This window comes from Agelaius tricolor, unplaced genomic scaffold (assembly GCF_023055355.1).
Source record: "Agelaius tricolor isolate 1412-34295 unplaced genomic scaffold, bAgeTri1.0.p SCAF_23, whole genome shotgun sequence".
In the NCBI taxonomy this organism is placed as follows: Eukaryota; Metazoa; Chordata; class Aves; order Passeriformes; family Icteridae; genus Agelaius; species Agelaius tricolor.
In genome coordinates, this window is record NW_027269283.1 from 7213931 (window position 1) to 7282825 (window position 68895).

General features: G+C 52.7%; 3 protein-coding genes and 1 pseudogene across 3 annotated transcripts; 2 read left to right on the forward strand and 2 right to left on the reverse strand.

The window, feature by feature from the left end:
- The first annotated feature begins 4926 nt into the window (after positions 1 to 4926).
- PRPF6 (pre-mRNA processing factor 6) lies at positions 4927 to 29676 on the forward strand. Its single transcript, XM_071446758.1, has 21 exons — positions 4927 to 5112; positions 6092 to 6260; positions 7387 to 7505; positions 8003 to 8081; positions 8726 to 8902; positions 9712 to 9867; positions 10489 to 10583; positions 11282 to 11438; positions 11643 to 11805; positions 14636 to 14754; positions 15400 to 15618; positions 16958 to 17080; positions 17931 to 18052; positions 19156 to 19294; positions 20415 to 20534; positions 21782 to 21958; positions 22742 to 22875; positions 23351 to 23442; positions 25431 to 25545; positions 27549 to 27675; positions 28417 to 29676. The coding sequence occupies exons 1-21, from the start codon at positions 5042 to 5044 to the stop codon at positions 28567 to 28569; spliced, it is 2826 nt and encodes a 941-aa protein (XP_071302859.1). The 5' UTR covers positions 4927 to 5041; the 3' UTR covers positions 28570 to 29676.
- A 155-nt stretch (positions 29677 to 29831) lies between these two features.
- Positions 29832 to 36983, forward strand: CUNH20orf204 (chromosome unknown C20orf204 homolog). Its single transcript, XM_071446531.1, is given in 7 exon segments — positions 29832 to 29891; positions 31336 to 31520; positions 31522 to 31577; positions 34507 to 34655; positions 34896 to 34958; positions 35055 to 35207; positions 36033 to 36983. Coding segments are annotated over 7 exon segments (822 nt in total). The 3' UTR covers positions 36189 to 36983.
- Positions 36984 to 42199: 5216 nt separating this feature from the next.
- LOC139599475 (ammonium transporter Rh type B pseudogene) lies at positions 42200 to 43594 on the reverse strand (annotated as a pseudogene).
- A 16556-nt stretch (positions 43595 to 60150) lies between these two features.
- Positions 60151 to 64947, reverse strand: SOX18 (SRY-box transcription factor 18). Its single transcript, XM_071446779.1, has 2 exons — positions 63501 to 64947; positions 60151 to 61854 (listed from the first exon to the last, which is right to left on the reverse strand). Exons 1-2 carry the CDS (start codon positions 63901 to 63903, stop codon positions 61004 to 61006), a joined length of 1254 nt encoding a protein of 417 aa, XP_071302880.1. The 5' UTR covers positions 63904 to 64947; the 3' UTR covers positions 60151 to 61003.
- Positions 64948 to 68895: the final 3948 nt, after the last annotated feature.

Below are 68895 nucleotides of genomic sequence, written 5' to 3' on the forward strand. Positions count from 1 at the left end.
CCTCACCAGGGCTCCCCCCAGGCTGGGCTCTGCCACCATCCCAGTGCTGCACTTGTTATTCCAGTGCCCAGAATGAGCACAAATGAAAACCATTATCCAAGCAGAGTCTTCCAGCATCTCACAGCTAATGACCATACACCACCCTGCTGCATCTTAACAGCCTCAAGTTCTTATTTTCCCCAAGCCCGATTTCAGGGCTCTGGGCTGCATTCAATTGCTACTGAATCCGATTTATTATTTACATTGCAAGGTACAGCCTGGCATGAATTGATTTGCCGTGCTCTGATTGCCACTGCACGCTGCTCTGGGATCTGGGAGCTGGCTGCTCATGCAGCCAGGCTGCAAAATCAGGAATTAGGGAATGCCAGAGTTCAAACTGCCCAGTGCTCTGTGTTCTGCTCTCGCCTTTGGCTGCGTCTCTCAGGATGCAGGGAGTGCTGGTCCCAGTGCGGGCGGTGGGATGGAGTCACTGGTGTCTCCCAAAGGTTGTCACCCCAGTGCTGCAGAGATCAGATGATTTTAATGGCACCCCTTACTGAAGAAGAAAGGTTTGGGGAATGGAGAGGGCAACCATTCCTAAATGGTTTTTAGGAAGGAGCCATGGATGGGAGTGCAGGACAGATGGAGAGAGCAGAAAGGATAGGGAGGAACAGAACTGGGAAGCAAATGGGAGACCTGGTGTTTTGGGGGATGTTTTGGGGGTGTTTTAGCAGTTGGAGGATTCATCACCACTTCACCCTTACTTTCATCATCACCTTCACCTTTGCCTTCAGCTTCATCATCACCTTCACCTTCATTTTTGCCTTCACCTTCACTCCTTACCCTGCCCATGGTGGGAGCTGCACTACCTTGGGTGTCAGGAACGAGTGAAAATCCCCAGACTCTTACTCTGGAGCAGTGATGCCCAGAGGCTTTGCTGATGGCTCAGCTGTGGCAGATGAACCTGGAGCAGTGGAGGGCAGGACCATGGACATGCTGCCCTTGGCACAGGGACCCTCCTCCCCCTGCTCATCCAGCAGCCCAAATCACCGAGCACCTTGGGAAATATTTGTCCATCTGCCAGAGCTCTTGACTCTGGACATTCCCAGATGAAAAGACAATTTTAAGGAATCCCATTTGGGCAGCATCATTAACATTCTCCTGGCAAGACGCTGTGCCCTTGAGCTCCCTCCCACGTGGGGATTCTTCCCAGCAAACTCGTGGCTGGTGCCAGCTCTGCTCTCTGTATCGCTGAGAGTGTGAGCCTTGTGTTGAAGACCCTTTAGGAATCTCTGCTAATTGTCACTGAGACCTCCAATGGCTTGGAGGTGACTCTCAAAGGCACCTCCCTCCCCCCCAGCTGCTGTGGGATCTTGGCACCTGCTGCTGCTGGCCCTGGCAAAATCCCCACCGCACACCAGAGCTGGGCTTGGGGTGCACAGGGGGGCAGATGCTGCAGATGAGTCCTCAGGGCACCTCTGTATCGTAGCATGGGACTAATTAAAACTTCAGAATGTATATTTACCTAATAGGGAGTTGATTTGTTAAGTAGGACATCCTGTCTTCAGAGGATTTCACGGCATTGGGTGATAATCAAGTGAGAACAGGCTCCAAAAGTGTTAATTTAGGAAGTGAGACAACAGGGATTAAAAATAAGCCCCGTTTTGTTCTTCTCTTGCACTTCCACATCTGAAATCCAAGTAATCATCCCATTTGGGAGTGCAAAGCAATGGCACCACCACCCAGCAAGCACCACACTGGCTGAGGGTGCAAATGTGGGGCTCCAGTGGCCGAATTTGGGCTCTTTGCCCTCTCAGGGCTCAGCTGAGGAGCTCACACTGCCCCAGCTATTCCTGGCACCTCTGGGATGTCCTGTCCCCGTGCCTGGCACAGGCACATAGGAAGGGGTTGGATTTCTGCTCAGGACTTGCAGGCAGGTGTTTTGCAACAGGGATTTTTATAGAATTGTGGAACAATTTGGGTTGGAATGAACCTTTAAAGTCCATCCCATCTCGGCTTTTGCAGGGGCACCTTCCACTAGACAAGGCTGATCCAAACCCTGTCCAGCCTAACCTTGGACACTTGCAGGGATGGGGCATCCACAGCTTCCTGAACCAGTGTTTTACCACCCCTGCTGTAATAAATTATATTTATATTTAACCTGAATCTCCCCTCTTTTAGTTTAAAGCCGTTTCCCCGTCTCTGATTGCCAGAGGCAGGCAGCAGGAAACAGCGCTTGGGAAGAGTCCCAGCGCTGCTCCTGCCCCGCGGATGCATTCTTGCAGCGCTGTGTGATATTTAAAACCACGGATTCCCAGCCTCGGGAGAGCCCCGGGGTTTGTTTTCCCGTTGTCCCGGGAGAAGCCGCCGCCTCCTCTGCTCTCCCCGGGGACACAGAGGCGCCTTTGTGCGGCCGAGGGGCCGCGGTGACCCTGCCCTGGGCTGGGCTGCTCCTTGCGGGGCTTTGGGCTGACCCTGATCGCCGTCCCTGGCAGGATCTGCCTTGGTGAGCTCGTCCTTGTGCTCATCCAAGTGATTTTTTTCAGTTTCAAACCTTTGTGAGTGATTCTCAACATCGATGTGCCCAGCATCCCCTCCCACCTGGCTTTCCTCAGCCACACACACACACGAACAGAGCTTGGGAAGTCCCAAAGCAGAGGTGGGATGACTCTGTGCACCCAGGAGAGGGGAGTGACCTGCTGTGGGTGTTCTCATCCCTCTGGGGTTTTATTCCCTCCCCAAAAACGCTGCTGAGCGTGGTAAGAAGCACTCTGCCAACATGCAGACCCGACAGCAGCTCCCTGCAGGTTAAAGTGCAGCACATTTGCAACTTTAACAGGGGCTGCTGCCCCTTCAGCCCTTCAGATTTTGTTGCACCAGGGAGAAAACATCTTTTCTTCCTGCTTCACACCCTGCTTTAAGGTGTTTTGGGAGGACAGAGCAGTGCACGGTGCAGATGCCTCACTCCTTCCCACCATGGGGATGGGACGATCCCAGGAGCAGCTCAGGGATTTCTCCCCACCTCACTTCCCACCCCACCACCCCCCAGTTGCATTAATCAGAATAATTGTTGATTAATTACCCCGTTGGGCTTTTGGCCACATTCCTGCAGCAGCCCAGTGCCAGGCTTTGGTAGCAAAATGAAACCCAAGGAGAAAGCCTGGAGCGCCCAAAAAGTCGAGCTGGGCTGGAGAGGATGCCTGAGGGCTGGATCCCGACCAGCTCATCCCTGCTGTGTCCAGCACTGTGGGAAGGTCAGCCCAGAGCTGCCAGTGCCTCTTCTGTCCCACTGAGCTGCCCAGGCTGCACAGCCCTGCACTCACCAGGACATACCAACCACCCCCAGAGACAATTAAAGCTCATTTAGGGTTGATTTTACTTAACCTATAAATTATTCTGAGGGTTTTTTTGGTGTGTAAGAGTTGCTGTGTAAAGAGAGAAGATTTAGAGCCCTAACACCAGTCCCATTCTGGGGTCACCCTGCTGCCATCCCTCACCTCAGCTCTGTTTTTCAGGAGATTGTCCCAAAAGTGAAATTCCTGCAGCTTTCAGGGCCTCAGCAGAGATTGGGCACTTCCCTGCTGTCCCCATCCATCCATGGCTCAGGGAGGCTCCTGATGGGCTCCCCCAGTCCTTCATCCTCTGGCAGGATGGGGGAACCCAATTTACCGCCAAAACCCCCAAATTTACCACACCCAGCCCACAGGGAAGACCGACTGGAGCTCCATGATGTTGGATGTGCTAGAACGTGGATGCAGCTCTGGGTATTCAGAGGGATCCAGGCTCACTGGACAGGCTGGGGAGGCAGGGGGTCCCACACCCCTCCCTGGTGCTGAGGATGCTCTGCCCTCACCCCAGGGTGGACAGCAGAGCTGGGGCACTGCAGCCTCCCTCCCTCTCTGCCACCCCAACCATTTGGCAAAAGGGATTTTATTTTTTAATTTTTTTTTTTTTTTTTTTTTTTTTTTTCTCCAGCGAAAACCAAAAATAGATTGATGGGAAGCGGCTGGGGGCTGGGATGCCATTAGCATGCAAAATGGGGCTATTTATCTTCCCTGCAGCTGGGTTCTGCTCCCAGAGCTGGCAGGGAGCCTGCTGCTGCTGCCAGGGGGCTGCGGGATGGCACCGTCCCCAGGACAGCCCCGTCCCCTGCCCAGCCCTGTCCCCATCGGGACATCAGCCCCATCCCCTGCCAGCCCCATCCCGATCAGGACATCAGCCCCATCCCCTGCCAGCCCTGTCCCCATCAGGACACAGCAGGGTTGGAAGTGAGACCCCCTCAGAAGGAATGAGCAGAAAACCTGCTCATGAGGTGAAATGAGCAGAAATCTTCTGCTCCCAGAGATAATTTGGCTTGGAAATTTTTAGTAGAAGGGAAGGGGGAAGTGAGGCTCGCAGCTTACAGCCCTGCAAGCAAAGGCTGGGGGACACAAGGGTGAGCAGCACAGGGGCTTTGTCCAGCTCCAGGCCCTCCTGGCATGATTCTGGCCCTTTTTCTCCCTTTTCTGCCCCATTCTGCCCGGGGTTTGTTAAACACAGCTCAAAATTATCAGCTTTGCTCCCTGCAGGGCCGCTCGCCACCTGGGATGTCCCTTAGCTGTTACTCGTTTCCTATCACAATAAAAATAATAAATTGCTATAAATGTTAAACTCCATGACAGCACAGCTCAACATCCCCATCCCCACGACCTCCATCCCCACCATCCTCATTCCTATTTTCCCGTACCCATCCCCACCATCCTCATTCCTGCTTTTCCCATCCTCATCCCCATGACCTTCATCCCCACCACCCTCATTCCCGTTTTTCCATCCCCATCCCCATGACCTTCATCCCCACCATCCTCACCATCCCCGTCCCCCTCCCCTCGCCCCAGGTCCTCCGCCCCGCCAGGGGGCGCGCTCTCCCCGGCGGGGGCGGAAGCGCCGCTCTGCCCCCGCGGGCTGCCCCGCCTGCTCCCGCTGCTGCTTCCGCCGCCGCCGCCGCTTTCTCGGCCGCCTCTCCCGGTTCTGCTCCGGTTCCTCTTCGGTCTCGCCTCGGTGTCGCTTCGCCGCCACCGCCATCATGAACAAGAAGAAGAAGCCGTTCCTGGGCATGCCCGCGCCCCTGGGCTACGTGCCGGGGTTGGGCCGCGGGTGAGACGCTGCCAGGCCAGGCCTGGCTCACCCCCCCACCCCCGTCCCTTCCCGGCCCGGTCGCTCCGCCAGGCCCCGGGGCTCTCCCGAGCCCTTTCGCTGCCCGGCTGGGTCCCACCTCCCTGCCCCACTCATCCCTGTCCCCTCGGGGTGGCCTCGAGGCTTTTCAATGTTGTCCCTTCCTGATGGTTCGCGTTGGGGAGGTTTGTGTTTAAAAGCGAGCCTGGCTCCGAGGATGAGTTCCCGGGTGCCTCAGACCGGGATTGTGTCCCTCCTGATCTTATGCCTGTGTGTGATGGGACCGTCTGAAAAATGATCAAACTTGTTGAGGGAACAATGGGAGGGTTTGGTGACGGCTGAAACCATTTTTAGGGTGTTTTTTGCTGGGTGTGAGTTGTGTTCGTCCCCCGCTGATTTGCTACTGCCTTCCCTGGGGAGATCCTGCTGGCTGTGCCCCTCGAGATGCTGCCAGCCGAGTGTGGGGGTTCAGAAGAGCTCCAGCTGCCCCATCCTTTTGCCCAGACCCCCAGCCCGTGGAGCCCCACAGCCTGCAGGGTCAGCTGAGAGAGCCAGAGACAGAGTTTAGAAAGGAGGCCATGCACGGGATAGGTGGCAGAGCCATGAGCTGGGTGGTTGCAGTGTGTTTGTGGGAAAAGTTCTCCCTGTGAAAGGGTGCCCAGAGAAGCTATGGCTGCCCAATCCCTGGAAATGTCTGAGGCCAGGTTGGATGGGGCTTGGAGCAATCTGGGATAGTGGAAGGTGTCTCTGCCCGTGGCAGGAGGTTGGAATGGGGTGGGCCCAGAGGTTCCTCCCATCCCAAACCATTCCATGATTCCAAGGCCATTTTCCCCCCTGGCTTTACGAATGCTGGTCATGGGGAGTTCCTGATGCCAAATGACATTTCCCCTGCCTGTCCTGAGCAGTGACAGTGGCAGGCTGGGGTGCAGTGAGCTGAGCAGCCCCTGGTTTGTCCCTGCAGAGCCACGGGCTTCACCACCCGCTCCGACATCGGCCCTGCCCGCGATGCCAACGACCCCGTGGACGACCGGCACGCGCCGCCGGGCAAGAGAACCGTGGGCGACCAGATGAAGAAGAACCAGACTGCAGATGATGATGATGAGGATTTGAATGACACCAACTACGATGAGGTGAGGAGGTTTTCATCATCCTGCAGATGATGAAAGGTTTTTTCCCAGGTGGAACAAGAGTCCCTGAGCTCCCTGCTACAAACTCACAGAATTCACAGAATGACCAGGTTGGAAGAGACCTTCAAGATCATTGAATCCAACCCAGCCCAAGCACCTCAACTAAGCCATGGTACCCAGTACCACATCCAGGCTTCTTTTAAACACACCCAGGGATGGTGACTCCACCACCTCCCCAGGCAGACTGTTCCAGAACTTTATCATCCTCTCTGTAAAAAAACCTTTTTCCTAATATCCAACCTATATTCCCTTAAAGCAACTTGAGACTGTGTCCTCTGGTTCTGTCAGTAAGAGCCCCACTCTTACCTGGGGCTTCAAACCCAGAATTTCCTGTAGTGTGCAGGCAGCATTTCCTTTTTTGTTTATTGGTTGAGACCTCAGTATGCACAATGGCATGGTGCTTACAGATTTCTGTTGTGGCCTTGCTTCATGGATTGTGGTTTAATTACTGATACAGAGCCCTGAGAGTCTTGATAAAATATCTATAAATAAAAATCAGTTTAAGCATTTCAGGGGTTGTAATTTTTTAAATTTTTCTGTATTTTTTTTTATTCAAATGAAAGCTTGTGTGCTTTGACAAGATTTGACTTGATGATCTTGGAGGTCTTTTCCAACCTAAATGACTCTGTGATTCTGTGCCATATATTGTCCTTAAGTGGCCTGTGTAGTCTCTTGTGTTTAAGTCCCACTTTGGTTGGTTGAATGTTGTGATATTCTTTCTGCTTGCTTTCACTGGTGTAAAAAGTGAAAGCGGTTAATGGAAGAAAATGGATTTTCTGTCCTGGGATCTCATTTATTGCTGAATAGAAGTGGTTCAGAGAGAGAAGCAATTTTGAAAGAAGCAATTTTGTAGCAGTTTTGCTTCGAATGGTGTGGGAGAATAAACACCACCATGGGGTGGTAGAAAGAGGATGTTTTTATTTAGGGATGTGTTAGTCTGATGTAATGTTGTCAGCAGCAGCCTGTGAGTGCATTTTCAGGTGATTGTTGGCTGTTGCAGGAACACAACTTTAAAAAAATGCCTTTTTTTCCCTCTTTATTTTTTTTTTCTCTCTCTCCAATTTCCCAGTTCAATGGCTACGCTGGGAGCCTGTTCTCAAGTGGCCCCTATGAAAAAGATGATGAAGAAGCAGATGCTATTTATGCAGCTTTGGATAAGAGGATGGATGAACGCAGGAAGGAGAGGAGGTAGGATAAGCTACAGCACTGGCAGGGAGTGTTTTCTGGTTAATTGAGGATGACAGGTATTTTGCACCACTTGCTTTGATAGTGAATGTGGTTAAATTACTTCACTGTAGTTAATTAAGAGTCGCTGTAGTTCATTAAGATGGTGTGGGGAGATGCTGAGCAACTGATATTGATGCATCACAGACTGCACAGTAGACTGGAAATTGTTAGAGAAGTCACCTGATGCTTGTAAACAGTGTGTGTTACTTGTTAAATTCACTTCTCATTAAGAGGAGGTCAGAGACTGAATTTTGCTTGGAGATGTCTGTTTTTACACTATAATACTCTCTTATTTGATAAAGGATCTCTTGTTATAATGTTGATAATCTAAGCTTGGAAAAATGCCTTTTTTTAATGCCCTAACTCTTATCAAACACATTTTTCTGTTATGTCAACACTTTAATCAAAGACTTTCCAAGTGTTGCTTTGAGCATAACCTCAGTATTCCTTTTCCTAAGGGAACAACGAGAAAAAGAGGAAATAGAAAAATACCGTATGGAACGACCCAAAATTCAGCAGCAGTTCTCAGACTTGAAAGTAAGGAAAAAAATGTCTGAAATGTGACTTTTTGTGAGAGACAAGAGGTGGCTGTGTGTTCTTTTGTGTGTGTTTGTTTCTTTGCTCTGATTTTGTGTATTGGCAAAGGAGTACTTTGATCTTCTCCAGATTAGAATTACTTTCTGTTGGAAGAATAAACACTGTTCTTGTGGGTACACAAGGCAGTGAAATTTCTGCAAGTTTTGATATTGGTAATTTTTGTTTTGTGCTTTGTGGAAGATGCTACACTTCTGTCTTTGAGGGAAACTGATAACTTGTTGGCATTGCAGGAGTAGCTGAGCAGAATCTCCTGACTCTAAATCTTCTTTTAAGTAAAATGTATTGTTTAAGCTGTTGTCTAATCATTAGTAGTAAACCACTCAATGCTCCAGGCACTAGTATTAATCTGAATGTTTGTAGCACTGAATCTAATAACAAAATTGATTTGGAATCTCAGTCTGGACTAAAACCAAATTCCAATTAAACGCATCTGATTCTTTTGTACATTGGATTAGGAAAAAAGTCTGACCCTTAAATTTTTAATTGATCTTGAATTATTACAAGAAAATAAATCTGTTAAGGAGTTAGAGCACTTCAAAAGCCATTTCTGCAGCAAATACTGATGACAGCTCCTGTCTGAACAGCGGAAATTAGCAGAGGTGACTGAGGAGGAGTGGCTGAGTATTCCTGAGGTTGGGGATGCCAGGAACAAGCGGCAGAGGAATCCTCGCTATGAGAAGCTGACTCCTGTCCCCGACAGCTTCTTTGCAAAGCATTTGCAGTCAGGGGAGAATCACACTTCAGTGGATCCACGCCAGACAGTGAGTACACAGCAAACCTGGGCAAGCTCTGGCCAAACTGGGTTAGAGATTGGGATTTGACCAAAAAACTTGGTGTGGTTTGTGAGTCTGCCAAAGGAATTTTGAATGTTAAACTTGTGTGCTTGCTGGAGACTTTCAGTGCACAGTCATTACCAGAGAAAACATGGGGATAAGCAGAGAAAACCTGGTTCTTGTTTTAGAGATGGAAGAAAGTGTTTCTTTTCTTATTTGCTGAATGCAAGGTGGTGATAGTTTTAGTGAACAAAACCATTTCTGTTACAATAACATCTTGCAAAAAATGAACAGAAAATAAAGTTTGCTTTCATTTAATGGTTTGCCTAATTCTGGGGCAATTGTGTTAAAAAGTGTTTGCCTTTCAGTCAACTAAAAATGAGGTAATTTAGCTTGCTGCTCTGTGGCCAGAGCTACTGTGGTCATAGAATTATAGGAGCAGCTGACTGGCCCTGGACTAGCTCGAGGTGTCCATGGGACTTCTTTGCAAATATTCTTATTTAAATGTGCCAAGTTCAGATGCCTGAGCTTGAATTTTTCACTTTCTCACTGCTTATTTCACTGACTTGACTGAACTTTAGTTATTACCTATATTACCAATCCTGCATGAGAAATGTTTTGGGATCCAGGGAAGCCATATCAGAAGTACTTGTGGGGGTTGGGCATCTGTGTCCTGCAGCTTCTGGGGAAGTGCAAATCAGCCAATAGTCTGAATAATTTTTGAAATCTCAGAAGAGGTTTTAGGAAATTTCTCACTCTATTTTTTTTAATAGCATCTCACTAATTTTTTTTAATAGCAATTTGGTGGACTGAATACTCCGTATCCAGGGGGTTTGAATACTCCATACCCAGGAGGAATGACACCAGGCTTGATGACACCTGGGACAGGTGAATTGGATATGAGGAAGATTGGCCAGGCCAGGAACACCTTGATGGATATGAGGCTAAGCCAGGTAAGGGTGTGGGAAGGCAGGATCTGTCACTGCTTTGAGAAAAGTGTTAAATTCTCTTGGGTGTTAGAAGATCCAAGGACAGCTGAGCTGTGAAATAATTTTGTAGTCCCTCTCCCCAGATTTCATGCCCTCAAAATGAATAGAATTTCCTGAGAAATACTGGTTTGTCCCTGGAATTCTTGGTCATTATGGAAGAACAGACTGCCTTGTTATAGCAGAGGTGCCCTTCAGGCAAGCAGCACAGATAGTGCTACCAATGGAAGCATCTCTTCTGTCCTATGTGAGGATGCAGGACAAACTGCTGAAAAATTCTGATTTTTGCCTTCTCTATCATTGATTTTCTCATCTAAATCTGGTTATTTTAAAAAGAATTCCTTTAGCTGGCAGGCCTGCAAGACCTTGGGTGACTGCTTATCACCAGCCTGCTTCTTGTCTGGACTTTAATGTTAAAGTTGTATATTTTAGAAATAGAGAAAAACTAATAAGCAAGGCTCTGTGTTTTCTTCCTTTCTTGCTTTTGGAAACAGATGAATATTTAGGATTTTTGTAGAGCCACAGTGTGTTTTTATGCATTCAGGGGCGTGAGTGGTCATTTCAGCAGCTATGACTTGACTTTCCCAGGTGTCGGACTCTGTGAGTGGCCAGACTGTAGTGGACCCAAAAGGATATTTGACAGACTTGAATTCCATGATTCCCACACATGGAGGAGATATCAAGTAAGTTTAAGAAGGATTAACAGATTTATCCTCTTAGCAATGGCACTGATCCTACATGTAAATGGAAATCTGTCTGAGTGGAGGCTTTCAGCTGGCATTTAGTTTGTAAGAAATGGCAGGTGAGTTTTTGACGATGAATTCTTTTAACATGAGATCTGGTCTGGTCTTTCAGCTGAGGTATTAGCATCTGACCTGGATGCATCAATTGTGGAGATTGTTTCCATTCCATCCCTATTTCCATGCCAGAGTGATGGCAGTGTGTGGCTGCCTGCCAGCCAGGAAATAACCTGGTTAATTGTTACCTTTGTGCTGCTAATTTAGGCTTGATTGACGACCTCTGAGAACCTCTTTAGCCTGGAGCTTGACATTTCATAAAGACTTGCTCTTTAAATCAGAGCAGTATGTGCAAATATTGATGCTAATTCTTGATTTACATCAGTGCTTGGGCTTATCAGCTTCTGGCTGCAAGTGCCCAGCTGTAATTCCCAAAAATCTTGCTTAATACTTAACTGGTTTTCACTGTGATCTGGCTGTGTTGGTGTGTATATGTGAGCTTGTTTTAGTAGAAAGTAGTTTGTGTCTCCAATATGGAAAAATTTGAGGTCACAGTTACTGTGGATCTGAGCACATCCTTGTTCAGGAGAATTGTTTCCCAATGTGCTGAAAATGTTCCTTCCTGTTTTTCCCTCCTCCTTCAGTGATATCAAAAAAGCCCGTTTGCTCCTGAAATCCGTCCGAGAGACCAATCCCCATCATCCCCCAGCCTGGATAGCATCAGCCCGACTGGAGGAGGTCACTGGCAAACTCCAGGTGGCCCGAAACCTCATCATGAAAGGCACAGAGATGTGCCCTAAGGTCAGAATTGCTTTGCTTCCCTGCTGATCCTTGTGGCATAGTAGGAAAAAGTTGTGGTTCATGAGCAGCAGAATTAAGCTTGATTGAAGCTCTGCCCGATACAGCTTCACTGTCCACTGTATTACAAAACACCTGCTTAGCCAGGAGCTGTGATTTTACATTCTTGTTCTGATGTAAAGGAAGCTGGGTTGTTTTTCCTGACAGAGTGAAGATGTTTGGTTGGAAGCTGCCCGGCTTCAGCCTGGAGATACAGCCAAGGCAGTTGTGGCCCAGGCTGTGCGGCACCTGCCGCAGTCGGTGCGCATCTATATCAGAGCAGCAGAGCTGGAGACTGACATCCGGGCCAAGAAACGTGTCCTTAGGAAAGGTGAGAGCTCCTGGGGGTGAAGGCATTGCACTCTTTGTATTGTGTTGTAAGTTGTTCAAGATGTGGCCATAAGTTCAGCTGCTTTTTTTTAGCTTCCTTGTTGAAATTACAATTTGTGTACTAATGGTGGAACTTGCTGCTGTTGAGCCAAAGAACAAAAGTGTTGAAGTGTTTGTAAAATATCCTTCAGCAGAAAGCTGTTGGTAGTGAACAATTCCAAAATGGTATTTCACTTACCTAAGCCAGTTCCAGCTTGATCACAATTAGATAAGTAGATGGAAACAATTAAAAAATTATGTTCTAAGGATAAAAAAGGTGCTCTAGATGTCACCTTGTGATACTTTTTGGAAAAGATACTGGAATTGATTGTTCCTATTTGCTTGTAGCCCTTCAGACGCCACAGTGGCTGCTGCTGGAGGAGCTTTAGAGGTCTTGGGGTTCTCTTATCATTCAGCTTGTTGAGCTGCAGGATTTGCTATAGTGTAGCAAGTTTTGTCCTTGACAAAAGGACAAAAAGCCTTTCTTTGTGGTGCTTACCTGAAGCCTTACATTTTCTTGGATTGATTGCACTTGGAGGTTTTCCTCTTTCATGGAATTACTGTCTGTTCCAAACAATGATCTCTTCAACAGCAGTTTGTTGTATTGTCCTGAGCCCAGGTCTTCCTCAGAAGTTCAAAATATGAATTCTTTGATTAGTTTAAGTAGCTGGGCCTGTATCAGTAGAGATTAGTTCCTTGATGACTACTGAATTGTATTAGTTACATCTCCTGCCTTTAATCTAGACAGGGAAAAGGGTCTGGATTTGATGCATTTACTGAATCATTGTGAAGCAGTCTGCAGTATTGAGTGGTTTAGGTTCAAAGGAACTAGTTGCCTCCCACCTCTTACCTCTTGCATGTAAAATTGCAGATCTCTAGTGAGATGACCTCTTACTACATCTGGACGAAAGGCATCTCAAAGTTGCTGGATTTGAAGTTCTAAAGAGTTCAGATATTAACTATTCATTAGCTTTTTTAATTTCCATTGGCTCTGCAGTACAGCATGGTGTGAAGTGCTGCTCCTGTGACACTGGGTGTCCTTCTCAGGAACAATCACAGATGTTGAACAAAAAACACTTTTAAAGGAGCAGAAATAGATCTGTGAGCCCAGCTCAGGTAGGGGAGGGTCTTGTGTGAGAGCAGTGACTTACCCACTAAGTACTGAGCTTTGCTTCAAATGCTGTATTTATGAAGAGAAAAACATTCAGTTTTTGGAGCCACCTACCTAATCTCGTGGTACAGAGCTGTTAGTGGAATGGAACTGGATTTATCGTTCTCTTCCCAGTTTCTGCCTGTTAACAGCTTCACAGTGCTCCTCTGCTGCCTAGGGAGCATCAGTAATATGGAGCTTGGAGCCTTAAGTGGCAGCATAACCCATTATTTCTCCAGAATAAAAAAGCCTGAGTGCCAGGTAATGTCACTGAAGTGTGACCTTCCATAATGCATTTCTCTGCTCTGTGTGCATTCCTACCATCCAGCAGAACCTCTGGAGTTTTTAAAGCCTCAGTCTGACTGGAGACTCAGCAAGCTGAGTGGCTGAAATACAGCTTGAGGTCTAAAAATCAAATTCTGTGTTTATGAAAACATGCTCTGTCCTGCAGAGTGATGCTTTCAGATCTTGGAGGCTGACATTACTCACTTAAATTCTTCAGGAAAATCTCCTGCAGCTGTAGACTTGGAGACAAATGGTTAATGTTTATTGTAAATCTCTGTGTGTGTCAGGGTAGGATGTGTTCTGAGTTGAGGCTCAGCACTGTACCTCTGCAGCAATGCCTCAAACAACAGCCTTGCCTGGAAGGCCAGCTAGTTCCAAAGTGGTTTTAGATGCCTTTTCCCACTCAGTTTTGTGTCCCTGTGATTGTGCTTGCTTTATTGAATAGGGATGTGCTCAGTCCTCTGTAACTATGGCACATTTGTGTACAGTCACCATGGAAGCAGTGGAAGTAATGCTGCAATGCAGCTGATTTCAGCAGTCTGGGGTGCAAATTGGAGTGACAAAAGGCTAAAAAACCCCTTTGGTTTCTCAATCTCTCTTAACGAGGGCTGAGGAAAGTTGTTGTTTAGTATTTAATGTTTCAGACAGCACTTGTAGGACAGGCTGCAGAGAATGCAGTTCTACCAGCAGCAGCTAACTCTGGGACAAGATTAAGGAAGCCTTGAAGAATCCTAATCAGGTGGAGTCCATATTGGATTGCTGGAAGCACTCTTGGTGCTCATGGCTTGCTGTCAGCGAGACCTTTTAAGTTTTTATGCATCCCTGTTTTATATTTGCATGGCAGGACAACAGCTTTTTGGGAAGTGAAGCTGGGGTCCACTGAGCTGTCAGGAGAGGCTTACAGGAAAACATTGTGAAGGGACAGTTTCAACATGTAAGGAACAAGGCTGTATTATTAGTTAGTGTTGAAGATGCTCCTTTTCTATAAAGGCAGACCTGGCGAGATTTAAGCTGCCCAGTTTTGAGGATCTTCATCTGTTCATATGCTGAGACTAGAGGCTTTGTTCAGCCAGGTGTTTTACTGAGGAGGATGCAATTGCAGCATGTAGAACAACAACAAAAAAAAGCCCTTGGCTCTCCAAAACCTGTTTCCAATTAAAATGATTAAGTGTTTTATTTTCTGATTTTAAATTCTCATTGTTGAAGCAACAGCCCAAATAAGTAAATTCCCTCCTTTCCCTCCTTCAGGACATTTCCTTGTAATAGCACAAATACTTTATTGTATCATGTTTAGAAAATACAGATCTCATTGGTAAACTATTTTATCATTATTGACATCATTGTTTTGCCTCTCTAGCCCTTGAGCACGTTCCAAACTCGGTGCGTTTGTGGAAAGCAGCCGTGGAGCTGGAGGAACCTGAGGATGCCAGGATCATGCTGAGCCGGGCTGTGGAGTGCTGTCCAACCAGTGTTGAAGTGAGTTTAAAAAAAAAAAGTGAAATAAAAAAAACCCTACACCCCACTTCAGGCTGGCAGTAGAGCTTTGCAGGCAAAAGGCAGGATGAGCTGTGTTTCTCTCACAATGGGAGGTTTTCTCCCACAATGGGAAGGATATGATGAGTAGTGGAATGTGTTTTTTTTCCCTTTGGAGTTAATTGTCTGGTGGTCATTACATGCCTCATTTTGGTGTGTAATTGTTAGGTTAGTCATGGCAGTGCACAGCTGTGCCTGCTGTAGGCACTGAGCCATGTTTGTATCCATGTGTGGTGCCTTGACAGATGGGAAAACAAGTGAACATTTAACCTGGTGAATCTAAAAGTTACTAATTTCTGAAAGACCAAACCAGAGTGTTCAATTCAGCTGTTTGAGAGTTGATGTGAACAGAAATAGGAGAATAACAGCCCAGCAGATGGGGATGATACCCAGGGATGATCAGGGCAGTAGCAGCCTGTTTCTCCTCTCCTCCATTGGTATTCCACAGCCTCCTTGCAGTGCCTGAGGACTGTTGCCAACCAGTAGCAAGCAGCGTGAAGCTGCTTATCTCTGTGGGCTGACACTGCCATACAGCAGCCTTGTCATCTCCTTGTTCTCATCTCCAATCCATCTTTTGTTGCTCTGCAGCTGTGGCTGGCTCTGGCAAGGCTGGAGACATATGAGAACGCTCGTAAAGTCCTAAACAAAGCCCGCGAGAACATCCCCACGGATCGGCACATCTGGATCACTGCTGCCAAACTGGAGGAAGCCAATGGAAACACCCAGATGGTGGAGAAAATCATTGACAGAGCCATCACATCTCTCAGGGCTAACGGGGTGGAAATCAACAGGGAGCAGTGGATACAGGTATGTGCTTGGTCTTGAAGGCCCAGGGAGACTCTTCAGGTTCTGGTCTGAAGGCTGCTGGTGGTTACAGGACAGTGTCATTTTGCATCTGGCTTATCAGTGGAGGTCTCTGTGAAGAGACAAGAGATGAGACTAAAAAGCTGAGTAGGGTCAAGGCCACAAGTGATACCCTGGGGTAACATCACATGTGTTTTGCTGAGAAATGTCTGGTTTGCTTCTGTCATGGAAGATAAGTAGCTTCAAGTTGAAGCAGCTGCTGCCTTAAGTAGGATGGAGGCTTAAAGCCTTCAGTGAAGGATTTATGTATTTTTTTGCATATATGTCTTTTGGCTTGACAGGTATTTGTTTGCCCCACAAGTCTTTGTCAAATGGCATTATGAGAAATCAGTACAAATACTGCATTTGCAGGATGTAGGAAATACTCTGTTAGTCCTGTACTGAAACTCTTTCCTCCTGAATATGTACTATGCTTTGTTTGATCATAAGTCTTTAAAGCAGTTTCCTACTGAAATAATTTACAGTGGGTCAAGGCAGCAAAATCTTACACTGCTTAAGAGCATTGATAATGAATGAAGTATTTAATATTAAATGGATATTCTTGTTAACATCTAAAAGAATTCTGACTTCTTTACAGCAGTAAAAGAATTAAAGGTTAATTTCAACTTCTCTCTAAAAAAAATCCATGAGCACAGCCTCTGCATCATTGTGTTCTCGAGTTCCTTCTCAGTACTAGAACTGCTCCATTTCTGTTATCTGATCAGAGGGCTTTTCAACAAGTTTAAGCAAGACATGCTTGGCTTTCTGAAAGCTTTGAGTGTCAGGAAACTTCACTTTTCCATACATGGTCTGGTGAGAGAGTCTTTGCACCTTTGACTTTACACTGCTTGATGGGGTACTCTTAAATTTAGTTATTGCTAAGCCCTTATTGAGACTTAATCATCTCAAAGCTAAAAGAAGGTCAGTAGTTTTGATGTTACAGTTCTTCCTTGTGAAATTTTTGCTTTTCTTATTGGCCAAGTCCCTGCTTGGGTCAGGCCAGGGTTATAGAGCTGTAGGAAAAGACTTCTGGGTCTGGAAAGATCACACATTGTCACCTTTTCAGTGGATGGAATTGATGTGATCTGTTTCTTAAACAGCTTGTGAAAGGTTCTGTGTACAGCTGCACCTTCCTGGTGGCTGCAGGCTCCTGCTCAGTGTCAGGGTGTGTTGGAGCAATGAGATGTTTGTGCTGTGGCAGTGACCACAGTGTCTCTGTGTTTGTCACGAGGAGTTGCCATTGCAGACTTTAACCTCTTGTGCTGAGCTCTCAGAATGAGCAGGGCTTTCCTGTTGTTCCTAGGATGCCGAGGAATGTGATAAAGCTGGAAGTGTGGCCACGTGCCAGGCGATCATGAGAGCTGTGATTGGGATCGGGATCGAGGAAGAAGATCGGAAACACACCTGGATGGAAGATGCAGACAGTGTATGTCCAGCTGGGATGCTGCTTTTTGTTGGGTTTGCTTTATTGCAGGATTGTGGTTTTTTGTTAGAGGAAATTGCACTGGTGCTTGGGAAATGGCTTTGTCAGTGAAAGTGGATGTGATTCCCACACCACCTGCCTGCCTTTGGCCACTCTCTGCCTCAGGAGGTTATTACAGAGCTTTTTCAGATTTGAGTTTTTACTAAACAAAAAGTTGATATTGGTATAGCTTGTGTGCTAACTTGGTGTGGTTTTTTTTTTTTTTTTTTTGGTGAGTGTGAGACATCAACAGAGATTGAGTTATAAGTAAAGGAGCTGGGAGATGAGTTTCAAGGCATAACCATTGTAGCTCAGGAGTTAATGTAAGACTGGACAATGGAGTGGGTAAAAGTTTTACCAGGCTTTTTTTGCTTTAGGGGAATAGTTTGAACATGTGCTAAGAGCTAAATCATATTTCAGCCTGAGAAATGTCCAACTTCACTGGCCTTAAATTGGGCTCAGAGCAGTGGGGGGCACATGCTGTGGTGCTTAGGGTTTTGCCTGTGAAATAACAAAATGAAGTGCTAACATGAGATCCCTTCCAATGCCTTGCTGATGTTTCAAGCTGGCCTGTGAGTGTCAGTCCCATTGAAAGGCCAGGGATTCTTGTGCTCTGTAGAGGGATACTTGGAAATTCCTTCCCTGCTTCCTTTTAAAAAGCTGATTGTAAGTGTTCTGTTCTCTATTAATGCCTCAATTCATGGATTACACCGAGTTACTGAGTTCTGGGTTGAATTGTGCATGTGTAATTCCTGCTTGCTCTCGATTCCTGTGCTCCCTTAAGCTGACTTAGTCCTGATCTGTCTTCCCTCAGTGTGTTGCTCATAATGCCCTGGAGTGTGCCCGAGCCATTTATGCCTATGCCTTGCAAGTTTTCCCGAGCAAGAAGAGCGTGTGGCTGAGAGCAGCCTACTTTGAAAAGAACCATGGAACCAGGTGGGTGTGCTGCACAATCCCTGTGACAGGGGGACAGGCTGGGGATGAAGGAAAGCTGCAGCATGTTCCCTGGTGTGGTGCAAGTGCAGAGTTAGTGCAGCTGGATGAAACTCACTGCCGTGTTTTGCAGGTCTGACCTTCTTTGTTATTGTTGTGCTCAGAACATCCTTAAGTTTTATGAAGTCATAAAATGGTTCTTGGCAATAGGGGTTACGTGGTAAAAATAGCTGTGAAGAGACAAGGTAGGAACAATTGTCTTTGAGAAGGCACCTCTGGAAAAATATAGGGCTACAAATCACCTAAAATGTGTTTTATTTAGTTTTCATAGATAAACGACTTCATAGCTCAATGTGTCCAAGCATCTCTGGTATTTTCTGATTAAACACTGTGAATGTGTATCACATTCTGAATTAAGATTGGTGTTATACTGTTACAGCTCAGGCTCTTTTTAAAGTTTATTCACAAAGCTTTACATATCAGAAACTTTCTGCCCACAGCTTAGACTAAAGCAAACAATCTGCAGTAGGCCACTTATACACGTGGAACCATCCTTATTAAGTCCAACAAGGCTATGTTGTGGAAGTGACTGCAGATGCTGAGTTCTTCCTCATTCAAGCCTTTTTTTTTATTGGGAACAAATATACCTTCTCTTTTGGTGTTGTTTTCCCATGTTTCCCAGTGGTGGCTGGCTTTTAAGCCCCATGTTCTACCTGAAAAGTGTATTTGCCAGAGGAGAAAAAAATAAATTGCATAAGATCAAGCCAACCTCATCTAACAATTCTGAAAACCTTCCTGTCTCAGCTTCTAGAAAGGTTTGTTAAGCAGACTGACTCTTTCTAAGAGAAAGGAGCTGTTTGTGTGAGGGCTCTTTCCACAGAGGCTATCAAAGGTGTCTGAACAATGAGCCGTTTGTGGAATGCTGATTTCAGAACCCTTGTGGAAAAAGACCCCACCCTTTCCTTGTTATGAAACAACTTATCAAGGTTTACAACACTGGACTTTGCAACGATATTTATAGCACTGAGTGATAGTGGAAATGGTGTGAGAGAGCTCGCCTTTGGCAGTACCTGGAGGGATTGTAACTTGCTGTTTCTTGTCCTCAGAGAATCCTTGGAGGCTCTTTTGCAGAGAGCTGTTGCTCACTGTCCCAAAGCCGAGGTGCTGTGGCTCATGGGAGCCAAATCCAAGTGGCTGGCAGGAGATGTGCCAGCAGCCAGAAGCATCTTGGCCCTGGCTTTCCAGGTGGGTCTGTTACACTTGTCAGAGGGTGTTAAATATGACAGGTAAAGAATACAGAGCAGGCTTTTTCTGTCAACACCGGATTCCTGCTGCCTTTCAGAGTGATGGAGACTTCCGCTGTTCCTTGGTTGCTTTGTGTGACAAAATGTTCTCCTGTAAAATAGCAGCAAGCTGGAAGCAAGGCTGTGCTACTGCTCTTTTAGTAGTTCTACACCAGGTTCTGAGCTGGAACAAGTTGTCCAGAGAGGTTGTAGCTGCCCCATCCCTGGAGGTGTTGAAAGCCAGGTTAGATGGGGCTCTGAGCAACCTGGTCTGGTGCATGGCATCCCTACCCGTGGGATTGGGATGAGATGATCTTTAATGTCCCTTCCAACCCAAACCAGCCTGTGATTCTATGAATTTGCAAACCCTCAGTTTTACTAGCATGACTCCCACCAATCCCAGTCATGGATCAAAATCCTGTTGTCTTGGGTCACCTCAAGGGAAGGATTGTGGTCTGCCCTAATGAGGTCACTGCATTACTTATGTCTTGCATCAATCCCACTAATGAAGGGAATTGCTTGCTGGATGCTGTAGCAAAGATAGGCAGAGTGCTTCTAACACTGGGAATTAGGCTTAAAAGCTAAGTGAGAAAAAAAAAAGACAGGTCCTGAAACGGAAGGTAAAAGATACTTCCTTAATCTGTTCTCAGTGCTCTTTGTTACTAGGCTGAAAAGTTCTTGACTGAAATGACTTTTATTGGAAGAGTTTTCACAGACCTCAGTGGGGAATTAAAGCTGCAGCTTTTTTGCTTGAGGGTAATAAAATGAGGGTCTCATTGTGGCAGACCCTGTGATGTTTTCAGTATTTAAACTGGAAGTTCAGAAGATCAAGCATTACTGCTTTTCAACAATTGAGAAGCATCCAACTTCTAAACTGGCATATATCTTTGTGTTGCCCATCTGTTTTGGAGGATTTCTATAAACTTCAAAGGTCAAAGAAGACTGGGAGGAGCTTGCGCTGAAAAAAAATCCTACTGTGGATTGACAAAGCTCTGATTTCAATTTTAATCTGGATCAAACAGAGGATTAAATCTGCTGTTGATTCACTGTGTGCATTTGTCTGTCACTTTGTGTTCTTGCAGGCCAACCCCAACAGCGAGGAGATCTGGCTGGCTGCCGTGAAGCTCGAGTCGGAGAACAATGAGTATGAAAGAGCGAGGAGGCTGCTGGCAAAGGCTCGCAGCAGTGCCCCCACAGCAAGGGTAAGGACGTGGGGAGGGTGGAGGGGCTCAGGCCTCTTGGCCACAGGGGATTTGGGACGGAAGGAGGAGTTCCTTCAGTGCTGTGGCCGTGGGGATTGACCCTGTGGCTCCCTGCCATTGCCTTCCGGGGCATGGGGCCGCTCTGCAAGCGCTTCGAATTGCGACACGAAGTCGTGGCATGATGGGAAAAAAAGGCCAGGATCAAGTGAAGGGTTTCAATTGGTTTTTTACACAAATGGCAAAAGTCAGGAAATTCCCAGTGTACAGCTGTTTGTGTAATGTTTGTTTTGCATAAAAGCACGTCTTGGAAAAAAGAGAAAATGCTTTCACAGAAGACTCACTTATGCTTCTACTAAAGACAGCTCTGGGGTGGTTTGGTGCTTAAAGTCACACTCCTGTGTTTATCTCCAGTTACCTCTGGTATGATAAACTGTCCATTTTCAGCTCTTCATACAAAAACATTTTAACTTGTCCAAGTAAATGAAAAGTTAGTTTGATCTCTGTCCTCTGTTCCTCCCCCTCAGTTGTTGTTACATCCTACATCTTTTTAACTGTCCTCTTCCTCCCTGAGTCAGGGAGCTTCTGCAGCTGGGGCTGAAGCTCTGCTTTCAGACTTGGTGCCTCTTTTGTGAGGTCACAACTGGGGGAGTTTGGGAATGGGGAGGATGGGGATCAGAGAGCAGTGAGAGAGCCTTTGGTTTGTCATGTATTTCTCATAGCTGTGACTTCCCTGCATAGCCAGAAGGAAGGACTTGGGGGACAGAAAAGTCAGTTTCTAATGAGCAAGACAACAGAGCCTGAAGCCATAAGTAAGAAAAGGTTGTCTTGGTAGCTTGGATCTGAGGAGATCAGATTGTGCTGGTGAAGGAGGCTCAGATTTGTTAATTGGTTGTGCTGTTAAAGCTGTGCTCTTTATGCAAATACTACTTTTCCAATGCAAGCCATTCTATGATTCTGTGATAATGCAAATGCCAGATCTATGTTAATAATTACGTAAATAGGTGAGATACAGGTGGACCAGACTGTTCTAACTCCTTTAGTATTTTCACTTACCTTTCTTATTGTTACTTGTTCCTGCTATTATTTAACACTGATATTTCAATTTTTATTTTACTTCAAACTGTAGCTAATCAATAACACTCTAATATGATACATGAAAGGATACATGAAAGTGGGAACCTGCTGCTTGGGCAGATAAATGGTTTTCTAATGGCTGCTGGTGGTAAACAGCTCTGCTTTGTTCCCAGGTCTTCATGAAGTCTGTGAAGTTGGAGTGGGTGCTTGGGAACATTGCTGCAGCCCAGGAGCTCTGTGAGGAAGCCCTGAAGCACTATGAGGACTTCCCCAAATTGTGGATGATGAAAGGACAAATTGAGGAACAAAAAGAGCTGGTAGAGAAAGCACGGGAGGCTTATAATCAAGGGGTAAGATGGATGTTACTGCAGGTTTGCTTTGTGCTGCTGGCATGGAGAGATGTCTGTCTTTGAATCAAAATGGACAGCCAAAGACATGATTTCTATCATTGGTTAAAACAGCAAAAGAAAAAAAAATGAAATAAGCAAGAATTTCTTTTACCCATTACCCATATGCAAGATTGACTTTCTTGCTTGAGAGAGTTCTCTGTATGCCTGACTCCTCACAGGCAGGAAAAAAGGCTTTGCACAGTAATTCTCTAAGACCTGTAAAGACTAAAACCAGAACTCTTAAAAGAAAATCTTTCTCGGCAGCTCTTAGATGCACACTGTGAAAGGAGGTGGCCTACAGAGCACTACTCTCTCTTTTAAATGGTAATTGGTGTCCTTGGGTATGAATGCTCAAAGTCCACAGCCATCAAAGTCATTTGGGCACAGGTTTCTGCCAGGGTCCATATCCTAATGACTCCCTGCACACTCTGCTGTGGTTTGGGGATGTGTGAGAGCCCTCCATCTGCACAAGGAGCACAAATTGTGGCTGTGTTAAGGGAGGTGTGTTCTTTCTCCTGCTTCTGGGATAGCTCAGTCATACCTGAGGTACCTGACTATTTTGGGTACAGGAAAACCTAAACTTTTCTGCTATAAGATTAACTGGAGAAATTTGAGAGACATATTCAACTCAGTCTCTCTTCTGCTAAACTCTCCAGGAGGATATAGGGAGGGAAATTCTTTTCTATAGGAATTAGAAGATTTTTTTTCAAATTTACCTATGAGCATACTTTTTTTTTTAAACAGTTGAAGAAGTGCCCCCATTCCATACCCCTGTGGCTTTTGCTGTCCAGGCTGGAGGAGAAAGTTGGGCAGCTGACTAGAGCAAGAGCCATCTTGGAAAAGTCTCGCCTGAAGAATCCAAAGAATCCAGATCTCTGGTGAGTTGGGTGTAGTTAAACTGAATTTGGGCTACAAATTCAATCTGCTCTTCAGGACAGCTATTTCACATAATCTCAGCCATTTGATCCTGGGACTTAAGACCATGCCCATCCTGGAGTTTCTTCTGGACTAATAACTTCCCTGAATAGCAGAAATGCTTTGGTGGTCCTGGCTAGCTACTGTAAGGATCTGGGAAGTAGTTTTTTCTTACTGATAGGTGTAGTGCACAGAGCATGCAGCATGCACAGAACTCTTTCCTTGCCTGTTACTGCTGGTTTCAGATTGTTTTTTATCTGGGCCATTATGGAATAAAAGTCACATTTATTTTTAGATGGAGAGGAATGGGAAGATGTCAGTCACCTACACATATTCAGAATATAGGCAGATGTTTTCAGTTTCCAGTGACCTTCACCAGTGTTTGTTTCAGCCTGGTGAATGTTGTCATAAATATCATCAGAGTCTCTTCCCTACCAGGTTGGAGTCTGTGCGCTTGGAGTACCGAGCCGGGCTGAAGAACATTGCAAACACACTGATGGCCAAGGCACTGCAAGAGTGCCCCAATTCAGGTGAGCTGGGTCTCAGTTCTACCTTAAACACAATTGTTTTGCCCAGTTGATAGAAGCACATTTTTCCCCAAGATATCCTTTCTGGCCAGGTCTCAGAATGTGGTGTTTTGGAGAGGTGGCAGCCATCCTTCTGCAAAGGAGATGTTGAGGGTCTTTGAGAACAATCTAAGTTACTTTGTGCTCTCTCACACCTGAGGGATCATGAGTTGGTGTTGTTCAATTTTTCTGCAGTACCCAGTATGTTATTGGATCTGTGGTCCACAGTTTGTGCCCAGGCTTCCTGCAAAAGCATGTTGAATGTGGGTGGGCTTTCTCGGAAGCTGGTACACGTCTGCCAAGGTTTAAAATTAAAGAAGTGTTTGTAGTTAGGAAGTTCAGTGGAAAAAGAATGGTGCTTTCCCTGTCCCTCTGGAGTACAGTTGGCCTTAGGAGTTTCCCAGTTGCTGGTTTGCCTGCACTGGTTGCACCACTGTGAGTTTAATAACTTGTGCTGGCAGCGAATTTCCACCACAGTCATGATTAGAGGATCATGAACCGTAAATGTTCAGTCCTGGTTTTTGATTATTTTAGCTCATGTTAGAAAAGGCTAAGAGGTCATATGATGTAAGTCAGTTAGTTCTAACCAGCAGTGGAAACATTTGCCTCTTGGGATGGGAGGATAAAGTGCCTATCACATCCCTATTTTGGGACAGAATTGCACGAAGACTTAATTATTTAAACATGTTGACGTCTTTGGGGAGAAGATGTCACATAACTACAAATTGTAGTAACTTACTTCAGGGCAAGGCTTGGCTTTCCTTCAGGCTAGGTTTTGAAGAGTGTTTAATTGGTGGCTGTTTAAGTCTCAGTAAAATAATTGGGAATTAAGTTACTTTTATGGCATGATAAACTCATTGCAAGGTATTCTCCATGCAAGTGGGTCACCAATGCAGCACCACCCAAAATCCTGCTTTGTTTTTGTGAATGACCTAATGAGTGTTTGTCATCACAGGCTGTTTTACAGATCTGCCTGTTGCTATGGAAATGGGCAGCAGGATCTCAGTTTTTGTTTAACCAATTGCTTCCAACTTTATCTTAGACCTCAACAAACCATAATCAAAGCCTGCAGGACTTGGCTGGTTGGCCACCTGCAGTCATGCAAACCAGAGGTTTGGGTCCATCAATTGCTGAATTGATTCCTTATGGGTGGCAGGCTGCACAAAGAATAAAATAGAAATATTCTGGTATTTGTGGTCCTATATGTAAAGAGCAAGAAGAGAGTCTCTCTCCTGTCCTCACTGCAGTTATCAAAGCTCGTGTGTGTTCCTGTGGTGCCATTTATGAGAAGCAAGAGTGCTTTGATGGAGTCCTGGCAGACACCAGCTCTCAGGCTTTGCTTTGAAGTGATCAGGTGTGCCTGGCTGACATGAGAAACTGCAGATTTCATGCTCCCCTGAGCTTATTTCCTGCCTTGCTTTTGGCAGTGAGAGGAGCTAGGGATTAAACCCAGCTTTCCTGGATCTACTCTGTCCTTCATCAGTGTGTGTGGAGCCAGCATCAATAAGACTGTGGTGCTCTCCAGCACCCTTGAAACTGCTCCCAGACTGTACTTTGCACTTTTTGAGACTTCTGCCACTGCAGTTGCCTGTTCAAACAGCCAGATACCTTTCCCTTTGGAAATGCTGATTTTTCCCTCTCTGTCCCAGAGTTTGCAGTGTGTCATCTGAAAAGCCTGAGCTCTGGGTTAGGAGGTACTGGAGCTGCAGGAATTGTGGTACAGAAACCCCCAGAGCTGAAACTCCAGTGTGGTTCACACAGTAGCTAAAAATTCATAATACTGAATGAAGTATCTGTGTGGGAAGAGTGGTCTGGGATGAGGCTGGGGGTGAATAACCACCAGGGTGGGGCCTGTACTGCTGCTTGTGATGCACAGCACCAGCCTGATGCCAGGGTGGGGAGGGCTAACCTCAAAATAACACTAAACAATCTTCCTACTTGATTTGATTAAGGAATCCTGTGGTCAGAAGCAATTTTCCTTGAAGCGCGACCGCAACGAAAGACCAAGAGTGTGGATGCTCTCAAGAAGTGTGAACATGACCCACATGTCCTGCTGGCTGTGGCCAAGTGAGTTTCTGTGCTTGATGCAGTAAAAATATCCACGTCTCTGTGTGGCTGCTTCCAGTATGGAACACTGCACTCCAGTACAGCCGTGTGATTCTGGCTGCAGCAGCTCTAATAAGTCCCAAAGCAAGGAGCAGCTCTCCAGCTGTCTCCTGGTAACTGTGCAAATCTCTCCCTTGATTCCAAGTGGGGAATGTCAGCCTGCCCTCGAGCTGTTCTGGTGGGTCTGGGACTGGCACAGGCAGCAATACACTCACACAAAGCCCTTTGCCAGTGGTGGGTATTGGCACCCTGCAAACTGCTTTCTTTCTGTCCCTTGAAGAGGGTTTCAGTGTGCTGTCAGGTGAACTAGGCTTTATTAAGTGGTTCAGGATATGTTTTAAACATCTGTGAACATAGGAACTTTTTTTTTAGCTATTTTTCATGTTTTATGTGGCTGACTGTAGTTTTCATCTTTTCTCTCTATCCTAGATTCTGTCAGGTGTCTTTTTAAATTCTGAGCTAGATATTCTGCTCCTGAATGTCCCCTATGTCAGTGTTCTTCAGCTGTGCCCTTTGCCAGAATGCAAACCACCAGCCATTCTGTAGTTTGCTTCTCTGAAATGGGAAGATAATCTACTAGGAATTGTTTTCTTGTCCAGGTTGAGTTGTGAGGATTGCAGTGATTAAAACTCACTGTTAGAATTGACATGTGCCATATCCTGCTCTGATGTGTGAGCAGCCTTATAGCAGCTGTGATGGAAACAAACTTACTTTTCTCCCTCTGTGAATAGCAGAAGAGGTTAATACAGGAGACATTTTGCTCGAAGTTGCCCAATTCTTTCACAACTCTACTTTATAAGCCAAAGAAAACTGTAGGATACACTCCAGTGACTGCAACACTGGGTTCTGCCAGATCCTGACAGCTGACTTGTTCAGCTTTAGCAGCAAGTGAGAAAAATGTTAACTTTCGCTTTATGGCAACTGCTCCCAGGCCCCTTCTGGTGCAACCTCAGGCTGTTTAACAGCTAATCCCAACATAAACAGCTTCCACCACCCATCAGGACTTGCCTCTGTAGGTACAGAGTGTCTCACATCTGTGACAAACTTTTGTTAAATATGTTCCTGAAAATGGCCACTACTTGCAGGTGTTAAACCTCTGCTATCATTGTTCGTGCTCTTGTAAATCACAGTTTATTTAACACAGAACAATCAAGAGTATTATAGGGCTTAAAAACAATCACATAAGCTGTATAATTTTATGACAGGCTAAGCTCTTTATGAGGGGTGGCTGATTTGATAAAGACCTTATAGCTCAAATGAACTCTTTAATGCAAAGGAGTGAAACCAAGAGACTCTTGACTCAGCTTGTTCATTACTGGGGAGAAATTTCAGCATTGACCAGTGCCTGGATGAAATGGCAGCAGTGGGGCTCTGCCAGGCTGGGATTTGACTGCAGAAGCTTCCATACTTGTTTTTCCTTGGAAAACGGGGCTGATAAGGCAGGTCTGCTCCACTTCACTCCAGCAGGCTTTGTATATGTGAGCATGTGACCATACAGCAGTCAGTTACCAGCTTTTAGAAGTTATTTATTATTAGATGCTAAAATTGACTTGAAATGTAAAGAAATTGAAGGATTGGGAATAGATGTAGGCATGTAATCCTGTCCCTTCAACACCAAATCTAGAACAGCAAAATTAAAGCAATTGAGGCAGCAAAGGTGGAGCTCAGTAATGCTTCCCCTCTCAGCAGAGCCTGTCTATGCCTGGGGCTGAGTTATCCTCTAAGTTGTCCTGCCTCAGTGTGGGGCAGTGAATGGGAAGTGCTGGATGTTCTTTTCAGTCCTCTCACTCCCTTCCCTTCCCAGGGGCAGGATGGTCTGCAAGTTGCCTAAAAATCTGCTGTTTACTTCCTGGGAGAGCAGAGAACTGGAGCACCTGCAGAGCCTTTAAGCCGGAGCTCTTGTGGGTTGCCCTGTTCCTCTGAAGTGAGGCTGTTTGTCAGCTCCCCTCTGCTCTTCCCACCAGGCTGTTCTGGAGCGAGCGGAAAATAACCAAGGCCAGAGAGTGGTTCCACCGCACGGTGAAGATCGACTCTGACCTGGGGGATGCCTGGGCCTTCTTCTACAAATTTGAGCTCCAGCACGGCACAGAGGTGAGTGTGTGCCTGGGAACAGGGGAGGCAGCAGCAATCCCTGGCTGGCAGGGGTTGCCCAGTCCTGGGATTGCTGCAGTGCTGGGCTGAGCACGCTGCCACTGCTCCTGCCTGTGTGGTCACAGGGGAGGCCGGGTGTCACGCCTGGTCACGAAGGAGCATGAACAGGCCTGTGTGGTGGCTTTTCAAAGGTGCTGTCATTAGCTGAGCTGTGTTTCAGGCCGCTTTGCTGTCCACAGTTCTGCTGGTTCATGCAAAAATCTCTGAAATGAATCTTCCTCTTGTAAAACTCAAGCTTGCTCAGAGGGGATTGTGCTGGAATTGTGGTGCTGGGTTTGTGTAACTGGGGCTGTTTCTTCCCAAGTGTTGAGTACAGGTTGCACGTGAACACAGCCAGAGGAGCAGCCAACTCTAATCTCTTACAGCAGTTTTTACTGCTGAAATGATGGGGGTGTTTATCTTCTGACTTCAGAGAGACCTTTCACTTGACACAGCTCCTGCAGGTGGTAATGCACAGGAAGTTTCTGTTGCAGTTTCTCTGCAATAGCCAAAGCTTGCTTACCTGCAGCTCAGCCAGGCAGGAGACTTGCTGCTTCTGAATTTTGACATGGACTTCCTTTGAAAATAACAGACCCCAAACCCCACCATAATCTTTGGAAGAATTTTTGAATCAGAGAGAGTTCAATTTTTAGCTGTGTTCTGGAACAAACCAGGACAAACTGTAATTTCTCTTCCCTGTAGGAGCAACAAGAAGAGGTGAGGAAGCGCTGTGAGAATGCTGAACCTCGCCACGGAGAGCTCTGGTGTGATGTCTCCAAGGACATAGAGAACTGGCAGAAAAAGATTGGAGAGATTCTTGTGCTGGTGGCAGCCAAGCTGAAAAATACCTTCTAGAGTGTGCTGGCCTCAGCTGCCCCAGAGGTCCCTGTAGGACTCAACCTGCTCATGGTGCCCTTTCAGTGGCACAGATTTCGAAGGACAGGACATGGATGATGATAGGAAGGAGCTTTCTCTCAAAAGGAAAAGCTGCTTCCTTCTTTCCCCAGCATGGCCATCAGCTTCTGCAGCACATGGGAACATTGTAGCTGGTGTCACACAGGAGACAGGAGCAGTCTTGTGAGGCTCTGTTGGCATTTCCATGTTGATTCCTGATTCCCCCTGCAAACACAAGCTTTAATTAGTGCTTGTATGGGTTCTGACATGTGGCAGTCCCTCTGTTCTTGGCCCTGGCATGTGTTCCCTGTCCCCCTTTAGTGTTTGGCCCATCTGATGTTGGTTCCTTGTCTGGATTGTTGCTGTTGGAATACGCTGAGTGTCCTTGAAGGAGATGGGTGGAGTTTTGGGAGCAGCCCAGCAGCACAGGGAAAGCTCTGGGCTGGCTCCTCTTCTTCAGGTGCTTTAGTTTGGTCTCTGCTAACAAGCTGCTGCACAGCTTGGAGGTCTTCCTCCAACCTGAGCAGCTGGAGCATTTTGTCAAATTCAAAAGCATACTTTTAGAGAACTTTTCCTCAATTTTTAAATGTATATAGTAAAGCTTATTCTTTTAGGTATCTGAGTTCATTAAGCACAGTGGTGGTTTGAAGTAACAAGGCAAAACTCAGCAATCCCTGAAAGCCCTTTTGAAGGAAGAACATTTATTTAGAGTTGTTGGGAGACCGTGCTGTTACACAGCTGTGACTGCCTGTGGCTGGGAGGTTTGGGATGGCTCCCTCCAAGTGCAGATAGAAAAAAGCAAACTCAAGAGAGGGAAAGCTTTGTGTTTGGGACCCTTTGTACACTGTCTTCAATTTTCTACACTTGTGATGTGTACTATTTTTACCCCAACCTCCTGACTTTCTTGTGATCATATAGAATGAGAAGCTGTACTGTCTTACACCTGAGGCTATAGCAGGTGTATCCAGGTCTGTGGATGTGCATTATCCCATGTATTTAGTTGGAGGAGAAACTCCCTTATTACTTGTTGGAGAATATGTATAAAATACAGCTTCTTTTTTTTGTTTCCTTCTGTTGTCTTCGAGTGTGGTCTTGTCCTTTGATTCTGACTGGGAAGAGGGGGTCTGATAGCAGAAACCTTTGGACTTATCAGGCTCCCAGCACTCTGGGAAGTTGCCTGCCAGTGCTGGCTGCACCAAGCTGGGCTACAGCCTCTTGCCAAAATGGATGAGAAGCCAAAAACGGATCTTTTAACCCTGGAGCAGAAAGGCTTTTGCTTCCGGGTTGGTCTGGAAGCAAAAGTCTTTGTTTCTTTGGGTTCATAATGGAAACTCATGTGCATTCTCTGGAATAGCTGATGAAAGGGTGTAGACGTTCCACGGATGTCCCATGGAATTGTCGTTTCCCAAAGGTGAGTGAGAGGCACTGGGAGTTGAGAGGCTCTTGCTTAGGGATTTTGTGCCATTGCTGGAAGAGAGTGGAAGAGTTTGGGAAGGGGAATGGAGATGATGTTCGAAGGAGAGGGTAGACATGGCAAGGGAACCTGGCTGGACAAGAATTCAAGACGGAGGCAGAAAGTGCAGGATGAAAACAACTTGAAAGTAGTTTTCAATGTGTGCTGTCTTTCAGCCTCCTGTGCTCCCATGGGGGCTATATCCTGCTTTTCTGGGCAAGGAATGTGGCATTCTGATTCCTGGTGTAGTGATGTGCTGGGGTAAGCTGGCTGCTTGTGGTGCATAAGTCCCTCTGCCCAGTTGGTGCTGCAGAATTGGGATGGGAAGGGGAAGTGGGAATTGCAGTGGTGTGGCTTTTCCTGCTGGGGAGATTGCTGACCTATTTTGGGAGCATTTCCCTTGAGCCAGGTAACACAGGTGGAACCCACTGATGGGATCCTCATGCTACCCCTGCCCCTTGCTTAGGTGGCACTACCTCATCTTGCAAGGAATTTTTGGGATGTGGAAGCCCCAAGGACGGGGACCTTTGCTGGACACTGTGCCACCTTCTCACAACATCAGGCTCCTTTGGCCACCTGCTCCTGGTACCTGCAGCTTTCCTTTGGGCTACGTTCCTTAGCTTGGAGATTATTTTTTCTTACTTAAAAGGGACCATCAATCTTAGAGCCTTTTGATGTTTGTAGATGTCCTGGTGGTTTTTAAATGGATTATGGCACCCATGAATTTTCGCTATATATAGAGCTCAATAAAGAAGTTATATGGGTCCTGTCCCAGTGGAATGCTGCAGCGTGCTGTGGGTCCCACTTCCTGGGGAGGGACGTTCTCACCAAGCTGAGCAGAGCTGGATTATTCACCATTTGTTCTATTTCTTACTCAATCACCCACATTCAGCTCCTCAGCGGAGCCTTGTTGCAGTCAGTTCGGTTTGTCCCAAAATTGATACAAATTGAGTCAGGGCAATTTCTGTGCCTGGGCTGGGGGTGAGGTACAAAATGCAGGGGGAAGGAGGAGAGGGCTTTAGTGGGAAGCACGAGGACACTCCTCGCGTTGATATTTTGGGGGTCTCACCCTGGACAGTCACTTGGTGCCGTTGTCAGTGTTCACCCACTGCGGTCTGTGAACGCAGAGTGAAAGAATCGCCCCACGCCAACAGAAATCGAAACCGCGGGGGTTTGCAGCAGAGCGTGCAGCTCCGGGCTGGGGACACGCGTGGGTTGGAATCCCCGGGTGGCTGCGAGCAGGGGCTCCTGCCCTGCCGGCCCCTCCGGCCCAGAGGGACCCTCTCGCACCCCGGGCACCGCCGCTGCTCCTGCGGCCGGGGGGGCCGGGCGGGCTCCCCCGCGGGGCCGGGGCTGGGCCGGCGGCGGTGCCGTGTCCCGTCCCCCCCGCGGCGGCCGGGCCCGTCCCCTCCCCTCCCACCGTGGAGCCAAGTTCAAACCGCGGGCCCCGGCGCAGCGGGACGGGGCCGGACCGGGCTCCCCGGGACCGCCGCGCCCGCGGGGCTCCATGGTGAGTGCGCCGGGACACCCCCTTGTCCCCGGGACACCCCCCCTTGTCCCCGGCACCCCCTTCCTCTTCTCCGGACACCCCTCCCTGGAGCCTCTGACCGACCGGAGCCCGCCGCGCTGCCGGGATGGGGTCGGCTCGGCCGGAGTGGGACTCGCAGCACCCGCGGTGGGGCTTGGGACCTGTCGGGAGGTGACTGCTTCTCCGGGAATGAGGCTTGGATCCACCGGGAGAGGGGCTCGCACTGGTCGGGATCGGGCCAGAGCACTTGGGAAAGGGCTTGGAGCAGTTGGAATGGGGCTGGGCTGGGTCCAAATGGGACTTTGTTCCATCGCGACCCCTCTAAGGATCTGAGCTGGGGCTGGGGTCTGGCCGGGGAAGCTGGTCCAGCTGGGATCAGGCTGCTGGGTCTGGGATGAGGCTGAGACCTCGTTTGGATGGGGTTGGATCTGGCTGGTCCTGAGGAAGAGAACGGAGGGTCTATCCCTGCCTTGGGGCTCTGGGAGGTGACAGAGTCCCTTTGGGTAGGAGGCACCCGGGGACAGAGTCTGGCTGGCTGGAAGGACCTGGTGGGATTCCCAGGCTGGCAGCAGGAATTGCCCCTTGCTGCTTTGCTGGCTGGGACTGGCAGGAGTGCCAGCAGGAGCTGCTCTATCAACAATGGTGATTCCCCTTATCTCTTTGTATTTGCTGGAGGATTAGAGTGAGGATGAGATTAGCTGTGCCTGTCCTGCACCCGTGCTTCCCAAGGCTGCTCCTTCACTGCCAGCTCTCCCCTAGGAAGGGATGTGCCACCTGCCTGTAGCTTGCTGCTGTGGGATGGGGGTGAAGGCAGAAGGAATAACCCTAAATCAGCTGCTGAACTTGGTCTCCTCCATCCTGAAGGGAGCAGGATTTGCCACCTCAGTCTCCCTGCATCCCTCTCTTGTCACTGCTGCTTTCCTGCTTTCCATGGTGGGGGGAAGCACCTACAGCACCTGCTGACCTCCTGCCCTGGCTGTTCCCTGGACTACTCTGCACTTCCTTCTGGGCTGAGCACTGAGCCCAGCCTTGGCTGGGTTGGAATGCTGGAAATGGTGTGCTTTCTCCTAAAACTTGGTCCCAGTTGTTTAATGCACCACTTCAGGGAAGTAATTCCCATTTTCTTGGCAAAATTGCACAGCCTTGCCTTCCTGGCAGAGGAGACCTCTGGAGGGCAACCCTTAGACTTTGGTCAGGGTGTCCTCATGGGAGCAGTGCTCTCCTTTGATTATACCCTCAGCTCTCTGCTTAATCACCTCTGGGGCAAGATCTCTCAGTGGTTTGCAGGGAGCAAAGCCAGCAGCACAAGGAGGATTTTTCCCTGCCCTTCCCAGCTCCCAGGTAGAGCTCAGCACAGCTCTGCTGGAAGGTCTGTGGTGATTAGGGATGCTGAAGAGCCCAGTGGGATTTCTACAGGTTACACCTGGGTTTGCTCCTCTCTTTGCACGTGCTCCAAGGTGATGGTTGTGTCTATGTGTCCAGAACTGTGCTGTGTTGAATTTTGCCACATGTTAAGCCTCCATCACTCCCACTGAGCTGCAAGAGGATGGGAAAAGGTTTCGTTTCCTCACCCTTTTGGAACCAGGTCTAGCCCAGGATTGAGTAGGGAACACAGAGCAGGTGTGGATTTTACAAACAAAACCCCCCAGGTTCTCGTCAAAGAGGACAGATGGAGTGTGCCTGGGCTTGGAATTCAGTGAGGGCAATACTTATGGTTTCTTGGAGCAGAAGAGCAAGTGCAGAGGTGCTGGGGAAGGCAGTGACCCCTGAGCTGAGGTGGGGAGCAGCAGGCAGAGCTGCAGGCAGAGCTGTGGCCCCTTCCCCCTCGCTTTGGCTGCAGCACAGGGGTTGCATAGCTGGAAGGAGCTGAGCTGCTTTCTGCCTGCCCAGACCTGACACCTGCAGCATGAGGTTGTTTGGGAGGGGGTTGTGTTTGGGGGGGACTTTTCCTGAAAATGCGAAATGACAGAAATGCCAGGCTGGGGCCCCAGGGCTGTGCCCTCGCTCAGAATGTGGAGATGTGTTGAGCTGTTGGGTTCCTTTCCTGGAACAAACTTTGAGCTCCCCATCCTCACTCTGCTGCTGCTGGGCTGCTCAAATATCCCCAGTCCTGGTCACTTGAGCTTGTGCTGGCTTTTCTTCAAAGCTGTGGGATTCATCCCTGCCTTGGAGGGTCCATCCACCCCTCCCTGTGCCCCTCTGCCAGCTCAGGTGTCAGCCCTTGGGGTTCCCCGCTCTGCAGGGCCCAGCCTGGGGCTGTTGGAGGTTTGGAGCCAGGAGCTCAGCAGCAGCTGGGATGTGCTGGTGAGAGCAGATGCTTGTGCTGCTTGTGGTGAGGGCCCCCAAGCCTGGGATGAGCCTGAGCTGCAGGGAAGCTGGAAAAATGCTGTATTACAGAGGTGTGGGAGCATCCCTTTGAGGTGTTTGGATCAGTTTGAGCTGAGCTGTGGATGTTGCTGGTGGGGAGCAGGCAGCTCCTGCCTTCAGCTCCTCTCCAAGGAGCCTAGCACCTCCCTCTCTGCTCCCCTTGGGTTTTGGCACTCGAGGTTCTCTGGCCTTGAAATGGCACAAGGTGGGGATCTAGTGGAACCATGTTGGGGCAGAGAGTTCAGGGGTGAGCCCCACAGACTGACACAGGCCCCTGGCATAGCTCTGTGCCAAGAACCCACCTGCTGGCATCAGAGAGAGCTCTGTGTGTGCCATGGGCAGCGCTGCTGGGCTGGGCTCAGGCTGGAGCTGTTTCCCAAGGGCTTTGCCCCAAGGGGAGATGGCTCATCAGGGAGGATGTTCTTTGGGAGAGGAGACGGTTGAGGCTCCTCCATCACATGTTGCATCTTCAGGTACAGGTCCTATAGAGATTCTGCCAAGGGTTGAAGGCAGAGCCCAGGACATCCCTTAATCCCCAGCTGACTGTGAGCCCTTCCCTGGCAGATTTTCCCCCGGGTGCTGTCCTGTGCTGTTCTGCTGCTCCTGCTGGTGGCCGTGCTGAGCAGAGGCAGGAGGTGCAGCATTGCCAAGATCCTGCGGCAGTACCGTGCAGTCATCTTCCATGAGCTCCAGAACCTGGTGAGCCAAGGCAGGGCTCTGCCTGGGGCCAGCCCTGGCCCGGGGATGCTGCTGGGCTGGATGCAGCCCTGAGGAGGGACGTGGGAGGGAACCTTAATGTGGAGCTGGCTGCTTTGCCAGCAGGGTTGGGATTTGTTGTTTAAATGGGGGATTGTGGTTGTGATAAAATGGGGGATCCTTGCTCCAAGTGGGAGGCACTGATCCTGAGAGCTGCTGGATGTTTTTGCTTTGTTTCTGCAGAGGAACCTGACTGGGTCGGTGTACAGGAGTGGGAGGGCTGGGCCTGCTTGTCGTTCAGACAAGGTGAGCACGGAGGGACCTGGGGCTGGGGCATGGCGTGGGCTGAGCCCCCAGGGAGCCACGGAGCCTCCCTCCCTGCCCTGTGCTTCTCCTCTGCAGGACCACAAGATCCTGCTGTCCATCTACAACATCAGCATGTCCCTGCGGGAGGTGGGGGCCGGCACCCTGCAGGGCCCCCAGGAGCTGGCGGTCTGGAGGGTGGCCAGGAACACCAACACTGTGCTCCGGGAGAACTGCAGGAAAATCAGCAAGGTAGGAAGCCCTCTACTTCCCAGCCATGTCAGTGGCTCCCAGTTCCCAGGGCTGTGGGCAGAGCTTGCCTTGTTGTGCTCTCCTGGCTGCCCATGAGGAGTCTCCAGGCTCTGCCTGCTTCGCTCTGGGAGCTGGGGAAAGCTGATGGCACATCCATCCCTGGGAGCTTCAGAATAACCAAGGGAGGGAGGTTCAGTTGTGGCAGTGTGTGCCAGGCTGGTGGGGTTTTACCACTGGCTCCCAAGTGGATTTTTCCACATGTGCCACGATGCCATGGCTGAGGGGAACACAGGGCCTTGTCCTGGTGGGATGCTCACCCTGTGGGTGCATTCACCCTGTCCTGCTCTTGCTCCTGAGTGCTCATAGGCAAGAATTGGCATTTCTCCCCTAAGGGCTGGTCTGGGTTCCTCTGGCATCTCCAAGGCTCTGCTGGGGAATCTCCATCCAGGGGATCCCTATGGCAGCACCAGCAGTTCATCAACCAGCAGGGAAAACCAAGGGCAGTGGATGCCAGCTCCCAGCTCTGCCTGACCTGGCACAGGGCTGGGACTGTCCTCTCTGCCTGGGTTCTGCTGGTGTGGGATGGAGCTGCTGCTGCTCTGGAGATCTGCTCTGGTGTCCATGGGTGTGCTGTGGGGTGCACGCTGCCAGCTCAGACAGGGACAGCCACCTTTGGGGGGATCTTGGGGACCTGAGACCGTGTCCTTGCCATGGCCATAGGCAGTTTGGCCACCTCAGCCGTGTGTGCGGTGCCTTTTGTCCCCTGACTAATGTCTCTGTGATGTGGGGGGGTTTCTGTCCCCTCCCCGGGCGCACGGACCACAGAGCCCGGCGCACACGGCCCCGGCCCCGCGGCGGCAGCCGGCCCGCAGGAGGCAGCAGCGGCTGCGGGACATCGGCAGGAAGGCGGAGAGGCTGGCGACCTGCTGGGAGAAGCTCAACGCCCTGCACGCTCCCCGCCAGACCTCCTGGGACTCGTAGGGACGCCCTGGGCGCCCGCCGGGGGATGGATGCGCTGCCCCAGCCCCGGGGCTGCCTGCGGCTCGCTTGGGAAGCTGGGACAGACTCAGCCCTGAGGGCTGGATTCATCCTCCTGCTCCAAGCCGTGCCCAGGCACCCGATCCACCACTCCTGGCTGGGGCTGGCAGGTTGGTTTGCTGTGGGATGGCTGTGGCAGACACCTGGAGCACCAGAAACACTGGGAAGAAGAAGGGAAAGAACCAAAAGGAGAAGGTGAGGTGTGGATTCTTAGTTGCTCCCGGCCCTGCAGCACCTGCTGCTCTCTTGAGGACAATGGGTGTGTTTTGGGGCAGAAAGAGGACATGTGGGGCTATGGCTCTGCTCTGGGGGCTCTGCTGCAGGTGAGGCCACAGTGATCTGCAAGGCTCTGAGGTTACCAGGGCTGTGCATGGGGACAGGTGTCCCTGAGGCACTGCCGGGATGTGCAGAGCAGCCGGGCACCCTCAGTGGACAGGGAGGTAAAGGTGCATCCCTGGGGAAGCCTGGGGGGTTCTGATATCCAAAACTGCCAGGCAGTGTGGGGACTTGAGGGCAAGGCTCAGCCTCAGTGACAGGCAGCACTGTGGAGGGACCAGGGTGTGCTTGGCACTGTGGGTGCCCCAGCAGGGAGGGATGGTGGGGTTGGGCTGGGGTGAGGTGAAGGGCATCCTCCCTTGTCACTGTGCTCTGCCAGCACCCTGCCTGTGGCCTCCACTGCTTTGTTGGGTAGCAAACAGCCTCTGGGAAGCCAGAAATAAAACCTCTCCTTCCCTGGAAGTACTTTGGGTGCTTTATCTGGTGATCCGGGGGCTCTTGTGCTGTGGATGGAGCCGGCACAGTGCTGGCTCTGGCCATGGAAGCCCAGGCAGAAGCCCACAGCAGGGGAGGGCACAGTGGCATCCTGCCTCTGCTCACTCTCTCTGCATCCCTGGGGTGGGGAGATGGAAACCAGGAGCTGCTTTTTTGGAAGGACGTTTCCCCTGGAGCAACAGCCGGGAGGGTCTGCCTCAGTTCCCCCACCCCAGCGTGCCCGTGCCTCAGTTTCCCCAGCCCGTCTCCGGCCGTGTGCTGCTGTCCCAGCCCCGAGGGGCTGAGCAGGACACGAGATGGCAGCAGCGGGCTGCGTGTGCTGAGCGGAGCCGGGCGCTGCCCACGCCGGCTCTTCCCATGGCCACTCCAGCATCGCCGGCCCTCGTCCCCCCCGAGCTCGGCCACCGACCCCGGGCCGGGCAGGGCCGTGCCCAGGGGGGCACTGAGCGCTGCAGGGAGGGGGGGGGGGTACCCCACATGCTCTGGAGGAGGTGGGGGCGGCTCTCCCTGGGGGTTTCTGGGGGTTCAAACTAGGAAAGGGGGATTCAGGGAGGGAAAGGCAAGGGGTGCTCAGGGGTCCTTGCCCACACCCTGCAATTCCCCCTGGGAATTGGGCTGGGAGGAGCTGGAAGGGCTTCATGACCAGGGGTGGGTGGGGGAGAGCCCTCCCTGCCCTGGGCACAGCAGAGTCCCTGGGGTGCAGCAGGGTGCAGGCAGGACTCGTGGATTCAATGGGGCAGGACAGGGACCCTGGCTGGGGGTCAGAGCAGGGGGTGCAGCCTGGGAATACTGCTCTTGTGGGGTCCCTGGAAGATGCTGTGTCCCTGGCACGGGGCAGGCTGGCACCAGGGGCCGGCCAGGGAGCCACAGCTCAGCTCATCCAAATGCCAGAGCCCTCCTGGAGCCATGCTCCTCCCCAGCTGGCCCCACAATGCCTGGGCTCCTTCCTCTCAGCTCCATCCTCCTCCTCCTCGGGAGCCAGCACTGCCCTTTCTGCTGCCCCCACAGGAGGTTTTGCACTGGTTCAGTTCCTAGGTTTTTTTCTTATTCCTCCTCCCTTATCCCAACCAGGGTCCCTCCACAAACCACAAGCATCCCAAAATAGCCCTACTGACACTTGATATCCCATGGATGAGGCTGGGGGCCACGGCAGGACCTGATAGCTCAGGCACCAACAGGATGGGGACGGTGGCTTGAGACAGGGTGACTCCCAACCTTTCTCTTTATCAAGGCTGGAGCAAAGTCCCCCCTTCAGTGACCTGTCAGCACCTTCCCAGATAAACCAGAGCAAAAACCACCTCCCTTTACTACCCTTCCCTCACAGGCAGCTGCTGCTGGGAGCCTGGTGTGGCAGTGGGAATGAGTGCATGGAAAGGAAGGAAAGAGTGAAGGAAGAAGCAACAGGGAGGGAGGGGGAAAAACGAGGTCGTTGTGATGGTGGAATCACAGCAAAAACAGCCGGAAAAAGGAAACAGGCCCTGAAAAGTCAAATAAAAATAGCAGCGAAGCGAACCCAAGTGTGCAGCACATGGGAGTGAGCACATTTCCTTCGAGGGCAGCTCTGTGTGCTCCCATCTGCTCCAGGGGGGCCGCTCTGATGTGGCTCCAGCCGCTGCCACGGCCCCCCAGTCCCCCTGTGCTGTGCCAGGCACTCGGCGGCAGCAGCTCAGGGCCCAGCCAGCCCCTGCCTCACCCGGGGTCCCTGTGTGCCCTCGTGCAGGCCCTGCAGGGACGTGGCAGGGGCTGCACAGGGTGCTGGAGCCGAGGGCACGCAGGGGCTGGGGGCTCCTGGCCGTGCCCACAGCCCCACCTCGTGCCCTGTGCCCGGCTCGCTTTGCCAGCTGCATCCGAGCGCTGTGCGAGCAGAACAGCCCCGGCTTCCTCCCCTCCCCGCTTGTTTTGCAATCACAGCAGGGTCCCCTGGGGGCTGGGGGTTGGTGGAGTGGCTGCAGGGACAGGGATGGGGGCGAGGATGGGGGCTGGTGCTCCTTGCCAGGACCACTGGGCTGCGTCCCAACCTGGCTCGGGGCTAAGCTCAGAGGCAGCAGCAGAGCCCAGTGAGGGGGGCACTGCTCTGGGGGACCAGAGTGGGGCACCATGCCCGGGGCCCATACAGGGGGGCAGTGCCCAGCTGCTGTGCTCTGGGTCCACACCGGGGTACTGTGCCCAGGAACTGTGCGTGGGCAGCTTTGCCACACTGGGGGACCATGCCTGGGGGACAGGGGCTGCTGTGGTTCCACAGAGGCACGTTTCAGCCCTCCTCACCACCACTGTCCCCCAAAACGCAGCTGTCCCTGAGCCATCACCGTCTTGGGGTGCCAGCAGCCCCTCCTGGCTCCAGGGGACCCTTGCCCACATAAACCCTCTGCTTCAATGCTCACTCCCTCTGCAGCGGGGCTGGGGGCCCCGCCCCTGGCAGCCCTGGCACACGCAGGCTGTGTCTGATGGAGCAGAGCAGCGTTTTGTTCTCTCCCATCTCCCTGCAGCTTCGTGAAGCTGCTGAAAGCCCAGATTTACAGTGTGATAAACGCTGGAGGCTCTGCAAAATATCTGACTGCTCCATCCTTTGGAGAGAGACTGGTTTGGAGGAGCAGGGAGCTCTGGGCAGCACACCCAGAGGCAGAACAGCACAGCGGGTCCCAGGGAGGAGGGATGGCCAGGCTGATGGAGCTGTGCCATGACCCAGGTGGGTCCTGGCCGTGGGTCACCGGGTGCCTAAGCCCCTGTGGGCAGTGGGAAAGCGCTGACCCCCCCATCATTTCTTGGGCCTCTTGCTGGTTTTTGGAGCATCTGCCGACCAGATTGTGCCGCGGCGTGCTGGGGTGCCCGTGCCAGGACATGCCAGCCGGGAGGCGGGGTGTGCCCAGCCCCGGCTCCGGGTGTGCTCCCCTCCCTGCGCCCTCGCTGCTCTGCTCGCTCCCCCGCTGGCTGCCGCGGGCGGCTCAGCGGGAGCCTGCGTCCTCATCCTCGCCGGGAAGGGCCGGGAGATGCTGGAAAGCGGCTGCTGCTCCACTGTCCCCGACAGCAAGAGGTTCACAGCCTCGGGGCTGTGCCTGCATGTGGATGTGAGTGGGTGCTGGGTGTGTGTGCACAGATGTGCGTGTGCATGTGTCCATGCATTACATGCAGGTGTGTACACTGTGTGTGTGCATGTGTGTGTGCACAGATGTGTGTGTACATGTGTGTCTGTGCATCACATGATGCAGGTGTGTACATGTGTGTGTGTGCACAGATGTGTGGGCACATATGTGTATGCACATATGTATGTGTACATGTGTGTGTGCACAGATGTGTGTGTCTGTGTGTCTGTGCATCGCATGCAGGTGTGTTCACATGTGTGTGTGCACGTGTGTGTGCCCGTGTGTCCGGGCACAGGCCTGGGCTGTTGTGAGTGCAGGGCTGTGCACACACGTGTGTGTGATTACAGGTGTGTAAATGCCTGTGCATGTGGCTCCCCTCCACCTTCCCCACAGGGTGTCTGAGCCCCGGTGCCGCTGACCCCGTGTCCCTCTCCCGGTGCTGGAGCTGCCATCGGACCCGGCAGGCCTCGATGCAGGGCCTGGCCTGCGGGGCTCTCACGGGAGGGCTCTCACGGGGCCTGGCCAGCCGGGCTCTCACGGGAGGGCTCTCACAGGGCCTGGCCTGCAGGGCTCTCACGGGAGGGCTCTCACAGGGGCTGGTGCTGCCCATTCGGCCCCGGTGGGATCGCGGCTCCCTGGTCCCGGTGGCTCTCGGCGCCCAGCGGGATCCAGGCACTGATGGGCAGGGCTGGTCCCCGCTGCGATGGCTCCACGCTGTCATGGGGCACATCGACACCGAGCTGCCAAGGAGATGAGGGGCTTCTGGGGCTCGTTTGGGGAAGGGGGAACCGAGCTGCCTCCCGCCCCCAAGGCCCCTGGCCCCACTGCTCAGCCCGCAGCATCCTGCGCCGGGGCCCATTGTTCGGCCGCGCCGGGCTGCGGGGCAGGATTTCTTTGTCAGAGCTCGGCAATATTTTATTCTAACAATTAACCAAACACGCCCGGCCCCCCAAGCCTGTTTGTGATTATTGGAGGGCGAATTCCCCAGCCTCTCTCCCTCTTGGTGTTGGCTCCGCCTGGGGCTGCACCGGGTGGAAGGGATCCAGCCCCTCTCCCACCCGCTCAGGGATGGGGACCCCCAACCTCGCCGGCAGCCCCCCAGTCCTGCAGCCAGCGCCGGGGGGCTCGGTGGCCTCGACCCCCTCGGGAGCATGGCCCGCATTGTCTCGGCAGCAGCGGGATCGGTGGGGGCGCAGGGGCAGCGGTGATTCACGGCGGGGGGGATGTGAATCACAGCCCTCGCTCCCCGGGCAGGATGCGGCCCCGCGCTCCCAGCTTGCCGCATGCCAGCCATGGACCGCAGCCTTTGTCCTCCGCAGGGTGGAAGCGGCTCGCTGCCCGTGCTGGGATGGGATGGGGCCGCTGCTCTTCCTGGGATGCTGGCGCAGCTTTCCCAGCTCCAGCTTCGGGGTGGGATGAGGGTGCTGCGGGCTGCGGGTGCCTCCTGCATCCTGGCTCTCTCTCCGAGGCTCCGAGGCTTGGGCTGCATCCTCACTGCTGCACCAGTTGTCAAAAGGGTTGGCGCTTCCCTTTGCAAACTCTCCTGGAGGGTGAATTGCCCAGCTCAGGTTATCAGATCCCTGTAAAGTCCTTTGCTTGGGGCCATCTCCCTGCTGCTGCAGTTCCACGTTCCGGGCAGTGGATGCTGAGTTCCTTTCCTTTAGCTGTGGCCTGCGCTGGCAGCCTCCTCCAGGTGCTGCCCGTGTGGGCAGGGGAATCTGGAGCTGAGGGTCGGGGTGAGCACTGAGGGTGATGCCGCTCGCTGGGAGTGAAACAGCCGAGGCCAGTGCCCTGCAGAGCGGCCGTCTGGGCTCCTCGGGGGCTATTAACCATCCTGGGGAGACGCCCTGAGCAGGTCGTTTCTCTGGCTGCTGCCGGGAGTGAACGGGCGCTGGGAGCCACTGGGACACGGGAGAGGGGCTGCAGCTGCAGGGTGGGAGGACAGAGAGGTGACCAGTGCTACGGTGCTGACCCAGCTGTGCCGGCATCCTCCACAGCTGGCTCCAGGCATGGGGCAGGAGTGAGAGCAGGCAGCATCTCCCGCCTGCTGATCCTGTCTGTAACATTCCCTGACCCTCCCTGCTGCTGCACGAACGCCGCTGCCTAAACCTGCTCCTTCAGAGCCAGGGCTCCTTCCTCAGCGCTGCTGTCTGGCCCCGGGCTCTCAGCCTGATCGTGGACTTTAAAATACAGCAAATCATCGAAGCAGAGGCGCTCGGGCGGCCGGGCCAGGCAGGGCAGCCGGAGGGCGCTCCCGGTGAGCAGCCCGGCCAGCAGCGAGGCACCCACGGCCACCGCCAGCCCCGCTGCCTGGCACAGCGCCTGCCCGCCCACCCCGCGGGACCCCCCCTGCCCCTCCACCGCCTCGCTGGCATTGCCCCCAGCAGGGGACAGCTGAGAGGGATGGGACCCGGAGGCGTCCTTGTGCGCCACCAGGACGGCCACGATGCTGGCTGCGGCGCCGAGGATGCCGGGCAAGCCGTGGAGGTTGTGGATGCCACACTGGTCGTGGAGTGTGAGTTTCCTCGCCAGGAGCGGGGTGAGGAACCTGAAGCCGAGGACACACAGCACGGCCGAGAGGCTGCCCAGGGCCAGGGCGGCCACTGGGGGCACGGCCATGTCGGCCACCACGCCGATGGCCACCCCGCCGGCCAGGCTGCCGTTCTGCAGGTGGCCGGGGCTGAGCTTGCCGTCCCTGTCCAGCAGGCTGGAGGCCACCACGGTGGTTATGGCACTGGCACTCATGGCCAGCAGGGTGTTTAGGATGGCACGGTGCTGGGCATCACCCGGCTGGCACAGGACAGCCACAAAGCTGGGCCAGAAAACCCAGAGGATGAGCGTCCCCACCAGGGACATGAGGTCAGAGCTGGTTGTTGGGGTCTCCTTGGGGTGCAGTGGCTGCTGTGTTGCCCTGAACAGAGCCTTGGACACGCCAAGGCCGAAATAGCAGGAGAAAACATGGATGGTGATGGTGCCACCCACATCCAGAACGCCCAGGCAGGTGACAATGACCCATTCACTGGCCAGGTAGAGGGGGATCTCACAGGTGGCCATGACCAGCAGCTGGCAGGGGCTGGCCCTCCCCAGGATGGCCCCCACGGAGATGAGCACTGTCACAGCAGCGAACTCAGAGAGGAGGAGTTTGTGGAGGTCCAGGTGGATCTGGCCATGGTGGAAGTGGTGGAGCAGGCCCTGCAGCACCAGTGCCCACTGCACGGAGAAGTTGAGCAGGAGGAAGTTGTGGGTGAGGGCGCTGAACCCGTAGCGGGGCAGGAAGGTCAGCAGGAGTCCCAGCCCCACCACCAGCATCACCTGGATGTCCTGGAAGAAGGGGAAGGTGCCGTAGACCTGGTTGGCCACCAAGCTGGTATCCTCCACCTGCGCCGAAGGCTCATCATAGGTGACGAGGAGGGCAAAGAAGAGGAGCAGGGCACCCTGGAAAAGCCCCAGGAAGAGGGGCAGGAGGCGACGGGGATAGGTGGAGGGTGGCACAGCCATCCTGGAGCAGACAGGAGGGGATGGTGGTCAGTGGTCAGCAGGGCACTGGGGTGAGGTGACAGCCCAGCAGTGCTTCTGGGGGGAGCTCCACTTGCTCCTACATCGAGGGTTTTATGGCCACGGTTAATTATTAACCAAAGATCCAGGTTTATGTTCCAGAAGAGGAGGGGTTTGCCCTTCCCTTCTTTAAACACAGCACCCATAAAATAACCACATGTTCTTGTTTGGCCGCCATAAAAGTGGACATGAGAGGCATTATGATTTTGAAGGGAAACAAGAAAATCCTGTGGTGGGGTAGATGAGGGAGAAGGAGTTTGGTGAAGAGCTGGCCAGGGATGAGGGTACCACGGCACTCATCCCCATTGAACTTATCCCCATCCAGGAATGGGACCTCCCTGCTGCAGCCCTGGAGTGATGCTGGCAGCTCAGACAACGCCAGCTCCTGCTCTGGCTCTGCCACGTTCCACTCCAGGTTGGCTCTGGCACCGCCACCACCCCATTCTGCGGGATGATGCACGTTTTCCTTATCCACCACTTGGATTTTGCAAAGCCCCATAAAGCTCCAAAGCCAGGGCTGCAAAGATCGTTTTCTCACAGGTTTGCATTGGCTTAAATGGCTGGATATTCATTAACAATTAGCGCGCGAGAAAAACAAAGCCCAGAGCAGCCAAGCAGCTACCCCGAAGTTTCTGGGTTGCTGCTTAGTGTGACATTTTGCCAGTGAATGTCTGGAAAAAAAGAAATTAAAAAAAAAATATATGAGAACCACAAGAACAAAAGGCAGAAGGGTTGGTAAATATTTGTTCCAGAGAGGAGATATTTTTGTGCTGTCCCTGATCTCAACACCCCTGCCGCGGGCGCTGGCTCCGCGCCGCTCTTCGTCATTGTTACTGGAGGATGAGGCAGGCGAGGGCGCAAAATGGGAAACAATTGTTGAATAATCTGCACGAGGCTCCTCTGCCAAACCCTCCCCGGCCATTTTTCAACCCAAAGATGCTGGAAATGGGGGCAACAGAGAGGAGGAGGTGGTGCTTTGAAGGCAGTGCCTTTGACGGGTGAGATGGGGCTGTGTTGCGCCCAAGCCATGGCCAACAGCAAAGAGGGGTGGTGGGAGCTCTGGGGGTTTTGGGATGGGAGTTGGGATGCTTTGTCTGCCCCTAACATGTCCCTACCGCGTGGCTGGTGGTGCTAACGGCAGTGGATGCTCCCATGGGGTTCCCTCACCCAAGGAAATGTGGGGCTGGGGTCTTCATGGTGGCATTCGGATCTTTGCTGTCACTGAGGTGGCTGGGGATGGGAGGGGATGGGATGGGGTGGGATGGGATGGGATGGGATGGGGTGAGTAGGCAGGATGCTCCCATTGCTCCTGCCTCTGCCTGCACAGGGGCACAGCCTGACCCACCTCCCATGGCTGCTGCCAGCCCCCAGCTCCACCAGGCAGTGGCATGAAGGACAAAGGGATGCAGGAAAAGCCTCCCCTGGCTGCTGGTATAAAAAAGGCAAAGTAAGGGGATTTCAGCCCCCAACGCCTCACCTGTGTCCCTTTGCACACCACACCAGCCCATCAAAGGGGTTCTCAAGGAGCCAGCCTGGTACAGTGAAACCTCTTTGGTTGACTGTGGGTGAGATACAAACCCAGAGAGATGCATGGAGCAGGTTGTGCTCCTGTGATGGAGGAGCTGGGCTGCTCTTACAGAGCTGAGGAAGCACTTTGGCTCTGGGTCAACAGGGGTTGGGCTCCTCTCAGGGTGGCTAGAGGTGTGTGCTGCCCTCTTGCTCCTCTCCTGCTCCCCACAGCATCTCAGCCTTCCTCTTCCTGCTTTAGTATGCAGCTTTTTAAAGGTGTGGTTAAATCAAATGCTAAAAGGAAAAGCTATAGATCAGGACTTTTAAGAAACACAGTGCTTGGAAGGCTTCAATGTTATGGCTCAGTGCCTCCTGCAAGAAGGAGGAGGAAGATGCCAGAGGGATGCATCCTTGTGGAGCATCCCAGCACTGCCAGATCTGCTGGAGAGGACAAAGAGCAGTTTGGGAAGCTGGGGATGTAAATGCTCTCCTGGATCTCCTGGATCTGGCCATCATCTCTGGCAAGGGACAGAGGCACAGGGCACCAGGAGGTCGGGGTCACTCCCTGGGCTCTGCCAGGTCAGGAGATGCTGGGGACACAGGGGAAGCTCCTGTGCAGGGACTCAGTGCCTGGGGAGGGGTGCTTGAGGGGGCGGCACGGCTCAGTCAGTGGGCAACAGGGAATTGCAGGGTCTGCAGGATGTCCTTGGACACACAATCTTTTTCCACTTGGAAATCTTGCTCTGGCAGCACTTGGGGATTTGGGATGTGTCTCTGGGTATCTGGGATTCCCTGTGACCCACAGCACCTCACATCCCCACCCGGAGCACCCTCAGCTCTGCCACATCCACAGGGCACCACATTCCTTTGATGAGCTGTTGGGTACCACAATCCCCTTCCCTTGGGAAAAGGCCATCCTGTGAGCCTTTCCACCTCCCAAACCACATGAGGCACAGAAAGCAGTGATGCCCAAGTACTCCCCGGACCAAAGACCCCGCAGCTGAGAGGGGGGAAACCCTGCTAGGTTGCAGATTAAAAAATAACCTTTATGGCACCCATAAAAGAAGGTCAGAATTCCAAGAGGTCGCTGGGATGGTGAAAGTCCCCCCCAAGCCCTGGAGCACCCCTGAAGGCAGCGAATGATTAACCCCACAGTGCAGGGTGCACCACTGGGATGCCACGGTCCCTGTGGGGAGAAGGTCCAATCCCTCCAGTCACATTTTCAGGCACACCAAGTTTTCTCTTGGCACCGAAGGACAAGGGATGGAGGAAGCATCTGGCGAGGGCCTGGGCAGTGGGGAGGGAGGGGAGCATTGAATTCCACCCCCCACATCCCCCTTTCACTGGGGGGGGCAGTTGTTTTATGGCAGGAGGACTGGGGAACCATTTTAGCAGGATCCACGCTGCGACTGCTGGAGGAGTTCCCCGCTGAGGGCTGGATACAAAGAAAAGCTGAATTAACCGAGGGTCATATAAGGCAACAGGATCTGACAGATCTGAGCCAATATATGCTGGCAGCAGCCAGTCCATGGCACTGTGAGAAACACTCCTGCAAATTTAACAAATCCCCATGGTCTAGAAAGTCATGTACAAGAAATTACTAATGAAGGGATCTAGTCATATCTGGATTTCCAGACGTTGGTCATGCTCCCACCGCGTTCTGCAGGCCATATAAGTACATGGATCTGAATCCCGGGTGCTGGAGCCCGGCAGGGTTGTTACGATCGTCCTGCCTGACCTCCTGCGTCAGACGAGGGCTCCCTCCCGGCCAGGAGGGGACACCGGGCGGTGGCGGCCGGATCCTGCCCCTGTGCCGGGCTGGGGATGGATGCAGAGAGAAGCCTGAAGGGGAGCAAGGCTCGGGAATGCTGCAGTGGCAGCGGAGGGGCTGGGTGCTCCCATCACACAGAGGTGATGCACTGGCACCCAGATGGCTGCTGGGCAGGAGAGAGCTCCAAATTCATCCCTGCAAGGATGGGAGGAAACTGCTGACAACACCCCCGACCTGGGCATCACTCTCTAACCCCAGCTCCCTCCAGCCTGGAGCACCCCAAAATTCCCCGTTCCCTAAAGACCCTGCCACAAAGCCGGGCTACCTGCGCAGCTCCGGCTCTGCTCCATCCCCTCCGGGGCTCCTACAACACCCACCCTGCTGCTGCCTGCAGGAGCCAGGAGTGATCACCGGGAATGCTGCAGGAGCTCCGGGCCAGCCCCCTCCTCCCCAGCCCCTCGCAGCCGGGTCCTGCCGGCCGGGGGGGACACAAAGCCCCACAGACGTCACCCCGGCATCACGCGGACCGAGTGGCCTTCTCCATCTTGTTAGCACATTGTGTAACACAATATGTGGAGGCGCTGGGACCGCACACGCATGCACTCCCCGACAGCCCAACCGGGGGGAAAAGAGGGAGGGGAAAAAAAAAGAAAAAAAAAAAAAAAAGAAAAAAAAAAGAAAAACCCAAGTCCAAAAAAAAAAAAAAAAAAAAGGAAGCAATTTAAGCTTTGAATCTTTCTCTTTAAAATGTTCTCATGGCTTCATTAGAATTTGCAGCCACAGAGGCTTTGAAGAACATGGTATAAGGAGTGAAACATCTGGAAAAATTAGGATTAATGAAAACATAATTCCCAAGACTAAAGGAAAGATTAATCCTGCGTTACCACTTGTGTGTTCCACAGCTTTTCCCCAGCTCGTAACACTGAACTTATTAAATCGCCCTGAGCTGAGTTTTCCTTTTCTCCCTCCCTCCCCTATGGAGCCCAATGGAAGCAGCTGATGCCAAATGTAAGGATAACCAAGGGTGCTGGCCAGGGCTGGTGTGAGCACACCCAGCCCTGTGCCCAGGTGGGCACCCCCTGCCCAGCACACCTGGGGGGTCCCTGGGTGCTGGGGGGGTCCCGCGGGTTTTAGGGTGCTCTGTTCTGGGCTGGTGGGTGCTGTACCCCGCTGGGGCTGCACCTGCTCCTGCCTGGGCTGGGTGGGCACTGACCAGCTCATGGGATGGGGGGTGCTGAGGAATTAAAGAGAAATTAATGAGCCCTCCTCTCTGCTGCTGGATGCTTGGCCAGGGTCAGACTGAGGTGCTGGTGTCTCTGGGTGCTGTTTCTGTGAGAGCAAGGGCAGCCCTGGTGATGTGCCATGCTGTGCCATGCTGTGCCACACTGTGCTGTGCCACGCTGTGCCATGCTTGCCATGCTACACTCCTCCATACTGTGCTGTCATGCCATACCAAGCTGTGCCACACCATTCCATGCTATTCCATGCTGTTCCATTCCATGCTCTAGCACCGCCCCTGCTCCAGGATCCAGGCTGTCACCAGGGGGCTGGGACATGCCAGCCCTGTGCCAGCTGGCAGTGTCCAGCTTTGCCACCGTGGTGCTGGAGGGTGTTTGGGGGTCACTTTGGCTGTGCCAGCCCCTGTTCAAGCTCCCTGAACAGAGCTGTCCTGGGCTCTTGGGCAGCTCTGAGGGGAGCTCAGCCACACTGAGGGATCCTCTGGGGAAGGTGCTCTGGGGTAAAGGACCCCTTGTCCCTGTAAAATCCTGCAGCAATTCCTTTGCCACCAGCGAGTACCACCGGTGGGTGCCAGCGCTGGTTTGGGGTCACATCAGAGGTCTGTCCCTGCAGCTTTGTCACCTCAGGCTCTGCCCTGCACAAACGGGTGGGGCCGGGCACGGAGCGTGTCCCTTCCCAACCGAGGAGCTGTGGGATCGTGGTGCTTCCTGGGAAGAAGGAAAACAAGGAGAGCTCGCTGCGTTGTGTCTCCATCCATCCCGGCCCGGGCACAGGGAGGCCGGGCACTGCCGGCTCCACACCTGGGCTGGCTCTGCTGATCAGCCCCGCAGCGATCCCGGCAGCGATCGGGATGCTCCGAGGGATGGGGACAGAGAGCAGAACCCGTTCCGCGACTCTGCTGGGGTCTGGGTGGGCTCCTGCCTGCTGGGCGCTCCCCACGGTGTCAGGGGAGGGAACCAGATGTTTTCTGCATCCCCTCCTTGCCTTCCACCCCGGGTTATGCCAGGACTGCATCTGGACGGGGCCCAAGGTGTGTTTGACCTCTGCGTGGGAGAACAGAGCTCATTTGCCCCAGGCCTGGTGGAAAAAGGCTGCTTTGCCCCACACACGGAGTGAAGGAGGCGGCAGCGTGCCCAGGCCACTCCCCGACAAGGGGAGGCTCCCCAGGGCCTCCAGGGGACCCCTCTCTCCCTCCTTCCCACGCTGCTGTCCCGCTCAGCTCCAGCTTGTTTTCCAGAGAGGAAGCCGGCAACCTTGCTATTATTTTTTTTTTCGATTTTTTTTTTTTCTATTTTCCTTTTTCTCGCGGTGTGAGCGGCGGGGCCCAGCTGGGGGCAGCGATGCCGGTGCCGGCGGGCGCCAGGTGCCGGCGGGGCGGCGCGGGAGGTGCCCGCCGCCCGCGGGGGGACAGAGCCGGCGGAGCCCGGGGCCGTATTGTGTGAGCGAGGAGGAGATGGATGAAGGTCACATCCTGCCACTCTTCCGATGCCCGGCACCAGGAAAAAGCTGCGCTTTGTAAATATAAAAATAAACAACAAACTCTTCCCCCCATTTACCACCTTCCCCCCGCCCCGAAGAAAACAACAACAGCCCCCGCGGTACCGCAGCCACCTGCTCGGGGAAGTGATTTTTCATATAGGCAGGAAACGGGGGTCTAATTAAATCTGGGGTCAAGAACATAAAGGGAGAACGAAGTTTATTTAGGAATCCTCAAGGAGGGCGGGCGGGGGATGCTCAGCAGGGCTGCGGGGGAACCATAGGACGGTGTTTTGGTGGGGCTGGGTGGGGGAACCTGGGGGTGTTTTGGCCCCAGGGTGAGTGGCAAGGTATCACCTTCCTCCTGCCAGCGGGTCCAGCGTGCCGCAGGGGACAATGGTGGCAGCTGGGTCCTCACCAGGGCAGGGATGCTCTGGGGGACTCCCCGCTCTCCCTATCCCCCTGCGGGCAGAGAAAGGAGCCCGGGGAGCGTCACGCTCAGACCTACAAGAGTGTCCCCAAGCCTTCAGCGAGATCATATGAGGTTCCTGTTTCACAAGACGGAGGATGGCATTTCCATTGTGCTCGCCGGGGATGTGTTGCAACGGGGCAGCCGCTTCCATCCTTTGTCCTCCTCCCCGCAGAGGAGGAGTCTCAGCCTCTGCCAGGGTGACCCGTCACACCCTGCCCCCCCCCCGCCCCCAGCCACCAAATTTGGCTCCCCTGGCCGCCGCAGCCCTCCTCGGCGGGTCCCGGCCGCAGGCATCGCCCCTCCGCCAGCGCTCTCCGGCTCCAGAGGCGCCTCCTTGCAGCCTTGCCGAGCTGGGTGCCCTCGGCCGGGGTCCCCACCAGGTTAGGGACACTCCAGGAGGGTGAGACCCACCTCGAGCCGCTCCCAGCGCTGCCCCTGGGGTGCTCCCGCTGCCTTCCCTGCCCGCTGCGGGGCTCCTGTTTAATTTTCACTACCAATTAATAAAACGAAGGACTGACCCCACCAAAGCCCAAGTGGGGAGTCCTGGGTGCTGGCAGCAGCCCCAGCTCCCCGGGATGATGGCACCACCCCGGCCCCTCTCCCAGTGGGCAGCTTCCAGCTTTTAGGAAGCACTGCAGAGACCTTTGCCTTTGGGTCGGGTGCTCCCAGCCCGGACCCGCTTTCTATTCCCCAGCTGGGGTGTGCCGAATATAAAGTATCACAGCATTGTTATGAAAAATAATTCGAACCCACCAAAAAGGCCAGCAGCAGATGGAAGGGTGAAATCGGAGCAATCCGGGCTGGCTGTAACCCTTCGTGGGCAGGGAGGGCAGGGCAGGCAGGGGACCGGCATCCACATCCCAGCCCTGCCGCTGGTGCTTGCGGGTATGGAAGGGAAGGTGATGGGCTGAAAGCGCCCCAGTGCAGACTGTGGGCAGGACAGGGAATGGTTTCCCATGGGAAAGGGGGAGCTCGTGCCTGGGGGCTCATAAAACAGCCGGATTTTTAGTCAGGCTTTAGGGATGCTGGGGAGTGCCCTCATCCCCGAATTCCTGCGGAAGGATGGGACATCCGACCTGGGCACCACTCAGCCCGGGGGCTGCCCATCCCCACCGTGCAGCGGGGCGTCAGTTCCCTTCTGTGAGCACTGCTGGGACGCAGGTGCCACCCACCACCCTGGGTGCGTGTCCCCTCCCTGCCACCAGCAGCCCGCCGCCCAGCCGGGCACCAGGGGTGGCGCTGGGGACGAGGACGCGTCCCCAGCCGCGGGCCTCGCTCCAGCTGGGCGCTGTTTTGTAAGGACTCCTGGGCCTCTGCGGCGCAGAGATAAGCCCAAGAATTCGCCGTCGGTTCCAAATATCCCGTCCGCTTCCTCCCGCCGTCCTCGCCGCCGCTCCAGCCCGCTTGTCTCATTTCCGCAGCACCGTGCTGGGGAGCGCTTCCTGTTTTCCCCCCGGCCCCGGGGCGGCGGCGGGGGGCGAGGGGCGCGGGGAGGAAGGGCAGGACAATGGGCGCAGGTCGGGACGGGCAGCTGCCCATCGCCCGGGATGGGGGCTCCTCGGTGGCGGATGGCAGGTGGCAGCAGCGGGGATGTGGGTCCTGGGCTGAGCTGAGATTGCGGATGGGGTTTCTTTCCTTTCCTGATTTCTTTTTTTTTTTTTTTTTTTTTTTTTTCCTCCAAGGGCTTTGCTGTAATTCAACCCAAGCTCCCTAGAGAGCATCGTCTCTGTACAGCAGTGGGAGCCCCCGCTGCAGCTGGGCATGAGGACAGGAATGAAGCCGGGTGGAGCACAGCCCTGGGTGGGGGGACCCTGCCCTCTATGGGGCAATGAATCGCCCCCCCGAAAACTGCATTTTAGGGTCTCTGCAGTCAAACCACCCACCACACCCCTCTCCTCTCTAGCCACAGCATGGGAGAGCAGCATCCCCATGGGACTGCCACCTCCCAGCAGCTGTGTCACAGGGCAGGAGGTCAGGATGTGGCTACCCCATCCCAAACTGCAGATTTGAGACAAGAGAGATCCATTTCGGGGCTCTGCTCACTCGGAGCTCAGCTACCTGCTGCAGGTAGGACCCGCCAGTGGGCAGCCCTGTGTCCCCCTGGTTTTGGGGCTCCTGCCCCTGCTCCTGGGCTGAGTGTGAGTGTTTACTCGGTGCCTTTCTCACCGCTCACAGCGTGGCAGGAGTTATTCAAAGGCAGGCGGAAGCGAGCGCAGCAACTGAAACAACAATGAAAAGGAAACAGAGCTCGAAAAATTCTCCGTTCATAAATCAACTGAACTGCAGGTGATCCCTGGGCAGGAGAGAGCTGAGGAAGAGACACGGCTCGGCTCGGCATGGCCAGCAGCCAGGCAGGCTCCGGCCCCCCAGGCAGGGATGGGGGAGCTGGGATTTCCCAGGGTGGTCCTGAGTGATGTTGGGGTCGGTGTCCGTGTCCCCGGGGCTGCACATCAGGGACTTTGAGGCAGGTGAGGTGCAAGCATTTCTGGATTTATTTTTATTACATATTTTTATTATGCATCTGGGTGAGAAAGGTGAAGCTGTGCTGGGTGGAGTGGGTTTGTGGGGTCAGCATTGCACGCACACGCACAGGCACACACCTCCTTTCCAGGCCAGAGGAATGCAAAAAGCCCAGGGATGTGATGGAGTGCAGGGACCGTGCCACAGCCCCTGGTGGCCAGTGGACTGGGGGGATATGGTAATTTTGGTGCTTGAGGCATTGCAGCGCAGCCCTGTACTCTTTATTCACCTCCATGCCTGCCTTTTTGGGTTAAAATTCATCACTTTGGAATCAGAGAAGCCAAAAAGGTGTGGGTGAGCATGGTTCCAGTCTGTGGCTGTGCCATGGGTGATGTTGGGGTTAATGGGAGATGATCCAGGGCTCTCAGCAGCATCAGGCAATGGCTCCTTGCTGGGATCTCATAAAAGCTTTTTCCTCCTTAGGAAATAGAGCTGCTGGATTGGGATGAGCTCCCCAGTGCTGGCAGCATCTCTGCACGGGCAGGGGATGGGCATGGTTGGAAAAAATCTCTCCCTCTTGCCTCCAGTTGTGTCCTGCAGCATCTTGCTGCAGGCAGGATAGGGGCCAATTTGGACAAACCTAGCTGTCCCCTCCTAGCTGTCCCCTTTGCCAGATCCTGTAAGCTGAGACCCAGTCCTGGGGACACCAAAAGGAACTTGTGCTTTTGGGACCAGTGGATGGCCCCTAGGACCAGGCTGGTGGCAGTGGGCTGACCTTACAGCAGAGGAAATGACCCAGTCGTGTTCCCCACAGTGGGAAAGCCAGGAGAGATTGCATGTCCCCCTCTGCTGCTATCTGTTCTCCCTCCTGTGAATTCACTGTCATCTTGTCTTTTGGCAGAGCTGGAAAACTGGGAGACCACCGTAAATAAATCCTGTGTCTTTAAGCCATTTTGTACAGTACAAGAAAATGCACTCGTTGAATTACAGCTTTTTAATCAAATACATGTAACCATGTCACTTAAAGTGCTCGCGAAAAGCAAGGGAAAAAAAAAAACCCAACACAATTGGAAGAGCACAATATTAAAACCAGCTGCCTGCTTACCCCCACCACAGTTAATAGTTTTTGAATGTTCTGAATGAGAGAGAAACCAGAGCCAAGCTCCACTTTCATGTCCATCTTTCTGATCAAGCCCTGCCAGACGGGGGGAGCCGGGCAGCCTGGCACAGAGGCGCGGGATGCGGGAGGGCTGCGCTCCCTTGTCCTCCTGCTTTGCCCATCCCTTCGGGCTTTCTGCTGTGGTGATGGGACGTGGGAGCCCTTCCTGCAGGCAAAGCAGCTCTGCCTGGCTGGGACCCAGCCTGGAGGTGGGAGCACAGGTTGCCCAAGCCATGCAGAGATGAGGGATGCTGCTCTGAGACATCTCCACCATCTTGTGTGTCCCCTCCTGACCAAATTTAACCCAATTCTACCATTCTACCTCTTGATGCTTCTTCCTGCAAGCTGGCATCACCGCTTGTCCCCCCAGGGCACTGAGCTACCCGCAGCATCCCTTCCACCGAGCATGCCAGTGCAGTAGTCCATGGTGTCACATCCCCATGCCCCATTCCCTTGGGACACACATGCCAGGACCTCCTCAACGCCTGTCTCTGGCCTCGCTGGCCACCGACCCCCCGCCCGGCACAGCCTGCCAACCACCCGAGCTGCGCAGTTCCCCCGCAACGTGGACCAATGCTCATTAAGCATGAGGCAGAGACCACCAAATATGTCAAAACACACTTAAAATTATTGTTTCATACCATACGTTTGAGTCTCTTGAATGCTGGCCAGTGTTTCTCCCTCTCCGCGATGGGGCCTATCTGCTGTCACCGGCACTTTGCGTATATGTATAGCCCGCTCGCTTGCTGGCTTTTCTTTCCCTCCCCCTTCTTTCTTTAAATGCAAAATACAAACAATTGATGGAAAATGTACATTTGTTCCATATGGGACGGTCGGAGCGTGGAGAGGAGCCAGCAGAGGCATTTTTAGGCAGACTCCTCTCTCCAGCGGATGGCTGGATGGCTTCCCAGAACGGCCCCGCGCGGCCTGGCCTGACTCTCCTGACGAGCTTCAGACGCTCTGTGACGCTCCCACGATGGTGGGGGGGACGTGATTCAGTTCCCTGAAGGGATCAACCTCCCTGGGCTGCCGAGCACAGGAGGAGGGAGAGGCTCCCACCAAAACCGCTGCGATATCCCGGAAGGATTGACCTCACTGAGTGGGAGGCGATGGGGAGACTTGTCTTAGAACTTGTGTAGGAAGTTGAGTTAGGTTGGTTGGGTCACGTTGGGTTAGGCCGGCTCAGTTGGGTTGTGTTGGGTTAGGCAGGCTCAGTTGGGTTGTGTTGGGTTAGGGACATTCAGTTGGGTTGTGTTGGGTTAGGCAGGCTCAGTTGGGTTGTGTTGGGTTAGGGACATTCAGTTGGGTTGTGTTGGGCTGTGTTGGGTTAGGCAGGCTCAGTTGGGTTGGTTGGGTTGTGTTGGGTTATGTTGGGATAGGTTGATTGGCTCCTTGGGATAGGTTACATTTGATTGAGATTGGTTAGAATGGGTTAGTTTGGTTGGGTTGGTTTTGGTTGGGTTCTTTGGGATTAGGTTGGCTGGGTTGGGTTACTCTGGGCTGTGCTGGCCTGCGTTGGGTTTGGCTGTATTGCATTAGGTGGATTGGGTGGGCTGGGTTAGGTTGTGCTCTCTGGGTTGTGCTGTGTTGGATTGGACTGGGTGACCTCTGGAGAACACTCCCAACCTTTCCATGACCCTTTGGCCTCCTGGTACCTCACAGCATTGCTGAATCACCTCAGAAGAGAAGCACAAAATGGTTCTGACAGGTGTTGTGGGGCTCAGTCAGCTCAGAACCAGTGAGGAGAAGAAGCCCCCAAAGTCCTTCATGGTTCACACAATGAGGCCCAAACCCACCTCCTTCACAGGGACCTGTCCTCCTCACGGGCCCCCAGCACAGTGCTGGGTGAGCAGATGTTGGTGTGGGGCTGGGGACTGAGGTCCAGGAGCTTGTGGTGGCCCTAAGGCAGGGGAAGGGATGTGAGGACTGGTGGGAGCAATGCTGGGAGTTGGGGGGAGACAACCAAAGCTCCACACGGGATGTAGAGGCTCAATTTCACAGCAAGAAAAGTGCTGAAGCATTTCAGGCTGCACAGATTTCCCAGGGCACATTAAGGTGTCCCTGCTGGCTTCTTTTATTTTCTTTTGCAAAACCTGTAATATTTATGACACCCCAACTCCTGTTCCCTGCAGGCAGCTGCCCTCCCCTGCCTGCAGAGAATTCCTGCTGCTGGAAGCAGAGCTGGGGCGGGCACCCAGCCTCACCCAAGTGTTCCTGCTGCCCAGCAGCTCTGGGCATGGCGCAGAGGAAACGGGGCCTTTCCTGTCTGCAAGGAGCACTGAGATTTCCAAACATTTCCTTTCCCAAACTGAGCTGCAAAGAAGAAAGTTGGGGAAGGCTTGGGAACTTTGCTTCTGCTTGACCAGGAAAGGTTGTTCTGGGAACATTTGAAACCTTTCTTTGCATTTCAACCTTTTCCTTTTGCTTAACCTCCCACCACAGAATGCTGTTACCTCTCAAAAGGTTTTGCCTTCCATCTAAAAAAACCTGGAAACTTTTTTTTTTTTCCAATGCACTTTTTCTCTAGTCAGGAAATGTTTTGGAGCTGTTTCCCACAAACAGGTTTGGTTTTGATAATTTTTTTTTTTCCCCTGGAAGAGGGGGGAATATATAAATCCCATCACTTGGTGTAAAGCAGCTGCCTGGTGCCACAGTGAGGAACCAGCATTGGCAGCATTTTCCTTTTCCTAGAGATACCCTTACGCTGAACACCCAAAATACAGGGATCAAGAGGCTCTAATTCCCTGTTCATCCCAGCCAGGATGACTTCATCAAGGCTGTTTATCAGTGTTCCCACTCCAACGGTGAGCTTTGGGCTGGGATGGCTGGGGCTGCTCTGGAGGTGCCACTTGCCACCCTGTGCATCCTGTTTGCCCCTGGCTGTGCCACAGCCTCAGCCTTGGGAACAGCGAGCCCGGAGCTGAACGCTGCCGAGCTGGGCTGGCTGGCACATGAGGTTTTAATATTTGGGTGGGTGATGTCATCGAGCGCTCCGTAACGCTGTAAAAAATCCAGAACGTCTATAAAGCTGATCTGTGAACCTCCAGCAGAACACACACACACACACACACACACACACACACACACACACACGTGTGTGCACATGGACAGGCACATGGACACATGGACATGGACAAACACGTGGGCACATGGAGGCATGCATACATGGAGATAGACATACACACATGGATGCACCTACATGCATGCACAGACATATCCATGGAGAGATGCAAGCAGGGATACACGTGGAGGAACACGTGGATGTGTGTGCAGGCTCAGACACATAAAGGGACAACAAGAAAGATGCACAAAAAGGAGCAGCACACACGTGCAGAGGTGCTCACACTTGCACACACACACACAACCCACCCAGATGCAGGCACATGGATATCCAGGGGTGCACACACACACACACAAATGCCTGCACACATGGATAATGCACACAGGGATGGGTGTGAGCATGGATGCATGCAGTGGTGCAGGTACACACGGGTGCTTGCACACCCATTCACACAGATGCACACCGATGCTTGCACATGCGCAGGTTTGCACACAGACGTGTTGGGATGCATGCACAGTTGCACACGGATAGAATCCACTGCCCCGCTCCCCCAGGGGACACAGAGCAGATGCCACCTGCCCATAAAGCCCAGGTAGGACCTGGCATCGCCTCCCCCTCTCCCTGCATGCTGGGAAAGCCGGCAGGATGGGCTGTCAGGTTTTCCATTTACCTGTCAAGTACCTTCTCCATATTTCTGCCGTAACGACCTGCTAAAAGCCCCTCACTCCTCCTCCCCAGCCCAAAACCATCCGGCCTTGAGCTTTGGAGAGATTAAGTCATAAAAATCGGAAGGGGCTGTGCAGTAACAGCCCCAGCCTGAGCCATAACGGCAGTGAAATCATCCTCAAACTATGTCAGCTCCAGCCATTTCCAGTCCCACGTCACACCTGAGCCATTGGCATGCAGTGAAAGAAAACACTGGGGGATGGTTTCCTGGCCCCAGAGCAGCTGTACAGGGACAGGGGCAGGGAAAAGATAAAAATAATATATATGATAAAAATATATAAAAGTAACATATAAAAATATTTTTAAAAAATTAAAATATTAAATATTAAAAATATAAAATAAATTCCAGTGTATAAAAATAATACAGATAAATATAGAACTAATATATAAGATATGAAACAAGATATAAAATTAAAATATATTATGTAAAATAATAAATATATTATGTAAAATAAGTGGTGTGGTTAAAGCCCATCAAGGAGCCAGCACCTTTCCCAAGGACCCAGCACCCCTCCCAGGTTCAGCTGAATCCTCTGCCTTCCTGATGGAGCTGGATCAGCCCCTGTGCCACCAGTCTCACCAAACCCTGGATTTGGAGGGGGAAAAATCCTGTCCTGGCCATGGCTAAACCATGAGGCTGCAGCTGTGACTGGAGAGGTGGAGGTTTTTTTTTTCCTCTCTTTTTTCCCTTCCCTTTTGTTTCCCTGTGACCTGGGATAGGGCTGACCAGTGAGGTGGGGCTTTCACAGCGGCTGTGGCTTCAATGTGGTGTGTCCTTGGTGCAGCTATGCATGGGAATGACCATCCATTGCAGCTTTCAGTACCTGCTGAACCCCACAGCAGCATCTGGGACATGAATCACAGTGTGGTTTGGGTTAGAGAGAACCTTAAGGGTCATCAAGTTCAACCCTCTGCCATGGGCAGGGACACCGTCCACTAGACCAGGCTGCTCCAAGCCCAATCCAACCTGGCCTTGGACACTTCCAGGAATGGGGCATCCATAGCTTCTCCAGGAACCTGTGCCATTGCATCACCACCCTCATTCTAACGGCTTCTCATATCTAATCTAAATTGACCCTCCTTTGATTGAAAAACCACGGTGAGCTGGCACAGCCTGAACCATGGGGAAAAAAGGGAATTTCTGCTGCAGAAAAGTGACTTCATGTTTGCTCCACGGTGTGATGGACAGAGGTTCTCCCCGGCACGGCGAGCAGCTGGGCAAGGACCGGCCTGCTCACCGCTGCTTTGAACCGCAGGAAGTGACCGCATCCATGCCTGGAAGGTACCTGGAAGCTGGGAGCTGGAAAATAACTCAGGGCTTTCTTCTTCTCCCCCCTCCCTCATCTCCTTCCTCCCAGGCCGCTTTGGGGATGGAGCCCATAGCCGGCTGCTTCCTTTCATAGTCATCGGCGGCGGCACAGGATGCTTCTCATTTGGTGTTGTGTTTGTTTGCTGCAGCGCGGGTTCTGGCACCCGCCGGGCGCCCGCCAGCCCTCCCGTGTAGGTAGTGAGGTCATTTTTCCATGTATTCCCCCTTTTTACATACTGTATATGGAAAGACAATGAAGCGCCTTTGTGGCGTTCCATGGGAACGCGTCGCCAGCCCCCAGAGTGGTCCCGTTTATTAGCGCTTCACATTCAACAACAACAAAAAAAAGTGAGTCAGGATTGAGTCCTGTTAACACTAATGTGAATTTAATTTAGGAGAAGCTTGAAAATTAATGTCATTTGTTAAATATCCATTTCCCCTAAAAGGCAATTCTTTGCCAACAACAACAACAAAAAACCTCTTCTTCTATTCAATTTTTAATTTTTTTTTTTTAAAACAGCCTTTTTTGGCAATATCAGCCTGGTTTAAATCACTCGGCGCTCAAGGAACGGATGCCACCGGGTTTTAAGCAACAGATTGTTGTTCCTCCTTTTCAAATTGAACAAAAAAGCTCCCTGTAAATCATACAGTGATTCACAGGAGGGGGATGAAGCTCCAGCAAAGCACCAGCAGCTCCGAGCAGGATCCGGCTGGGCATGGTGATGGCTCGGCAAGATCCGCCACTGCTGGAGCCGGGAAGCAGCCAATGAAGGCCAGGAGGAGGAAAGGCTCTGGTACACGGAGTTTTCTTCCAGCTCCGAGGATTGGAGAGAAAGCATTGGAGCAGCCTGGCTCTATTTTGGGGGGCTTTCATGGGAAAACAGGGTGAGCCATGGGCACCACGCATCGGTGCGCTGCCATCATGCCAAAACAATGACCACACCAAGGCTTGTTTCGGAGGAGGATATCACATGTTTTATTATATTTTAATCTGAGAACAGCTGCTTTTCCTGCTGGGAGCATCTCCAGGCGGCACGGCGCGGTGCTGTGGGGCTGCCGCCAGAATCCCATCCCATCCCATCCCATCCCATCCCATCCCATCCCATCCCATCCCAAGCCACCGTCCTGTGCCGAACCGAGCAGAGCCGCGCTCGCGGAGCCCGAGGCGGATGACGGGGCGGGCGGGCGGCAGCTTGGAAATTAATACATTTGCCAGGTTGTCAAAACATTAATCAACGGATACAAAAATCTGGAAATGGTTGGGACAACATGTATTTGCGGAAAATATGTGTTCACACAACAAGCACACAAGATGGGAACAATTATATGAAGATGTTTTAATAATTAACCAGAATAAAACAGTTTGCTCTCCATACAGTTCTAGACAATAAAAGTGTTTGCAGTCATATTTTTCTTTTGTACAAAATTCCAGTCAGTTGTTCCTCAATATTTACATTAGCATTCCCTTTTCACAAAATATCTCCTTTTTTCCCCCCTTCCTTTTTTTTTTCTTTAAATCCAGCTTTGCTACATAAATGCTTTAGATCTCATGGATATCCCTTGATTTCTTTTTAAAAAGTCTAATAAAAAAACCCAAAAGACATTAAATACCATTTTATATATAAAAATGCTTAGTAAAAATATAGTTTTGTTGCCCAATTAAAATATATTGCTGAGAATACAGTAAAAACTGTCCTAAAGCCCACCCCTAATGGGTGCTGACTCTTTAACAGCCCCGGCAAAGTCTTTCTAAAAGCTTTTTCCCCCCTAAAAGTTCACCTGTCCTTGGGTTAAATACTGGGGACAGGTCACACTTTGGCTCATCCTGGTGTGATTGTTTCAGGCAGGATTTACTGGAATTGGCTTGAAAATGCCCCTTGGAGCTGGTGAGAGCTGGAGATGTGCCCTGCCGAGGGCTGGAGCGGGGAGCACGGCGGGGAAAGGCGTCTATCTGTGTTATATAGTTATACGGTATATCAGTGAGTTCAGCATGGTCTGTCTCTAAAAAAATTAAAAAAAAAATCAAAATAAAAAAGAACAAACAAGAAAGCGATGCATTTAATGAGATACTCTAAATATGATGGAGCTCGTGGTTAAAGGAGGATGGCTTTTTGTTTTTTAGAGGAGAGTCAGGGCTCTCCTGGTGCACGCATTGGATGGTGGGGTCAACCTAACCGGTGATGCAGGGGCTATAGTAAACAGCACTGCTGGCATCGGACAGGGCGGATATCAAACTGCTCTCCTCGCAGGAGATGCTTCTAGGAGTCACTTTGGACAGGGAGACATGGTAAGGGAGGCCCGAGGCTTCGGGACGAGTCCTGCTCATGTTCAAATACTGGTCAAACTCATTGCGGTCAACGTCTGTCCAGAGCTCGGTTTGGTTCAAGTGATCCACGCTCTCCATGTGGTGGGCTTCAGGCGGGGGCGACAGCTGGCCCAGGTGGGCGGAAAGCCCGTTCTGAGTTCCTGAGCACATCTGGTTGTAGTAAAGGCTGGAGGGATGGGGAGTCCTCATGGCGTCGGCCAAGTGTGAGGGGGTCTGAGTGTAGGGCACGGCCACGTCCCGCCCCATGCACTTCTCCTGGGGAAACTCCATCTGGTGATGGTGGTGGTAGCTGCGAAAGGGCATCATGTTGCAGTCATCCTGCATGTGCGGGGGGAAAAACGCCGGCTCGGTCTGTTCCAAGACATCCAAGGGAGACATCTCAGGAGTTGGCAAGCCATAGTTTTCAATATCCGACCCCATGGAGTGGAGTTCTCTGAAGTGGTTAAGTGGGGGAGGCTGGGGGTGGCCCGGCTGGCTGCCGCCATGGTGACTCATGCTGAAGTTGTCACTGCAAGGCTGGGAAAGGTTATGCAGGAGGATATTGGGTTCCATCCTCTTGATTTTCTTGGCTTGCTTCTTTCTCCTTGGGCGGTATTTGTAGTTGGGGTGATCCTGGAGATGCTGGATTCGCAGTCGCTCTGCCTCTTCCACGAAGGGACGCTTGTCGCTGGCGCTCAGCGCTTTCCACGATTGGCCTGGAAGAGGAAAGAGAAGCTCTGTGAGAGTGGCTCAACCACCTGGCACTGGCCAGGGCACGGGGGCACCCAGGGAGAGGCAGCCCAGGGGTGAAGGGCTCCTGCAGATGGCTTGGCACCTGAGAAGGGTCTCACTGCTGGCAGCAGGAAGGGCTGGGGAATGGGTTCCCAAGCCAGGCTGTTCCCTTGTCCCAGAAGGAGGCTCCAGCAGTGCCCAGCACTTCAGTGCTGTGGGAGAATGGGGCTACATGGAATGGGAGCCCCTCTGCCAGGGCTGGGGATTCTACCTCCCACTGCCCCTTGGTACAGAACACAGTCCCTGCTTCCCTGCATCTTGCATCCATAGCCTGCACCTCTGCAGAGCAAATCGCCCGTCCCAAAAACTCACAGCACCATATCCTGGATGCCACATCCCCACACCCCGCAGCCCCGTGTCTCTGCATCCTGCTGCTCTGTCTGGCCATATCCTGCTTCCCGTAGTCCCGCATCCTGCAGCTCCATTTACCCATATCCTGCTTCCCGTGTTCCCACATCCCGCATCCTACAGTCGTGCATCCCGCATCCTGCAGCCTGTATTCCCATATCCTGCATCCCTGCAGCTGTGCACCGCTCAGCCCTGGATCTCTGCATCCCGCAGCCCTATTTCCCTGCATCTTGTGTACATGCAGCTCTGTATCTTCACATCCTCACATCCCACAGCCCCATATTCCCACATCGTGTAACATCACATCCCACAGCCTGAGTCCTGCATCCAAGAGTCCCATCCAAGAGTCCTGCATCCTTACAGCTCGCATCCCTGCAGCGCTGCATCCTTGCAACCTGCAACTGGTAGCCCTTCATCCCACATCCCTAAAGCTTGTGTCCTGCAGTTCTTTACCCTTGCAGCCCATAGCCCTGCATCCCCCAGCTCTGTACTCACAGCACCCCATCCTTGTACCTCAACTCCTGCACCCCCCTATTCTTGCAATCTGCATCCCGCAGTCCTGTACCCTTGGAGCCTGGCTAGCAGAGCCCCATATCCTTGCATCCTACAGCCTGCTGCCTTGTATCTGTGCAGTGTGCATCCCACAGCCCTGGACTCTCAGCACACACCCCAAATCCCTGTACTGCTCCATCCCACACTGCCAGCCCTGAATCCCTGTACATCAGCAGTTCACATCTCCAGCTCTGTAGCCCTGCATCCCACTGCCTTGGACTATCAGAACCAAACCTGCCTATCCTGTACACCCCCAGCCCTTACCCCAACATTCTGAGCTCTGTACCCCTGCATCCCTGCACTCTTGAAGCCCACATCCCCAGACCTGTATCTCTGTATTGCTGCATTCCCAGCCCCGTACTCCCACATCCCTGTCTCCTCAGCTCGATATTCTCTCCATCCCACAGTCCTGTATTATTGCAGCCTGGATCCCCAGCCCCACATCCCCATGTCCCTGGGTCTGTAAACCTGCATCCCATAGCCCTGTACTCTTGCAGCCCGCATCCCCAGCCCCGTAACGCAGCATCCCCGCATCGCTAGCTCCATACTCCCGCATCCCCAGCCCCATAACGCAGCATCCCCGCATCTCTAGCTCCATACTCCCGCATCCCCAGCCCCGCTCCCCTCATCCCCGCGCCCCCAGCCCTCCTCCCGCTCCGCTCCCGCTCACCCAGCATCTTGCTGAGCACGGCGTTGTGCAGGTCGGGGTTCTGCTGCGCCAGCCGCTTGCGCTCATCCTTCGCCCAGACCATGAAGGCGTTCATGGGCCGGCGGATGCGGGAGTCCTCGGCGGCCTTGCCCTCGGGGCGGCCGGCCGGGGGGCTGTATCCATAGCCCGGCTCGGGGCTGGGCGTGCGGCTGGGGGCCGCGCCGGGGGCCGCTCCGCCGGGGCCGGGGCCGAAGGCGAAGCCGGGCTCGGGGCTGGGCGTGCGGCTGGCGGGGGAGGCGGCTCCCGGGGGGCGCGGGAAGGCGAGCCCGGGCTCAGCGGCCGGCACGGCGGCGGTGACCCATGAACAGTCGCCCCGGGGTTGCGATATCTCCTCTCGGCAGTAGTTAGACTCAGATATATTCATTCCAGCTAGACAGCACTTTGTGTCCGACCCGAGCGGGTGCCGGAGAGAGAATCGGGATTCCTGCCGCGTCCCACCGGGTCCAGCACCGCCGAGCAGCCGCCCGCAGCTCGCTTCCCTCGCCTGCCTTCGGGGGACTCGGGCTCGCCTGCGTTTGTTTTGGTTTCTTTTCTTTTCTTTTCTTTTTTTTTTTCCTATCTTTTTTTGGTTTTTTCCCCCCTTTCCCCCCAAAAAAAAACTTTTGGGATGATGCTGGGCTGGAAGGGGCAAAATATAGCCGGGCTGGACCAATCAGCGGGGCGAGGGGAGGAGGAGGAGGAGGAGAGGGAGAGGAGGAGGAGATGAGGGGGAGGAGGAGAAGGAGGAGATGAGGGGGAGGAGGAGGAGGGAAGGGGGACGTCCCCAGGCACCAGCAGGAAGAACCACCCGGGGAGGGCCGAGCTGGGACCGGTGTGGAAGCTTCTGTCCCGTTCCCTTCTGTCCAAGGAGAAGGGTTGTTACATTTTTCTCTCATTCTTTCTATTTTTTTAAAATTTTCTTTCTTTCTTTCTTTCTTTCTTTCTTTCTTTCTTTCTTTCTTTCTTTCTTTCTTTCTTTCTTTCTTTCTTTCTTTCTTTCTTTCTTTCTTTCTTTCTTTCTTTCTTTCTTTCTTTCTTTCTTTCTTTCTTTCTTTCTTTCTTTCTTTCTTTCTTTCTTTCTTTCTCTTTCTCTCTTTCTGTCTTTCTCTCTGTCTTTCTCTCTCTCTCTCTCTCCGTTTTTTTTGTCTTTCTTCCTGTCTTTTTTTCTGTCCGTCTTTCTTTCTGTCTTTCTTGTCTTTCTTTAGGTCTTCTTCTTTTTTTTTTTTTTTTCTTTTTTTTTTTCTCTTTGCGAGCCCCTTTTCTGCTCGCTGTGCCCTGCCCTCGCCCCCCGCCACCCGCGGTGCCGAGGCAGGGAAGCAGGGAAGCAGAGAGGCAGGGAAGCAGGGGAGCAGGGAAGCAGGGAAGCGTTCAGCTTCGCCCGCCAGCCTGTGTGCAGGAGCACAGGGATGTTCAGGGCTCGGCGTTTATTTTTCTTACGGCTGACTCCGTGTGTGTGTTTTGGCCAGCATTCCCCATCCGGGGCTGGGAGCAGCCCTGGGGTGAAGGCAGGGGTGAGCCCTCTCTCCCCCGGCAATTTTCTGTGGGAATTTCAGTGTCAGGCAAAGAAACGGCTCCTTGAGTTTTACACGGAAAGCATTGTGTTTTCTAGGGACTGTTGAGGAACGGGGGGGTCAGCGTCAGCCAGGTGATGGTGGCTGAGCCCAGCCTGCGGGGCTGCCGGGGCTGGCGCGGCTGTGCCATCGCTGCGTGCCTTGGGCACGGCTGGGTGCCCGCAGCACGCTGCCACGGCAGCCGCAGCAAAGCAGCACGTCCCTGCCACCAGGTCACTGCTTGGCCGCCATCCAGAGGGGATTCGCAGTGCCAAGGGTCAGCCCAGGTGGTCTGAAGGACCTTCCTGCCCTTAGCACTGGGAGCTACTGCGGGGCCCATTTGCAATCAATTGTCTGGCACACTGCGCCTGCCCCCTGAAACCCCCGGGGCAATCGGGCTGACTTGGAAAAGATGTCCCAGCTCCGGGTACCTGCCCCAGGCCCTCTCTGGCTGTGGACATGCCCTGGACCCCAGCCTGAAATGTGAATCTCGGCCTCAGGAAGACTTGGGGCACGGGGTTGCGCAAGAGCCCAGCCCCAGCCTCTCACAGCCGTGGGGTATTGCATGCCATGGTTTCTGTGTGTCTGGAAGTGATTTGGACAAGCCGATCTGCTGTTAACCCTAAACAAAACAAAGGCCTCTAAAAAATAAAAAGAAAAAAATTAAAAATCATGTCTCACTTATTCTTCAATCATCAACCAGGAGCGACAGAGGTTTCGGGGGGGATTTCCTTCACGTTTCTGGAACTTCTAATTAAAATTTTGAAAGTGCAAATCAGCACCAGTCCACAGGAGAGCCCACACAGCTGCAAGGAGTCTCCTCTCCTCTCCTCTCTCCCCCATCCAGAGGGAGCTGGAGCACTGCTTTGGTGGAGAAGCAGTCCCTGCTGCCATCCAGAGCAGAGCCCCTCGAGGCTTTGGCTCTTTGTCCCTGCTCTGGCAGGAGCAAGGTGGGTGCTGGGGGATCTGGGGACTCTCAAGCTGTGACCCGTGGCTGCCTGTGGAGTGAAGTGAGCAGCCTTGGGGGCAATCAGTCTCGGCAGCTGATGGGGACATCTCCTTCTCCCAGGCCTCAGCCAAGCATGTGGTGCTTTCCCTGATCACATCCTCTCTGTGCCTCCTCCATGGCCCTGGCACAATCCTTGGCCTCCAGGGGTGCTCTGAGCTGCCCTGGAGCTGGGGTTGGACCTGGTGGCATCAGCTGGCATTTGGGATGTGGTGAGGATGAGCTGCAGCAGGATGGGAGTGGAGGCAGCTCTGATTTTCCTAGCCCTGGAATGATGTGAAGAGCTGGGGCAAACCCTCCCCAAGAGAGGCAGAGCTTCATGTCATCCACACTGCTCTGTGCAGCCACTGCAGGCCTGGGCTCAGGATGTTCTCCCTGTTGCAGGGGGCAGAGATCAGGGTGGTGCTGCTGTCCCTGTTATAATGGGATTGTTTGAGAACTCCTGACCATGGAGCAAAGCCAGGCACTTTGACCCTCAAGCTTGCATGGAACCCAGCCTTGCACTGGGTCTGCAAACCTGGTCTTACAGTGCATTTGCTGTTGGTTCTGCATCATTAGGAAATCATTAAGGAAAAAAAAGAAAAAAAAGGAAAAAAATTGCAAAAATTGAAACAAATAGGAAAAAAAGGAATGGGATGAAGAGCCATGGAGTGTGGCATGGTTTTGGAGGAGGCAAAGCACAGAGAGAGGGGAAGGAGAGCTGAGAGGGGGATGGAGCAGTATACAAAGCACACAGAAATGCCTGGATGCAGAAATGCCTGCGTGCAAAGCACCCAGAATATCCCGGGAGGAGCCTGCCTTCACGGACAATGCCACCCTGCTTTGTTCCCCTCCAGCACCACAGAGCTTCACTCCAGGAGTGAAAGCCCCCTCACCCAGGTATGGGATGAAAATGCAGGGTCTGTGCCTGGCTAGGCCTTCACAGGGCTGGAGCTTGGGGTGCTGCTGGCCCAGTGGCTCCTCTCCAGCCACACCTGCGGCTGCAGGCAGGGAGGAAGCTCTGGGCATCCCCGGGCAGAGCCAGGACCGGTGTGTGCCAGCCCAGTGACCTCTCCCCGTGCCCTCCTCGCTTGGAATCAGGCAAGCTGGACCCCAGTCCAGCACACAGCCTCTGGAGTTGTGTGGTTTTTAATTTTTTTAAAATTTTTTTTTTTTCATTCCCTCCACCGTTTCATGGAGCTGGCAGCTGGCTGACCCCAGCCCGGCCCCTGGCTTCCCTCCCGAGCATCCCAGGCCACACCTAGCAGAGGAAGCGTGGCGGGACGGCCGCCTCTGCTCCCCAGCACAAAGGCGTTTGCCCTCCCCGCCCCCAGCCCGCCGCTCCCGGTTATTCCTCCCAGCCAGGTCCAATGCCGAGCTCCCGCCCGGCTAAAAATAGAAGTGGCACCACCTGGATCGTCCCAAGGGGTGCCAGGGATTTGAGGGCTCAAAGAGGGGCTGGTGGGGATGGCAAGGAGGGAAGAGCCTCTTGCCAGCTGAGCCTGGTGGTTATTTCTGCTGCTGCTGCCTGTGGGTTGGTGCAGGAGCCCCAGGCTGAGGCTGTGCAACCAAATCCAAGGAACTTGTCCCCAAAATTTGCATCCAGGTAACAGAGGTGGCAGGTGGATGCTGGCAGGTTCCTATGGCACAGCAGTGCCCAGGCTCCAAGCTGCAGTGGGAAAATTGCTTTTTATCCTCCTTTTTCAGAGGGTGCAGGGTGCTTTTTATCCTCCCTTTTCAGGGGCAGGGGCAGGATGGGTCCTTGGGCCTGGGTGCAAGTGCTGCACCCTCCTCTGGTGCCCAGCACTGCCTTCCCTTGCTCACACAGACCAGCCTTGCCTCTAGATGTGTTCACACCATTAATTGATTAATCACCATGCAATTACCAGCAGTGTGTGGCCGGGTCTGCTGTGTGTCCAATATGGATGAATGAGATATTTCACAGGGAGAGATTTGTTATTTATTGTAGTGAATTATTATCATTAGGCCACTCAGAGCAGTGCAGCCAGGTGGGATGGACGTGACACCTGCCAAAGGAGATGGGGATCCTCAGGGGGACCATGGGCTGTTCCTCACACAGTTTTTGGGGACCTGTGCAGCACAGCCCAGGCTGGCAGCTCCCCCAGTGCCCTGAGAGGTGCCCCCGTGTCCCTGTCCCCTGGGCTCCCCTGGGCTGGGGCTGCTCCAGCCTTGCTGGAACAAAGGCTTCCCAAAGAAAGGCGCTTCCTGCAGAGCAAAGGACTCAGGGCTGGGGCTGTGTGTGAGCCCTGCTGGGAGGCTGAAGTCATCCCTGGGAAATGCTGTGTTCACCGGAGCCTCCCTTGCTCCAGGGCCCAGCTCAGTGACTGGTTTCCTCGGGCACAAAGAGTTCAGTGGGTCAGGTGGAGCTGGAAAGTGCCGAGCGAGGCAGCTGGGGTTCAGCGTCTGTGTCAGGAGCATCCTGGCTGCAGCCATGTGCCTGTACAAGGGTGACAAACCCCAGTGTCCCCAGCCAGGATCAAACTCCCACCCAAGTCGGGGAAAGTGGGAGCTTGTGCCACTCCCAGTCCAGGGAATGCCCAGCTCAGCTGTTTTCTGCTCATGTGCTGTTTTTTTGGGCTGCCAGCTCCCTCTGACAAGTGAAGGGCATCAGGGACAGTGGGAAGGTGTCCTGGGCCACAGTGGCTCTCTGCCTGTGTGCTCACTGCCACTCTGCCCTGCTGCCAGCCGTGCTGCAGGTCCCCAACAGCTGCAGGGGCTGAGCTGGGAGCACGGTGTGGGCTGTGTCAGCCAAGCCTGGCAATCAGACACTGCATCTGAGGAAGCAGAGAAAGTTGTCTTTATTTTCAGCTCTTTTCAATAA

What these genes read in the sequence shown, in the direction of transcription:
- PRPF6 (XM_071446758.1), top strand. Translation starts at nt 5,042, where the DNA reads ATGAACAAGAAGAAGAAGCCGTTCCTGGGCATGCCCGCGCCCCTGGGC. An exon ending in CAGTGGATCCACGCCAGACA is followed by an intron (nt 8,903 to 9,711) that starts GTGAGTACACAG and finishes TTTTTTTAATAG; the next exon opens with CAATTTGGTGGACTGAATAC. An exon ending in TCTTGGCCCTGGCTTTCCAG is followed by an intron (nt 19,295 to 20,414) that starts GTGGGTCTGTTA and finishes GTGTTCTTGCAG; the next exon opens with GCCAACCCCAACAGCGAGGA.
- SOX18 (XM_071446779.1), bottom strand. Translation starts at nt 63,903, where the DNA reads ATGAATATATCTGAGTCTAACTACTGCCGAGAGGAGATATCGCAACCC. An exon ending in CGTGCTCAGCAAGATGCTGG is followed by an intron (nt 61,855 to 63,500) that starts GTGAGCGGGAGC and finishes TTCCTCTTCCAG; the next exon opens with GCCAATCGTGGAAAGCGCTG.